This window comes from Pogoniulus pusillus, chromosome 1, assembly GCF_015220805.1.
Source record: "Pogoniulus pusillus isolate bPogPus1 chromosome 1, bPogPus1.pri, whole genome shotgun sequence".
In the NCBI taxonomy this organism is placed as follows: Eukaryota; Metazoa; Chordata; class Aves; order Piciformes; family Lybiidae; genus Pogoniulus; species Pogoniulus pusillus.
This window is the reverse complement of record NC_087264.1, coordinates 8,727,100-8,798,564: the sequence shown is the minus strand read 5'-3', so window position 1 is coordinate 8,798,564 and position 71,465 is coordinate 8,727,100. Positions and strand designations below refer to the sequence as shown.

Here is a 71,465-nt window from a genome sequence, read left to right as displayed (position 1 = left end):
AAGATGGGTGGCTTGGGACTGACCTATTATGAAGTCTTCTTCCTCCAAAGGGACTAAACCTTTTGACATCCTGTGTAGAGTATGATCATTGAAACTTCATCTACACTTCCTATGGGTAAAACCTGGACTCTAACCTACAAATAAGCAAGAGTGTGGACTTCTGCTGAAATGCTATGGTGGTCTGACTGTGTGCACCTCACTAATGGCACAGCTCTTGGACTTGGGCTTTCCAAGTGGGTGAAAAAACAGCATCCTGTTTATAAATGTTTTCAAGACAGGGAAAAAAGGAGGTATATTAATTTCAATATTTACACTCAAGGCTTTATCAAGTATTTTAAGGTCTTTGAAGTCTGAATATCTGCTTTCTTTTCTCTCTCTTTTCTCACTGTTTTTTTTTTTTTTTATTTTCTCCTGTGTGTGCTTCTTTTATGAAGGTAAATTAAGATGAAAAGCAACAGAGCAATGAACAGAGCACATCTCCACAGATATAGGTCATACTGTTCAAATCTGTGATTATGCCATTGATTTAATTTCCCAGAAGACAACAAATAAGATGGACAAAGATAATCCCCAGTATCAGACCACTGAAATATTTCTTTCTGGGAAGTTGGACAGAGATGTCCCACAGAGATGAACAAGTATTCTTTTCATGTCTGCCATGCACTCATTTGCTCTTCTTTAAAGTCACTTTTTCTGCAGTCCCTTCAGCCCCAAACTCCATGCCACATTTCCTTCCCTTGCCTCTCGAGTTATGTTTCATGACTTGCTTCATAGGCTTACTGACTGCATTACCCTTCCCATTTTACAGTGTCTGGTCTTTTCAAGTGCCTCTTGGATTTTTTGGTGTTCAAACATACATCCATTAAAAAATCCAGCTCCTTCAGTCTTTTCCTGCTCAGAAGCCTTGTGAGAAGGGCAACAAGGCTGGTGAAAGGCCTGGAACACAAACCCTGTGAGGAGAGGCTGAGGGAGCTGGGATGTTTAGCCTGGAGAAGAGAAGGCTCAGGGGTGACCTCATTGCTGTCTATAACTACCTGAAGGGAGGTTGTAGCCAGGTGGGGGTTGGTCTCTTCTGCCAGGCAACCAGCAACAGAACAAGGAGGGACAGTCTCAAGTTGTGCCAGGGGAGGTCTAGGCTGGATGTTAGGAGGAAGTTGTTGCTAGAGAGAGTGATTGGCATTGGAATGGGCTGCCCAGGGAGGTGGTGGAGTCACTGTCCCTGGAGGTGTTCAAGCAAAGCCTGGCTGAGGCACTTAGTGCCATGATCTGGTTGCTTGGCTAGGGCTGGGTGCTAGGTTGGACTGGATGATCTTGGAGGTCTCTTCCAACCTGGTTGATTCTATAACTCTATGATTCCTATGCAGTTTGCACTGCATTTGCTATGCCATAATGTGATGGTTTAGATGTTACCTGCCCCTGTCCTACAATTGAGAAAATCACCCAGAGTAGGCTCAGCGGCTCTGGAAATTGAATGATTGAAGCTATATTTACAGCTTAGCACAACATACAAGCAGGTATTTACAATATATACAGAAATACACTTGTTGAAAAGATAATACAGAAACACAACAGCCCTCTCAGAAACCAGAGTCTCCAGGAGGGGCTCCCAAACACCCTTCCACCTTCTCCCCACCCCTCTACCTTACCCCAGAATTTGCTTTACACTCCAGGTAGTTTGGAGAGTCGGACAGGGGGGTTAGGAAGCAGAAGGATTGGTCACACAGATGGCAGGTTAGAGAGAGAAGTTCAGCCCAAAAAGCCCAGTGAGAGATTCCCTTATCGATATTTATGTTCTTACGCATCTCAGTAAGCCTATGAGTGAAGTAGACATCACCATTGTTTCTTTTTCACAGCCTGTAATCCAATCCTTCTCACCAAAATATCCCAATGAGGCTCAAACTAGCACACATAAAAAAAAAAACCAAACAAACAACAAAACACAGCAAAAGAAAACAAAACCAAACAACCCCCCATAGCAAACTACAAAAACAACAACAACAACAACAAAACTAAAATCAAAGCCCCAAAAACAACCACAACAACAAAATAAACAGAAAAAAAATAGGATAAAGGAAAATGATGCTTATATGTCTATGCAAGGAAATGACACACATCCACCTCCTTTCTCAAGCAAGTAAACAGTTTCAGAGTGGTTGAGTCACTGCTGCCTGAAGATGACCATGAATAGTGAACTCTAGACTTGTTCATCCAGGACACCAGAGAGATACTGTCCTTTGTCATAACTAGCAAGCAGAGCTGGATCAACAGCCAGTGGCAATTTTACCACAGAAAGATACACATCTCTCTGTCACTTCATTCTGTATCAGCCCACTTTTAAATAACCAGACACAAAAGCCACTGCAGCCATAGCAACCCTTTTGTAAACAAACTGCTCTTCACTGCAGTTGCTATACATTTACATAACCCCTTCTTAGGCAAATGTATGGGTTCTGTATGTCTCTATAGTTAGTGTTTAAAGAGGCATATATACATACATATTGATATTTACCTGCAGATATATATATGTGTGTTTACATACATAAGGACATACACATAATGCTGGATAATGGTGATACCCTGTAGGGCACAGAGTTATATGAAGATGCTCAATGATTCAAAGTACTTCTCATCACCCTGTGAGGAACGTCCCTACCTAGAACAGGCCAGATCATCCTGTGTGCCAGCTCAGCCACCAGCCTGGCAGCAGATTAACCTGGCAAAAAAGGATGGCACTATGTTCTTCTGTGTTAGGAAGCTGATCTGATTGACAGGAAAGCCCAGTGAGTACAAGCTGGAGGAGGCAGACAGACTGGAGGAAGGAACATCACTCTTCCAGCATCATAGAATCATAGAATCAACCAGGTTGGAAGAGACATCCAAGATCATCCAGTCCAACCTAGCACCCAGCCCTATCCAATCAACTAGACCATGGCACTAAATGCCTCATCCAGTCTTTTCTTGAACACCTCCAGGGACGGCGCCTCCACCACCTCCCTGGGCAGCCCATTCCAATGGGAAATCACTCTCTCTGTGAAGAACTTCTTCCTAATATCCAGCCTATACCTACTCTGGCACAACTTGAGACTGTGTCCCCTTGTTCTATTGCTGGTTACCTGGGAGAAGAGGCCACCCCCTACCTGGCTACAATGCCCCTTCAGGTAGTTGTAGACAGTAATAAGATCACCCCTAAGCCTCCTCTTCTCCAGGCTAAACACCCCCAGCTCCCTCAGCCTCTCCTCATAGGATTTGTGCTCCAGGCCCCTCACCAGCTTTGTTGCCCTTCTCTGGACATGCTCCATCTTCTCATGAAATCAGTTCAGTGGACCCAAAGCCCCAGCTGCTCCCCTGGAAAAGCCTTCCTCTGTCTCTTATGACTGTGGAAAGAGCCTAGGAAACAAGCCTTCCTTGTCTTAGCCTTACTAAGTATCCCTCATAGTGCTTACACTAGGATTTACAACAGCTTAACTAAATGGATCGCAGTGGTGGTTAAAGTAAGTCCATGGAATTCAAGATGCATGAATTTCCATAGCTGACCCACATCAGTTACATTTAATTTCTTGTCTTTTCTTGGCTCCTGTTGCAACGTATCTAAAAGCAGCATCACACAGCAGATGAAGGATTCTTTGAGCTGTTTCTATTATGTGAAGACAACTCGTAATGGGACAGTTTCAGTGAAGAGCAGTGGAACAGCTCAAAAAGATTATTGACACACTTCAAAGTGGTATTATGTAGCTATGACAGCTAGAACAGCTTGGACATTTCATTCCATGCCTCTCACAAGTCAGAAGATAAGAACACAATCCCCCTAAGGCAAAATATGGTCATATTTCTTACTTAACACTCTAGTTGCATAAAAAAAATCCCTTTCAAAATGACTGAAATAACAGGAAAATAAACTCACTAACTGTTCTCTAAGCATGTTTTCCTTATGATGACTACTTTGCAACTGTATATATACACACTGTGAATCTGATTATTTAATTTACTTCATATACACCTACTCTTTTAGGTCTATGAATCCACCTCAGAAATGTAAAATTGTGGGTTAATTCATTCAAAAGCTCAGTTTGAAAAATCTTTACAATGATCTGATGAGTTTTTATATAACAGGAAAAAAGTATTTGTCATTAATTGGGGAAAAACTGTTGGATCAGTTGAAACAGCCAAAGCTTGGTGTGAATTTATCATACCATACCATTATTATCTGGGCCCCCCAATTCAAGAGAGATATTGAGGTGCTGGAACGTGTCCACAGAAGGGTGACAAAGCTGGTGAAAGGCCTGGAACACAAACCCTATGAGGAGAGGCTGAGGGAGCTGGGGGTGTGCAGCCTGCAGAAGAGGAGGCTCAGGGCTGACCTCATTGCTGTCTATGACTACCTGAAGGGAGGTTGCAGCAAGGTGTGGATCTGTCTCTTCTGCCGGGCAACCAGCAACAGAACAAGGGGACACAGTCTCCAGTTGTGCTGGGGGAGGTCTAGGCTGGATGTTAGGAGGAAGTTGTTGTCAGAGAGAGTGATTGGCATTGGAATGGGCTGCCCAGGGAGGTGGTGGAGTCACCATCCCTGGAGGTGTTGAAGAAAAGCCTGGCTGAGGCATTTAGTGCCATGGCCTAGTTGCTTGTCTAGGGCTGGGTGCTAGGTTGGCCTGGATGATCTTGAAGGTCTCTTCCAACCTGGTTGATTCTATGATTCTATTACATGTATAATGTTGGGGTAAGTTGCTTTATAAGAAGAGGGAAGAATCTTTTAGTATTTGGACTTTCAGAAAATCTGAGCAAATGAAGTGAAAAGTTAGTGAAACACTAAGACAAGTGCACCACTCACCAAGACATTAGGGAAGAGCTCTGTAGCCACAAAACACATTTGTTGTAAACACAGCACTTGTGACTGGGATGAGCAGGTCAACTTTGGCAACTCGAAGCTGCAGGAAAAAATGTGGGCAAGTATCAGAAGCTATTAAAGGTGCCACAGTCCTGGAAACAGTCTCTCATGTGCTTCCCATCTGCTTCATCCTGCTCTTACAGCTGATTTGGGTTTGTTCTCATGAACGTGACCTCAGTAATGGAGCAAAATAAACCATTAAATAAAACTAAACAAAACACAAGCTGCCCTCTTGCAGCTTTGGCTCTGACAGCGCGGTTAGCACAGGAGGAGATGATTCTGCGCTCTCGCCTGCCCTCTTTTGATCTTTTCTCTGAACTGTCTGGCCTTAAATGTTGGTGTTACACACACAAAGCCGGGGAGCAGCCTCCTTCCCCATCCAGCTCCTGCCTGTTAGCTCTAACCTTGTGAGTTTAAACGGTTTTCTCTTGTCCAAAACAGCTGCCTAGTGATCCATTTAGCTGTACTTAGTCTCTTACTTGCAATACAGATAAACTGAGCTTGAAGTCTGCATTCATACTCACTGCATACTGCAAAGAGCATCTGGAAATACAACTCAAGGAAGTGAATGAATAAGGCTTAAATGCAGTCCATAAGCCATATGCACACTTCTAAAACATTTGTTGCAGTGTGGTGTACACCATATTTTTAGCTGTGATGGCAAGGGAGAGACAAGCCAAGAGAGCATGTAGGATGTTCTCAGTGAAGGTGAGAGAGTAGGGCTTGTTCCCAGACCTTCCAGCTGCCAGCCTGCTGCTTCAGGCTCTCCCACAGCCCAATGCCATGCAGTTACTGCAGCTTCACCAGCTGCCAGCTGGCACCTACACTGCCCTAACACCTTGGACACATATTCTTGGCTCACCCAGCTATGAAACACGTGTCCCATCTTAAAGCTGAGGGAGAAGTTAGGGAGAACACGTTCCCAACTCTCAGGGGAAAGAACAGGCACCACAAGGGCTGAATTCTCAGCTGGCAGTTTGCTTCAGCTTTAGAAACTATAGTCTATTTTATTTGATAGCTGAGCCCTTGCTTGTGCCACAATCATACTGCTTTACTAGAATGGTGGCACATTCCTACTGCAGTGCTACATTTTAAGCAATAAAATGACACCTTAGAATCAGTCAGGGTTGGAAGGGGCCACAAGGATCATCGAGTTCCAACTCCCCAGACATGGGCACAGACACCCTACCCTACATCAGGCTGGCCACAGCCTCAGCCAGCCTGGCCTTAAACACCTCCAGCCATGGGGCCTCAACCACCTCCCTGGGAAACCCATTCCAGCCTCTCACCACTCTCAGGCTCAACAACTTCCTCCTCACATCCAGGCTGAACCTCCCCACCTCCAGCTTTGCTCCACTCCCCCTAGTCCTGTCACTCCCTGATAGACGAAAAAGTCCCTCCCCAGCTTTTTTGGAGGCCCCCTTCAGATACTGGAAGGCCACAAGAAGGTCACCTCAGAGCCTCCTCTTCTCCAGACTGAACAGCCCCAACTCTTTCAGTCTGTCCTCATGGCTGAGCTGCTCCAGTCCTCTGAGCATCCTCGTGGCCCTTCTCTGGACATGCTCCAACATCTCCACATCCCTCTTGTAACGGGGTCTCTAGAACTGGATGCAGTACTCCAGGTGGGGTCTCAGCAGGGAATAGTAGAGGGGGAGAATCACCTCCCTCGACCTGCTGGCCACACTTCTGATGCAGCCCAGGATCTGGTCGGTTTTCTGGGCTGCAAGTGCAGACTGCTGGATCATGTTGAGCTTCTTGTCCACCATCATCCTCAAGTCCCTCTCCTCAAGGCTACTCTCCAGCCTGTATTTGTGCTTGGAATTGCCTCAACCCAGATGTAGGACCTTGCACCTTACTGATAATTAGTTTTCTTTTCATGGCATTTGGCTCATGGAGACATCCACCAGGAACCCCATGTCTTTTTTCTGGGGGGTAGGCAAACTACCTTTACTCTTGTTTCCTCCTGTACAAAGGACAGTGATGACCACTGCTCCACTTGCAGTCTTTGTGAAGCTCACTTGGGGAATGAAAAAGTGAGATTCTTGTAAGGAAGGAGCCACACAGATGCTAATGGTTATGATTCAGTGATCTTTCAAGTGCTACTTGAAACAGGGACTCGAGTTTAAAAAAAGAATCACATTTTTATGCAAACTCTTTATTTGATTTTTTTTTCCTAGAGATTTGTTAAGTGTCAAGTGCTATGACTTAGAGTTGAAACACAACACTTCTAATGGAGTGGCTGACCTTTCAACAACCTCACTGAGCAGCATCAACGAAATTTCCAGGCAAGCTAATTAATACACCAGTACAGCACCAGTCGAGTGTACCTCTAGCAGCTTAATTCTCAGCCAAGAGGATTAAATCCTCCTACCCTCCCCATATCCACATCTCACTAACAATAATGGATTTGGGACCTAATCAGGCATTAAAACAGGGATTAGTGAGCTACAGACTGCAGTGATCATGAGTCAGTTTACAGTGAGCACAGGGAACTGGCCAAAATGACAAGGTGTGCTTTCAGTAAACCAGTGTCGATGTACTTGGAAAACCCACGCGGGCTGCAGAGCCTGCTGGACTTGTACTCATTATGCAGATATTTGGAACAATCAGCAGGAAAAGCAACACAGAACAGAGGCTTGATGGAAAACAATAATAGAGCGAGGAGCAGTGATAGGAAGGTGACTGTGAAGCATTGAATACAGTTCAGCTGTGGTACCAGACATTACTGCCATACCTTTAAGCAACCATTTTTTTGAGTATGTAACATCCTTCTACAAGTTCTAGCAGGTCCAAGGAGTGCAGAGTCAGCTTTTAACAGTGTTCATAATGGGTACCATAAAGAGAAGATAAGTTCCTAGTTTTTCTGCTTTGACTGTGTTCAGGGCAAGGAGAGACTCAGTAAGAGAAGCAAAAGCTGGATATTTAAGAGATGTGTTTATCTGCTTTGAGGATTCTTTCCTTAGCCAAGTGGAAAATGAGAAGCAAGATCTTTAGATGGCCATTGGCTATGCCTACAGGAGCAAATAATTTCATGAACTAAGACTGTCCCTCTGAGGTCTCGACTTACACATTAATCACAGGAAGGTACTGAACTCCTTCCTCCTCTGGTTCCTGCCAGCAGCCTGCCTGCAGGATGTATGTGCAGCAGCTTGGTGGCTCTGCAAGGAGATGCTGTTGTGGGACCATGCCACATCTCCAGTGCCTTTGTTTCTGCATAGCCAGTTTGGCACCTGGAATGGCCCTGTTCAATAAATAAAGGAATCATTCTATCAATTGTTTTACACATCAGTCAAGACATTTGTTCATGGCTTTGAGGCAAAGTCATTCATATTGGGTCAGGACTAGACAGGCAGTTTCAAGACATTGTGGATAGTTTCACGTAGCTGCTGTGCCAATGATTTCTCCTGCTGTTAGAGGTGTGCCAGATCTCCTGGGCTGTCCGGTGATATTTATCACTTCCCTGCAGATCTTAGACCAAAGCTGTAATTCTGTCAGAAACTGTCCCCTCTGCCAAGCAACACGTATCAGAAAAGCAGCATGCTTGCTGTGTTGGAAACAGGAGTATGCATACTATGCACAGCTGCTGCCAGTTGTGGTGGAGAGGAGGTAAAAAAGTGTCTTGCAGTATGACCTTAAAGGGATCTTCCTTGAGATCCAAGAACAGCAACTCTGGAACCATGTCAAAGCACTGTCATTTTTTCCAGGTTATCCACCACAGTGACAGTCTATGTGAGCAGTTGCTGTTGTGTTGCTCTGACACAGCAGGTGCCTGTATGCCATGCTCTCAGTGAAGTGTAATGGGACTTCAAAAGGATCCCCTTTATTCTCCTTAAGTATGTGGACTCTTGCTTGCCAGTGCTTTCATGCCAAGAGTGGTCACGATAGCAACATCCTGCTTCTCCTAGCAAATTATTCTGCTACCCAGGAAATCATTGTCCCTCTCATGGAATAACAAGCACTACCACTTCCATAGTGGGCCCAACTCACAATTCTGAGTTTTCAGGATGCTAAAGGCAGAAGAAAGAACACCTGGCAAATGGGGATAAGAAAAAAGATGTGATAAAGGAAATGAGGAATTCAGCAACTGAGACTGACAACAGAAGGGAAAGTAGCTGAAAACAGGAAAGGATTTCAAACTAGAAGTCACAGAATGTTAGAGGTTGGAAGGGATCTCCAGAGATTATGAAGTCCACCCCACCTGCCAAAGCAGGATCATGTAGAGCATGCCACACAGGAAAATACCCAGGCAGGTTATGAAAGTCTCCAGAGAAGGAGACTCCACAACCTCTCTGGGCAGTGCTCCATCACCCTCACCACAAAGAAGTGTCTCCTTATGTTAAGGCAGAACTTTCTGTGTTCTAGATTGTACCTGTAGTCCCTTGTCCTATCCCTGGCCATCACCTAAAACAGACTATCACCTTCATCTTGACACTCACTCCTCAGATATTTATAGACATTTATTAGATTCCCTTTCATCCTTTGCTTTTCAAGGCTAAACAGACCTATTTCTCTCGGTCCTTTCTCATAGGAGACATGATCAAGTCCCACAACCATCCCTGTAGCTCTCCATTGGACTTGCCCAAAAGTGGACACAGTATTCCAGGTGTGGTCTCATCAGGGCAGAGTAGAGGGTCAGTGCAAGATGAAGTGGTGGCAAGGAGTTGAAGACTGGCAGACACCAGCAAATAGGAAGGTGCTTATAGAACCTGGCCTTTTACATAAAGCACAAGAACCACTTTGGGATCTTCTGAGAGCTCTGAATGGTTTAAGAGTCTCATTTTGGTATAGATGCTACATAACATCATAGAGGATCTTAAAGTAGTGCAGAAGACAATGTTGCCATGAAGTGTCAGAGTGGAATGGCATTTCACTGCCTTCCCCTATAAGACACCTAGTTTCTGCTGCTCAGAAGCTCTCCAAGAAGCAGACTAGCTACAGAAGCAAATGACAGCTTTTCTTCAAAACCACACTCGTGGGGTAGAAAAAAGAGCTAAAGGCAGCCTCTGGACCCAGGTCATGTATGTCTCTTGCATATCTAGCTTTTCTGAGGGGTGCATTACACTTCTTTTATCTTCCACATCTGATAGAAGAAGAGAGGAACTTAAAGTATATCTTTCATCTCCTGGCAAAGGATGTTGCCTTTTTTATGTGCAGGTCCATCTACAATGACAGCCTGTCTGTGTAGAGGTCCTGTGCAATGGCTTTTCTGTGGTTACACATAAAGCAGGTGGTCCAGTATCTCTTTAATGTAGTGTATAAGAAATTACTTCTGCTCAAGAGAACACTTTTGTTGCATGCACAAAACAGAGACAAGGGAGAGCTGCCATCTGCTGTTGGAAAGATCCCGGTACTTTTTCAGCCCAGGCACTACTAAGTGCCGCAGGTGTCTGCCAGTAACTCCCATCCCACTGTTACGGCACACAGAGCAACACCTTATAAGTGGGTCCAGCAAATCCACATGCGTTGTACACTGAGGAAAAGACAAGCTTGCCATGAAGTGATGCTGTTCTCATTTCTACCTCGGGAAAAAGATGATAGGATTTCACAGACCTTTTGAACCACCCATACCAACAGAGCAAAGCTGGAAGATATGGCAAAACCTACTCTGCTTCCAGAAGGAAGAATAATCAAACACATTTTCAAGTTTAAGCTGTAGCTAGTCAATTAAACCTGTGTTTAGATCTGATATCTATGTGCTTGCTTTTTTTTCTTTTCCCAAAAGCTGAGCATTCACTATTACTATGGAAATGAAGGAACTGCTGATGTCACAGGATCACAGGACATTAGGGGTTGGAAGGAACCCAAGGAGACAGTATCACAGTACCATCAGGGTTGGAAGAGACCTCACAGATCATCAAGTCCAACCCTTTACCACAGAGCTCAAGGCTAGACCATGGCACCAAGTGCCACATCCAATCTTGCCTTGAACAGCTCCAGGGACGGCGACTCCACCACCTCCCCGGGCAGCCCATTCCAGTGTCCAATGACTCTCTCAGTGAAGAACTTTCTCCTCACCTCCAGCCTAAATCTCCCCTGGCACAGCCTGAGGCTGTGTCCTCTCGTTCTGGTGCTGGCCATCTGAGAGAAGAGAGCAACCTCCCCCTGGCCACAACCACCCCTCAGGTAGTTGTAGACAGCAGTAAGGCCACCCCTGAGCCTCCTCTTCTCCAGGCTAACCAATCCCAGCTCCCTCAGCCTCTCCTCGTAGGGCTGTGCTCAAGGTCTCTCACCAGCCTCATCGCCCTTCTCTGGACACGAGACCATTGAGTTCAACCCTCCTGCCAGAGCAGGACAATCCTATCTAACACAGATCACACAGGAACACATCCAGACAGGCCTTGAAAGTCTCCAGAGAAGGAGACTCCACAGTCTCTCTGGGAAACCTATTCCAGGGCTCTGTGATCCTTACAGTAAAGAAGTTCACCAAGGTGGAACCTCTTGTGCTGCAACTTACACCCAGTGCTCCTTGTCCTATCCCAGGGAGCAAGTGAGCAGAGCCTGTCCCCCCTCTTCTGACCAGCCCTCAGATACTTATAAACATTTATCAAATCCCCTCTAAGTCTTCTCTTCTCCAGACTAAAAAGCCCCAGGTCCCTCAGCCTCTCCTCATAAGCCATGCCTTCCCGTCCCCTAATCATCCTTGTAGATCTCTGCTGGATCATCTCCAGCAGATCCCTGTCCTCTTAAACTGGGGAGCCCAAAACTGAACACAGTATTCAAGATGAGGTCTCACCAGGGCAGAGTACAGGGGTAGGAGAGCCTACCTACATTTCTAAAGTCTTTAAGCCAGTTTATTCTTTTAGCAAGAAAAAATACCCATAGAGTTCAAAACAAAACAAAACAAAACCCCAGTCATTTAAATAGCAAGTTAATGTTGTTTAATTCTTCAAGAACCCTCAAAAAAATACTGGAAATTCTGCATACTGTACTGTAAATTTACTTTTTTTTTTGTCAAGAGAAAATGAGTGAAGAAAAAAAAAAACATCAATATTGTCTTGGTCATTTGCATGGGAACCACACAACTAACTAATTCAGGATCAGATCTTTAGCAAACAAGTAAAAAAAAACATAGAATCAGTCAGGGTTGGATGGGACCACAAGGATCATCTAGTTCCAAACCCCCTGCCTTAGGCACAGACACCCTACCTTGGATCGGGCTGGCCACAGCCTCAGCCAGCCTGGCCTTAAACACCTCCAGCCATGGGGCCTCAACCACCTTCCTGGGCAACCCATTCCAGCCTCTCACCACTCTCATGCTCAACAACTTCCTCCTCATGTCCAGGCTGCACCTCCCCACCTCCAGCTTTGCTCCATTCCCCCTACTCCTGTCACTACCTGATAGACAAAAAAGTCCCTCCCCAGCTCTTTTGTAGGCCCCTTTCAGATACTGGAAGGCCACAAGAAGGTCACCTCAGAGCCTCCTTTTCTCCAGACTGAACAGCCCCAACTCTTTCAGTCTGTCATCATAGCAGAGCTGCTGCAGCCCTCTGATCATCCTCGTGGCCCTTCTCTGGACATGCTCCAGCATCTCCACATCCCTCTTGTAATAGGGACTCCAGAACTGGATGCAGTACTCCAGGTGGAGTCTCAGCAGAGCTGAGTAGAGGGGGAGAATCACCTCCCTCAACCTGCTGGCCACACTTCTCCTGATGCAGCCCAGGATCTGGTTGTCTTTCTGGGCTGCAAGTGCACACTGCTGGCTCATGTTGAGCTTCTTGTCCACCAGCACCCCCAAGTCCCTCTCCTCAGGACTGCTCTCCAGCCACTCACTGCCCAGCCTGTATTTGCGCTTGGGATTGCCTTGACCCAGATACATTACAGCAGTCTAGTGATGATTTGCTCTGAAGGTAAATACTTTTCACTTATTCTGTTGAGGTTTATTCATGGCAAATTCGTATTTCTAAAAGGAAAAAATGAAAACAAAAAGAATAATTCCAGGGCATGTGTACTAAACTCAAATAATTTTCCAGTAGGAACAGTGGCAGGAGCAGCAGTAGCAGCTGCAGGTGAGTGTTCAGTCAGTCGGGGTTTTTTGTGTTGGTGAATTGTTGAGTAGTGAGGTCCTGCTGTAGTAGATGCATAATTTTAAGTGTCTAAATATAAGCTCATAGTCCATATTTGAAGCTTTTGTCATATCTACCTTTTAAACAGAGACTGGATTGTTTTTTTTTAAATAAAAGTAATAGTTCATAAAGAAGTTACAGATTTAATACAGCAATTTTGAAGTAAATCCCAAGGTTAGACACAAGGCCAGGTATGTGTCAGGCACAAACACATAACATGAATTTTGTCCTCAGTATACTTCAGAGAGGAAAACTCTCAACCCAGCTGCACTAATTTAAACTTAAACCACTCTATGAGTGCCCATTTAAGGCACAAATCAGGCATCTCTACAGTAGCTATCACACTCAGCTGGGCTGAGCCCAGAGAAGTAAATTCAGATCAGGGTATATGAAATCCACTTTACAGGGTGGTTGTACCTCATGCTAACTTCTTTGTGGAAAATATGCCCAAAACACACCAGTGCAGATTTTTCTCGAAGTGATTCTGCAGGTTTTCAGCTGCATTTGTCTACAAGTGGAGGCAGCAGTAAGTGCATCCAGCAGATGGTGCAGCCAACTGCTTCATCTGCTGGGAGTCAGACTTAGCAATAGCTTTTCCCTAGGTAGGATATAAGGTGTGCTAGAGACAGAAACAAACAATCCTGTGATGTGGTGAGTTCTTAATAAAGTTAGTGATGTTACTCTGGGAGCAGTTTTTGCTGTTCCTTCACTAAGATTGCTAAGACCTGAGGCACCTTATGATGCCCACCAGGCTCTCCCACTGCTCCACTCACACCACTGCAAAGACAGCTTGAACTTACTTGTCAGGGCAGAAGCAGGTTTCACAGAATCATAGAATCAGTCAGGGTCGGAAGGGACCACAAGGGTTATCTAGTTCCATCCCCCCCTGACATGGGCACAGACACTCTACCCTAGATCAGGCTGGCCAGCCTGGCCTTAAACGCCTCCAGGGATGGGGCCTCAACCTCCAAAGCCACGCACCCTTTCCCATCCAGATGCAAAGCATGGTACAGAGATAGTGTCTAAACCTTTGCATAGTCTGTTTGTAGCCTTTCCTTTGAGAAGACAAAGGTTAAAATGTAAAAACACGTAAAACTATCTTAGTAGCTGCAAAAAAAAGTTGAGATTTCTTCAAAACTGGTAAGAGAGCTGGAGCTCCTGAGATCCCTGCAGCACAAACTCACTGCAGTGCAGGATGATGAGACTATCCCAACAACTATCAGAGGCTTTGGGGCTGAATCACAGTCCGGTTGAGCAGGTCAGATAGCCTGAAAGCTACAGGCTGACACAGGATGGCCATGGAGGGAAAGAAAGAGCTCCAAAGCAGAAAGAAAACAAGTTTGGGTTTTGGGTATTTTTTAATCTTTCAGGTACTTGCTAATAAAGTTTCTTTGGCTTCATATCTGGGCATTGCTCCCAAATTCAGTCTCTTGCTCTCAGATAAAGCACTACAGACTGGAACAAAAGTGTGGGAGGGAAGTGCACATATCTCTGCTTGGCTTGGAAAATGTACGTACTGTAATGACTAGAAAAAGCTTTTTACTTTGGGCCTTGCTCCAGAAAACCTTTTTCTTTCCTTTTATAACTGTCCCCTGTTGCTTGAGACTGCCCAGATGTTTAACTCAGCCCCGAAGACAGGGAGGATGAGGAGGGTGGTGTTTTCTTGTGCTGTTCCCTCTGCCACTCAGATGCTGGAGCATCCAGCCTTGGGCACGCTGCCTGCAGCCCACACCTGTGCTCCTGCAGGGCAGGGCAAGATGATCATCTCAGACTCTCGGTGACCTGAGCACAGCAACTGCATTAGCAGCTCCTGGCTTTACCAGCTACAAGTGGATGAAGTCTCAGCCTCAGAGGAGGCAGGACGGACTAACACTTCATGGGGCAAAAGGAGATCCTGAGATACTGCTGCTGGTTAATTCCTACCATTTTTATCATGAGGTTGTATTAACAGGTGGATTGATTCTCAAGGTTTTTTTAACGCCCCTGTTTTGGAATTTTGCATGTACGTGAGGGTTTTAGCTGCTTTCAGATTAAATGCAAAGGACCATCACCATCAAACTGCACACCTCTAGCCTGCCAGACCACAGACAAGAATAACAGAATCACAGAATCAGCCAGCTTGGAAGAGACCTCCAAGATGATCCAGTCCAACCTAGCATGCAGCCCTGTCCAGTCACTAGACCATAGCACTTAGTGCCTCATCCAGGCTTTGCTTGAAGCAGGAGCAGGAAAAATCACGACTTAAAAATCAGTTTCTTCCTACAGGGCAAGAGGTGACTTGTGGCTCTAACCCAAGGGAGATGCAAGTGAAAAGAACCGCAGTGACCGGGGCCAGGGACAAGGCTGGAGAAGCAGGGAAGCACTTATCACACCAGAGAAAGGGAAGAGAATGCGGGCTCCATCACGGCCACAGTCGGGATTGGGTACGAGACGGCTGAGGAAGAGCCGAGGCTCCTCTGCCTCTTGCTGCTCCCCGAGGTGAGGCAGAGGCCTGGCAGGAGAAGGAGACCTATGGCTCCCGTTCCCTAGAAGGCCTCTTGTGCCCGCCCCGAGGCGGCAGCATCCCGACCGAGCGCCTCAGTAAGCTCGAACAGCTGCGCTCCGCTCTGCCCGAGCCGCCCCCTCCCTCCCAGCCCGGCCACGGCCTGCCCGCTCCGCCCCGGCACACCTAGGCCCCGCCCCGGGGACATGCCGGCTGGGCTGGGCCCGGGTGCCGGCCGGGCTGCGGTGGCAGGGTCTCGGATGGGCGGTAAGGCTGTTTCCTCAGGGGTGGTGGGCCCCTCGCTGCCCGGTGGCTCAGCCCCGCGGCCGCCGTGCCGGCTGCTCTGCCCGTCCCGCCCCCGCAGCAGGGGGCAGCTGAGGCACGGCTGCGGCCCTCCGCTCCTGGGGGACCGTGAGGCGAGGCGGCTCGCCAGGTGTCCCCCGCACACCCTGCCAACCCGCCTGCCTTCTCCCCGGGAGCGTGGCTCCCTGCGGCGGGCAGGTGCCGGCGCTCAGAACGGGGTCGCTCGGTCACCGCCAGGGGCTCGGGCTGGGCGGGCCCGGCGGTGGAAAACGCGGCGGTGGAGGAGCCTATTCCCCCGGGTCTCCAGCGGACTGGGGACTTGGCGGCCGGCGGCTGCCCGCCGAGGCTTCCTCTCTCCTACTTTGCCCGGGGCTGAGGAGCAGCCCCTGGATTCCTTCCGACCCACCTGAGTCCCGTGGCGGTTGCGGGGTGGGCGAGAGTGAAGCCGCTCCTCCTCGTGGTCCGTTCCCGGCCGGTCCTGTGAGACCTGAGCGGTGAACTTCGGGGACGAGCCCCAGACAAACGAAACACCGAAATTGGCACCACCTGTGCAGCACCGAAAACACCTAACAGCGGCCAGTCCTTCAGGAGTGGTTTTCCTAAAGCTCCTAACCTGCCCCCCGAAACTGCTTGCCAGCTGGGAAAAGTGCTTGAGAAGATGTAACTGATCTGAACTGCTAAATGCACTATTACCTGTATAGTTTACAGACGGCAAATTGAACTCATTAAATCTGTCTTAATTGCTTCAGTAGTTGAAAGCACTCTTTTCACAGGCTTGAAGGGCCAATTCCCGAGTTGCTGCAGGTCACATTCACCCCTGCAGTAATCCCTCGCACAGAGAGCGCCCGGGCGAACAAAACCAGCACTGTTTCAGCATGCATGGGATGGATGAAATAGCGATAGGAAAGATGTGATATATGTGGGATATCGTCTGTAGTTATTTTGGGTTGTCTCCTGCCTACTCAAATCAGAGCTCAATTAAGTATCCAGCAACTTGTGCTGCGTATTTTCTGAACGTTGTTCATGACGAGTTTGATTCTGGTGCGGGCAGGTAGTTCAGGGTAAGTATGAAATAATTTTGCCTGCAGACGTTTTCAGTTGTATAATACTGGAATGTGTTTGTTTTAAACTGAGCGTTTTTTTTTTCTCTTGCCTTATCTTTATTTCTATACAGCTCTTATCACAGAAGTATTTATTTGTAATTCTTTCCCTTTCAGGCTAATATCTTGCACAGAAAGTGAGACTCAATAACATGCACATGCTGACTACTGGAGGAGAGGCTGAAGGACATCCTGTTTTGACTTAGGCCTGTTATTCTTTGGTGTGAAATGAAGAATTTGATTCTATTTTGGAAATACTCGGATTTCTAATGCAACTGAACTTCAGTAGCCTTTTTTTGCTGTACAGAGTTCAACAAATGATTTTTTTCCTTAACAGAGATGCAGAAGCTGTCACTAGTAGAAAGTTTCACTGATACAGACACGTTGCACCAGATGTCTCAAAAAGACCTAGCAGTTGAAGTAGGTTGTATGTCTCTTGATAAAAGCGACTGTAACTGGAATGAAAAGACAAATAATGAAATTATTAATCTAGAAATAGTGCAGCAAAACCTCCCCATGTTGAATAACAAAGGGGGAAGTTCTGAGGGATTTTCTGGCAGCAGTTATAGCACCTCAGAACCCAGCAGTTCCTGGGGTGATTTTGAAGGCTTCAGGGAGTCCTTAGACAAATCAGAGAAGTTCAGTCATGATCTTGAAGTTTCAGCGAAGTCAACAAGAACTTGTAAAGTTGATTTGGACTTGAGCAGAGGACACTGTATCACTGATCCATCTCAAGGGAACAGAATACAGAAGACTTCGAGCTCCCTAAACGAGGTATGTGTTAATAGTAAACCAAAGACCAGAAATGAAGCACTTGTGTTACTGATTCCTGTGTCTCAAGATTTGTATCTGAACATCCTCTTTATAGAGGAGAACAATGTACAGGGAAAGAAGCTGTCAAGTTAGTATGCAGTTAACTTGAGTGGAACAAAAGCATCTTCTTTACAGTGTTTGACCTGTTGTCCTGCTGGAGAGCTTTGATGAATGTAATGGGCTGCTTTGCTTCTGGATACTAGGAATAAGTAAGCACGTAGAAAGGATGAACCTTGCCCTGAAGCACATGCAGTTTAAAAGCTGGACAAGAATGAGCATAGGAAACAGAAAATCAGGGAAGGTGGGTAACAAACAGGGTGGGAAAAATTTCTTTGAGTTGCCTGCAAGTTTGTTGAAGTAAACCAACACAATAGTGAGTTAGAAATTGGAGAAAACAATTCTGCTCTCCAGCACTCTCTCTGGAATTTTAGACTGTGGGTGGAAATTAATGACACACACAGAAAATTAATAGAAAAAAATATAATCAATTTTTTAGCATAGTATGTTACATTCAGGTTGTAACCAGGTGGAGGTTGGTCTCTTCTCCCAGGCAACCAGCAATAGAACAAGGGGACACAGTCCCAAGTTGTGCCAAGGGGAGGTCTAGGCTGGATGTTAGGAGGAAGTTCTTCCCAGAGGGAGTGATTTGCCGTTGGAATGGGCTGCCCAGGGAGCTTGTGGAGTCACCGTCCCTGAAGGTGCCCAAGAAAATCCTGGATGAGGCACTTAGTGCCATGGCCTAGTTGGACTGGATGATCTTGGAGTTCTCTTCCAACCTGGTTGATTCTATGATTCTGTGATTTATTTAGATTCTACCAATGTGTAATGTAATGTGGCCTTATCAGCACAACAAAAGCTCCAGGTTAAGAGGTATACCTTAGAATCACAGAACTGTTTTGTTTGGAAGAGACCTTTAAGATCATCAAATCCAACTGTTAAATCATCATGCCCAGCCATTAACCTCATTGCAATTAATGTGTTTCCTTGTTTACCAAACATGCATCTCCAAAGTGAAGCAAAGTAACAAAAAGAAAAGAACATTGTACAAATAGAAACCAAAACATTCTCATTCTAACTAATTTTATCTGAAATTAAAACAGTTTTGAAAAGATAGATATCAGATAAGACTTCTGTGAGGTTAATGAGATTCAGTAATAGCTTTATTGTTTTTAGTCTATTGGATGAATTTTAGTATGGGTAGGGGAGTGGAAGATTATCTGAAGGCAGGCCTTTTGTCCTTGCCTGGGAGCTTCACCTGTTGCAGGAATGTTACTAGGGAAAGCACAAAGATGCATGTGGGATAAGCTGTCCAGCAGTGACAGAGAGAAAATCACAATTTACCTGGTTATTGGTGTGCATAAAGAAAGAATTTAAATTGCTTGTAATGCTGGAAATTGGGGCCAAGAAGTCTTATGCTGAAGAGAGAGAGTATATCATGACTGGAGCTGAAATAGAATATAGCAGATTGTTTGGTTTCTTTCCAAACCCAGTAGATTTTATTCTTACTGAGGCCTTTATTTTTGCCATTATTAAGGACAAAAGGGATTGTTCAGTATGAGGTAAATAAGTTAACCATAATTAGACTTAAAAGTGGTCTCTTTTTTGTCTCAGGGTAGAGAAACAGCTGCAGAGCTGTTGGAGATTTTTTTGCATGTGGAATAAATGTGTAGCTTGTCTTTCATCCTTGTGCTTTTTGCATTGTTTGTTTGAGATCAGAAACTCTTCGGGTTGTCTCTTTGTCCTGTGTATGGTCAATAGAAAAGAAATCCAGGTAGATTGGAAGGGACCTCTAGAGATCATCTGAGGTCAGAGGCCTGACTTTCAATATCTAGTACTTCAGTTAATTAAATTATGTGAGTCTGGAGTAGAATAGTGTATTTTAAGATAAATAATCCCTAGTTTCCTTGCAGTAGATGGGTGTTTTGCCTACACGATTGGATAACTTTAAGAATTTTTTGTGTGTTCTTCAAACATCAGCATTTGTGAGAGGGACTGGTGCACTTGCTTCAGCACAGGAGTGTTCTGATATAATAGGATACAGAGGATTTGGTCAAAAAGCACGGATGTGAAATTCATGCGTTCGTGTTTTTATAAGCAGTACAAAGCTACAAGGTAAATGGGAATGTACCCAAAATTGTTTCAGAAAACACCAACTGAAGCAGAGAGTATTAAAGGTAATTAAAAAACAGACAAACAAACAAACAAAAAAGCAAAAAAAAAAAAAAAAAAAAAAAAACACCCTTGCAGTTTTTTTCTGGCTTGGCTGAACTGTAAGCCAGTGATCTGCATGTGTGTCACAATAACATCACAGGCTCTAACAAGTTGTTACAGCTGAGGCAGAGTAGTGCTTCCCCTCAACACAACTTCTGTGGTTGCAATTTCTGCTCCAAAGCCAAGGGCAGCTGTCTAACACTTTCCTTAGCTCCCATTCCGTTTAGGTTTTGGTGTGTACTTAGAAGTGTTTTGCTTTCCCTTGGCTGTGACCCTCCCTTTAACAAGCATGCTTTCCCAGAATTGTTCTTCTTGGACACCTTTCTCCTCCATATAGTATCCCTGGTTGGAGTTAAGCCTACTGAAATAAGTTACAAATTGATTTGAAGTATTATGACACTTTTTGCAAGACTCAAATTTTTATCTAGCAGTCCTGAATGTTCCAGCAGTTGTCCTTCAGAGCAGGCAGTTTAACAAGGCAAGGGTGGGATAAATTGTATTTCTAGATCCTGTTGATTTGGCCCACTCATTAGATTAAATCCATACTCCCTGCACTTGTGTTTAGTATAAGGAAACTGTGGCAATACCTCAATTTATGTCAGCTATTTGAACTACAGTTAAATGGCACTGCCAAAATATGCAGTATGCACACCTAGGTTTATGGAGTATCCGTACCTATGTTTTTCAAGTTGAATTGTTGATTGCTAGGAAAGAAAACTAACTACTTTCATTCTTGAGCTTTCACAGAATAGTGCTGTTCCTGGATAGCAGTCCCTCTGCAGGGTGTTGTAGTCAAGTAATTGCTTTGATTTAGAAACTTGCAGTAATTCCTTCCTTGAAGGAATAAAAGGACAATGCTACTGGACCAGGTGGCATGAAAACATCCCTTGGGATAGAGTATAAATTAGGCACGTTTTATCTTGTATATGTATCAGTCTGTAGGTAACCTTGTTACTTCTCGTAGGCCTGTTTGGATCACTGATGTTCAGTTCTCCAAACCTCCTCCTCCTACTACTGCTGGAGGGACAAGTATGTAAACCTGGCTCTATTTTTAACAAAGGCTGGAAGAAGTTTGGTGCAAATGCAAGGAAATAGAGACATGTCCCAGCAGCCTTAAACAGTGCAAGATTTTTTTTGTAACTATAGCCTTTAGTAGTTATTTTGCATTTGGCTGAATCAGGTGTGTTCCAATACTAAGTTAGCAAAAGGAACTTTTGATTTGCTGTGTGCATCAGTTTTGACTTGGACTGAATTAGCTCAGCAGGAGGAGTCTTGAGTGCTAATAGGGCAAACCAGTCTATAACTTAGTAGCTGGGAAGCTAAAGTTCATCAGAAAGTCTTGGCCTCTTGCTTTGCCTCTTTTAATTCTAGGTAGTCAACTCTGGGCCCAGATCCTCTCTGCCATTAATATTAATACAGATTTTAAACCAATCAATAATAGTATGTTAGTTTGAGCCTAGCTGGGATATTTTAGTGAGAGGAATTAGATTATAGGCAGTGAAAAGGAAATAATGGTGATGTCTACTGCACTCATAGGCTTGCTGAGATGTGTAAAAACAAGAACACAAACATAGATAACAGAGTTGCTCTCTGGCTTTGGCTGCCTCCCCTTCTCTCTCTAACCTGCTGTCTGTGTAACTAATCCATCTGCTTCCTAACCCTCCCTGGCTGATTCTCCAGCCTTGAATGCAAGGCAAAGTCTGGGATAAGGGAGAGGGGTGGAAAGGAGGTGGAAGGGTGGTTGGGAGCCCCTCCGGAGTGAGGACTCTGGTTTCTGGGAGGGTGCTGTGTTTCTGTATTACCTTTTCAACTTGTATGTTTCTATCTATATCTGTATATATTGTAAATATCTGCTTGTATATTGTGCTAAGCTGTAAATAAAAAGCTTCATCCTTTAATTTTCCAGCTCAGCTGAGTCTCATCTGGGTGATTTTCTTAAGTGTGAGGGGGTGGGTAACACCCAAACCATCACAAATAGTTTCTAGAACGTTACAGTTTTTGGACTAGGTACTTTGTGAACTCTGGGGATGGCCTGTAATTTATTACATATGTAATAAAACTTTGCTTTTTCTAGGCAAATCACAACTATGAGGATATATTTAAGATGGGCTTTCCAGAAGTCTTTGTATCACAGTCCAGAGAGGGCATAAGAAGCTTAGATCAAGTACTTGATACAAATAATGAAGATGTTGGGATTCCTGAACTTATGAAGAATCAACTTTGGTAATGAGTTTAGATAAGTAGCTTTTAAAAAAAAATAAGTTTTTCATCCATTATACTTTTTATTTAATAGTTTAAAATTCAGTGGTACTTGCAGGTGACCATAAAGATTTTAATCACTGTGGTCTTCAGCATATAGATCTTGCCAATTTTGTATTTTCTTAGAGGAAGTGGATTGTGTTTTAGCCATTGGCAAACAAGGAAGAGAATATATCAAAATTACAAATTCCTACTTAGGGTTTTTCCTGCTGTTGCTGTGCCTTCTTATGACTAAGCCTCCGGAATGCCAGAACACCCAGCAGGCAGCCTGTTCTTCCTGTTTGCTTCTCCTTTCTTTGCAATGCATTGGACTTATTTCTTCATCATCTGAAGCAGGAGCATGGCTGCTGCTTCTGCTGACAACCCCTTGACTCTTCCCCCTCCCCCACCCTCCACCCGGTGGTAACTTCTCATGTTTAACCAGATGTGCTTCAAAACCAGTGGTCCATTTGGCTTCTTTCCTGGAATTATGTTAACAGGAGTTAGTATCGTTAACTTAGCTTTCTCTTAAGACAGCTGTAAGACTTTTGTTACATGTTTTTGATGGATCAGCAGCTTCTGAGCAGTGATGTCATTACTAAGCAGTCTTGTAGTTATTTTTGCATACATCTGACTGAGGGTTTGTATCTCAAAAGCTGGGTCAGTCTGTACTTGGGAAATGTAAGAATCACAAGAAATAAAAGGAAACATTTAATGTGGGCGTCCTGTTGGCAAGTTCCTTGTATATGCATTACATTTTAAGCAGCCTCAAACTGGTGGAGAAATATCTGTAAACAGGACTGCTGTGTTACAGCTGAGTACTAACTGCAGACAAAAAAGCTCTGATCTGCTGCGGTGAGTAACTGAGATCAGTAGTTACTGCATCCTGTACTAAACCAAAAGCAACTGAATTTATGTAGGATGAGTGCAATGTAAGAACCCAAAGTACAATGTAGAGGCAGCATCTTAATTCTCACTGTTTCGGTAGCATGTGCCTTTAATTTGTTTTGTAGTGCAGAGCAGATGCAGGACACCCACCTGAGCAGCAGACTGCTGCAGTTCTGGCTGCAGAGAAGCTCTGGCTGATAGGGAAGGAGAAAGATTTGAGAGAGGCAGAAAATGGAAGGTGGTTGATTATTGATCGATGAATGTAGAAAACATTCTAAGGAGGTTGCTTGTTAGATCAAGGTGGGATAATATAGGACTGTATGTAGTAAAAATAAGTAAGATATGCATGTTCACTGGAAGTTTTGTACCCCTTGTAACCTCAAATTGTACTTTCTTTCTTAGCATTGATTCAGGAAACATATGGAGAATACTTAGAGACTTTGATAATACCCCCAGCTTAAAATATCCCCGGAGTAAATCTCATTGCCAAGAAACCCTCTTGAGTGTACTTGGAATAGAAGCAAATCAAAAGGTAATTGAACAACGGTTTGCTAGTATGCCAGCATAAACACTTGGTTATCAATCTGTTCTGTGAGCTATATGTGCAGATACGTGAGGATCTAGATCTGGGTGAGTCATGAGGTTTTTTACAGAGAGCCTTTCAAAATGATAGTCTGCTCTTTTCTCATCATTATGTGGAAGTAACTATGAAATGGTGCAGAATCATATTTTGATCATCTTCCCATTGAAGTCTACACCTGTGTAGTACCCTATTAGATGGCACATTCAGCTTAAGTACAGGTATAGAATTAACTTTCAGATGTGTCTATGGTAAGATGGCTTTCCTTTTATTTTTTTGCTCAGAGCATGAGAAAATTGCTAGCTTGTAATATCCTTCCATTAAGTGAAAATCAAATTTAAACCATAGAGGCTGTTAAAGTAATTACTGGTTGTTTTTTTCTGTGTTGGAACTGAAAGTGTGTTTCACTTCCCTTTTCCTCAGATTATTCTATCTCTTTTTGCAAGGCTTGATGGAGAGTATGTTTTAAATCTAATCGAGACCAAACCATTGGTATTGGAAGATCTGGACAGGAGATATCTTTTTAATCTTTTGTTCTGAGAAGATAAGGGTATCAGAAATGGTTTAACATTCAACCTGGCTGTTTAGTTGGGATGAGCTAGTCACACATAGTTTTTGGAAGTAATAGTTTGAATCAGTAATTTGGTTTCAGAAGGATGGAGTAGTGTTAGTGTGTATACTGCGTTCTGTTTTGATTTTATAGATGTATTGGACCTTTCATGCAAGGTGTATACAAACAGAACAACAGTGATGAAAGTATAGGACCTATTTTGCACTTCAAAGTCACTTTTAAAACTGTCATGTCATAGGAGAGAATGGGAGACATTCCTCCAACATAGCTGAACTCAGTTTCTGTTCCCTTCTTGCCCATAGATGTATCAGCATTAAATCAATGCCCAGGCATCTTAAACTTAAGTCATTCCTTCTTTTGTGTTACTGGAAGATTGTATTGCCTTTAACAGTACTAATGAAGATGTATTTCTCACCTGTTGCAGTGTTGGTTAAGGCTAATTTTAGTTGGAAAATGTGGTTTGGTTTTTTTTAATTAATTCAAGTCACAATCTTCTGTGTAGAATGAGTTTTGGCATTAAATTGTTTTAGTGCAAAGGGGGAACACGATAAATTACAGCTTCAGAAAGTAAAAATTAGTGGTTATTGTTATTTGAGGGAAACTTCACTTCATGCTTTGTGATCAGAAAGAAATTCATACAGAAAATGTAAATTCTGTTTTATTAGGACTTTTCAGAGAGTCAGGATAACATTCTTGAGCAATCAAATGTTAAAGATAACGAGGACTTCAGATTTGATGGATTCAATATTAATGACTGCCAAGCACTGATCCAGACCAAGGTAAGAACTGCTCTGAAAGTAAGCACTTCAGAGAACCACGGAGTGTATGGTTCCTCTGTGCTGTAGCCAGCTGTTATAGCCTATGTTCTAATGTAATTGTTTGGTCCTGATACAATTGTTTGCATGTGAAGTTGATTTTGGCTCTTTGAAACCTAGCTGACAGCTTTAGAAGAGGTACAATATAATGTACCAAATGCAAAGCAACAACTCATCATATACTCTAGACTTTAGGCCAAATTACTTAGTGGTTGAGAGAGGACATCAATGTATGTGATGACAAAGGAAGGTGAGTCTGTCTGTAGAAGGATCAACACATTAATCACTGGGAATGATGACTGTAATTCACTCCTAAAATATGTGGGAAGGCAGACATTAGAAGCAAAGCCTGTAGAGAAGAGATTGCATTCCAACTTGCATTTCAGACGCTTGGAATGATTCACATTTGGTTTATTCTCAAGGAGAAAAGAGGCTCTACTTAAAGAAAGCAGGATTGATGTTACACTGACAGTGAATTAGGAACATGACTGCTTTTAAACTGTTACAAAACACACAGAGAAGTGAAACTGAAATACTTCGTTGTAAGTGCATGTGTATCTTCGGTTGAGCAGGCCATAATAAACACTGCTTCTTGCTTGCTAAAGCAATGCAAGTTGGAGGGAAGATTCTGTCAATCTCCATTGCTTTGAAAAAAAAAACAGTCATGTTCTGCTTTTAATGAAGTATTTTGGGTGCATATTTTTAACCCTTAGTGGAGGATAAATGTGAAGAACTTTTGCCACTGTGGAATTGCATACTTTGAGATGCATTTTGATTGCTCTATTTCATTTACTGCACTGTACAATGAAGATACATAACAATTCTGGGAATCTTGTACTGTGCTAGTTTGAGCCTATGTGGGATATTTTAGTGAGAGGAATTAGATTAGAGGCAGTGAAAAGGAAACAGTGGTGATGTCTACTGCACTCATAGGCTTGCTGAGGTATATAAAAACAAGAACACAAACAGATAAGAGAGTTGCTCTCTGGCTTTGGCTGCCTCCTTTATCTCTCTAACCTGCTGTCTAACTAATCTATCACTTCCTAACCCCCCTGGCTGATCCTCCAGACTCAGCTTGAATGTAAGGGATAAGGTAGAGGGGTGGAAAGGTGGTTAGGAGCCCCTCCTGAGGACTCTGGTTTCTGGGAGGGCTGTTGTGTTTCTGTGTTACCTTTTTAATTTGTCTATTTCTGTCTCTAGCTGTATATATTGTAAATACCTGCTTGTATATTGTGCTAAGCTGTAAATATAAAGCTTCATTCTTAAATTTCCAGCCACTGAGTCTCATCTGGGTGATTTTCTTAAGTGTGGGGGGAGTGAGTAGCACCCAAACCATCACATGCACCTAAGAGATGGTGTGATGGTTTGGGCTCTTACCCGCCCTCCCCCCACTTTTGGAATTGCCCCAGTTAACTCAGATGGCCTCTGGGAATATAAATGAAGCTATTTATTTTACAGCAGCAAGTATACAAGCAGCTATTTACAGTATATACAGTTATAGACAGAAATATACAAAGGATAAACAATACAGAAGCACAACTCCCCTCCCAGAAACCTGAGTCCCCAGGAGGGGCTCTCAAAGCACCCCAACACCTCCCCTTGCTCTCTCAACCTTACCCCAGTTCTCAGAAAGAAGAGAGGTGCAGCCAAGAGGTTAGGGAGCAAGGTTAATGGGAGCAAGGTTAATGAGATGTGACTAGGTCTGAAGGCAAAGGCAGAATGAAAGACAAAATGGAGAATGTTTTACTTCTTCTTCCCAGAACTCTCAGTGGGACTGTAAGAGAAGTTGACACAATTGTTTACTTTTTTCACTGCCCATTATCTAGTTCTTTTACCAAAACATTCTAGCTTGCTTCAAACTAGCACAGATGGTTAGGTGGAGAATTCAGAGAGAAAAACAAAAGAAACTTTCCACTCCTTCAATCCTGCCTTCTTCAGTGAGCACTTGAGGGTAGGATCACAGTAGCTGAAATGTCCTTGGAACTGCATAAAATGCAGAGACAAAGTTTAGGTAAAGAAGAAGTAGTTCACAGTAGGTCGACTAAAAGGAATCATGATAAAAAGTTAAGGTAAATGAACAGTATTTTTCTGAGGCAGCCTCTAAAGGGCAAGAAGAAGCCCTGTGTCTTGGTGTCTCAAAGTAAAGCTCACTAGGAAACTTAGGGTGGCTTTTCTAATGTTAAGTTAAATGGCTTAGTGGGATGTTTTGCAGTTACCTTCTGAGTTATGTCCTGCCTTTTTTTTTTTTTAGCATTTTTTTTCTTATGCTCATTTTGGTTTTATAAAAACTAGACTGAAAGATGCAAAGTGATTAATTCACTGTAGGACAAAACAAACCCCAAACCAACCATTGCTTTTCTTTTTCCACTCAGCTTTCTGTATCACCGGATTCCAGAAATGGTCTTTTCACCCGTAAACTCTTTTTGAAAGCCACATCATCTGATGGAAACAGGCACTGTGTAACAATCCCAAGGAAGAAGCACATTTTCACCACACACAACTTAAAAATGAAATTTTTCAGTAGTGATGTTTGTTGAACCAGATGCCCTCTTTAATTTTGTTTTTCTTTTTGAGCTGCCTACAATTTACCTTCATTTTGTTACTGGCTTGGTGCTATAGACTACATATGTTCTTTAGGAAAGTGATGGTTGCTGTATGTGAGGTACCTAAAGCCACATTATTAGAAGATATTTATCTTACTTAGTTGTGAAGTCAAATGTGTCATTTTGTCCTACTTGGTTTTACTGCAGGGTCATGCTTCTTACAGTAAATCCATCTGCAATCACACTTTAGAGTCCACTCTGCTGGACTACTCTCCTGAACTACTGACCTTGCAGGCCTTAATGCCTCTTTGATCAAAAACCTTGTTTCTCTACCAAAGTCCAAACACACCTTGAGTGTGTTGTGAAGTGTGCCTTGCTACCATCTCTCGTCCAGTTTGGATCAGGTGAGATCTGCCAATGTTGAGCATAATGTGAGGAGCTCCTACATCTGATGGCTTTCCTTGGGCTTTAGGAAAAGAAAAGTGTTTTAACTCCTCTCTGATGAAGCCTACCGTGATGAAGTGGGTAGAGTTGGTTGCTCATTTTGTCCTGGCATTGGTTCTTGACTGAAATAAATCACCTCTCTGAAGCTGATTTTAACAGGACTTCTTGGATTCATTTGGCTACCAAACACTTAAAGCAGGCATAACCATGCCTGTTGAAGCCTAACAGCATTGTGGTTCAGGAATGGCACTGATGGTGCTGTGAATTGCTGCGCTTGATGTATACTAATGTATTCTATTATACTATGTTGTGTAGTAATTATTGACTGTGGTGCCCATCTCCCTGTGTGCCTGACTACCAGAGGGGATGCACTTCACTGCCATTTATACAACCCATGATGCTTTCTTGCCAACTGGAACAGTTTAATTTATTCATCAGCAGTAACTTTTATCCAAGTTACTAATCCGTTTACTGCTTTGCCCACTCTGAATGTGAGATTTTTGATAGAGCTTTTGCTATATGTGTTAAAAGCAGGGAACAAGCTTAAATGTCCCAAAACTAAATCAGTGAATGATTTAAAGATGTGCCTGTCCTGCTCTTAGAATTAAAACGACTACAAAGCACTGTCAGGTTCCAGCCCTTAATCTAGTAAACTGTTCAGCAGTGAAATTACAATTGTTATAGTAAGTTCTAACTTCAGTAATGATTATGACACCTCAGTGCTATTAAGCAGAGGATGAACTGTGTAGTAGTAGATGGTAATGGGCCATTTGGAAAAGTGCTGTTTGACAGTGGCTCAACAACTTCCCTGAAAGTCCTGAAGCATCAGACTGAAAACTCGACGTGGATGCAAGAGCAGGGTTAACTTAACACTGGATTTGAGTTATTTTTCCATTTCCTTTGTAAGTCTTTCAGAGCACTTAAATATGTATTAAATAGGATGTAGCCATAAACTCGCAGAATAGTAAACTGCTAATAAATGATGGATAGTTGAGGTGGGTAATGAATATTTTTTACATGAGTTATTAAAGTCCCATTTCTATGCTTTCAGACAAGCAGGGCACTGCAGAAGGGCTTGGGGTTGGGGGGTGGGGGGGATATTTGTACCATGTGTAGCACTGGCTGGTGCACCAGAGCCCAAAGGCCATCTTTCCTTCTGGGCTTTTGAGTTTGCCTTTGCTTTTGCTAATTCTGGATGAATGTTTTCCTGTTAGCACTGGAGAAGAGTAAATACATCATCTTTCCCTCATAGTAACAGGTTTTAGAGGCATGTCCAAGGTATGGATTGGGAAAAAAGGTTTCAGCCCTTTGTGATTCAGTGGGGAAAATAATGACTGAGGTTCTAAAGGTGATGGGCTCCAAATTTCAGGCCTTTCTCTTTTGGACAGATTCTTAGGGGCACCTGAGCACTTACTGCCTGTGAACAGGGGCTGTGCAAGATAACTGAGACTTTCTGACTTCTGCCTCCAGCCTGGGAAGAACAAGTTCATCCCTTCAGAGAAGTTAACTAGCAGGTTTGAAACAATGAAGCAATCCGATTTGGCTTCTTGGTTGTGCAGTCTTGGCAGTCCTCCAGCCCTTGCCAGAATTTGGACACAATCTGCCTACGTTTGGGGGTACTCACAAGAGAAAATTGCACTCATTCTCTCAACTGACTGGAACGTGCTCAGTCAGACAACCCAAATATTAGCTGATGTTTTTCAGCGTGTTGCATGCTATAAAGTGGCCTTGTCTTCTGTTGTTATGCTGGGAAATGAGGGGCGCCGGAAACCCTTCCGGGGTGTTTTGCACAAATACAGGCTCTTCATTTCCTTTAGTCCTCTCCTTGTTCCTGCCTTCCCCAGCACCCAGCCACAGGTGCCAGCCACTGCTACACGCCCTCTCAGAAAGCACAGCCCCTACTGAGGAGGAGCAGGTGTTTGTGCTGTGGAAATGGGGCACAGAGGAAATAAAACTTTCTCTCTTAGTACGTTTTAAGCTACCACGTCATCATTTCTCATTGCAGGCGTGAGCTCTCAGCTGTGAAATACTGACTTCTGATAAACTAAACATGTTACTGTAGTCTTTATTTGCAGAAAGCAAATACCACAGACTTTTGACATTTGTTTAGGATTTCGAAAAGGTGAAAACTACAGCAAGGGTTTTAGACACCAGAGCTAGACAGAAATGCCTTTTTTTTCCACCTTAGATTAGGGTGATAATATACCCATAGAACAAAGTTTTAAGAAGTTCAACTTGGCAATGTAATTACTGAGGTGTTTTCTGGGTAGAAAGTTAGAAGGGCTGGTCAGTCTGGAGAAGAGGAGGCTGCGAGGTGACCTTCTTGTGGTCTTCAAGTATCTGAAAGAGGCCTACAAAAAAGCTGTGGGGGGAGGGGGGGGTGGTGGGTGGGACGGGACTTTTTAGGCTATGAGGGAGGGACAGGACTAGGGGGAACGGAGCAAAACTGGAGGTGAGGAGATTCAGCCTGGATGCGAGGAGGAAGCTGTTCAGCATGAGAGTGGTGAGAGCCTGGAAAGACAACCAGAGCCTGGGCTGCATCAGGAGAAGTGTGGCCAGCAGATCGAGGGAGGTGATTCTCCCCCTCTACTCCACTCTGCTGAGATCCCACCTGGAGTACTGCATCCAGTTCTAGAGCTCTATTACAAGAGGGATGTGGAGATGCTGGAGTGTGTCCAGAGAAGGGCCACGAGGAGGATCGGAGGGCTGGAGAAGGGGAAGCTCTGAGGTGACCTTCTTGTGGCCTTCCACTGTCTGAAGGGGGCCTACAAAAAAGCTGGGGAGGGACTTTTTCGTCTATCAGGTAGTGCCAGGACTAGGGGGAATGGGGCAAAGCTGGAGGTGGGGAGGTTCAGCCCGGACATGAGGAGGAAGTTGTTCATTATGAGAGTGGTGAGAGCCTGGAATGGGTTTCCCAGGGAGGTGTTTAAGGCCAGCCTGCTCTAGTGTAGGGTGTCCCTGCTCATGGCAGGGAGGTTGGAACTAGATGATCCTTGTGGTCGCATCCAACCCTGACTGATTCTATGAACACAGTGAACAGATATGTGAGACTGAAAACATTTCAGTGCAGTTTCTGGCCAAAGGTGTAATGCAGGTAAAATTTCAGGGAACTTATTTCAAGAAACAATCCTTAAAATTGAGCAGAGGAGGAAGGCAAATTTTTGGGAAGCTTTGTTTTAGAAACAGCATAGTGCTAGTATGTCCAACTTACTTTTGAAATTGCCAATGGTATATAGATTTTTTTTTTTCTTTAAACCACCAAACCAAAAAGAGGAATCCCAGACCCTCTGATGCTTTACCAGCATTCCATAAGCCCACCAGTGGGCTTATGGAGAAAAATAATAGGTTTGTTTTTTAAAGAGCAGGGTCTTTACAGGATTTTAAAGCACTCTGATCTTTTGAATAGCAAAGATCAGTTTTAATCTTCGAGGTCTCTTCCAACCAGGTTGATTCTATGATTAGATGTTGTGCTAAACGATTTGGTTTAGTCAAGGACTTGTCAGTGTGAAACTAATGACTGGACTCAATCTTGAAGGTCTTTTCCAGTCTAAGAAATTCTGTGATTCTGCAGTAGTGCTCCTATTTGTCACACCAGCTAAGATGGCAGGAGGAATGTGGCTAAAATCAAGCTGCACTAAAATTGTTAACCCCTAACCTTCTCTGTGAATCTGAGTTTAATTTGCCAGACTCCTCTGGATGATTCAAAGAAAACAAAACCCACCCAGCATACGCAACAGGCTCACTTCAGTTCTGTATAGCAGTCGTTCTCTGCTCCTTCAGATGAGTGGGGATGAGAACCTCTGACATTGTCATCTCACAGCACAGCCTGGGTGCAAAGCACTGAGCACTCTGTTGGGGTGAATGGTGCCTAATGAGGGGAAATGCACAGAATGATGTTGCAACATTATTTTTTTCAATCAAGGCAAGATGCCTGCGTAAGATGGGCCAAATACTTCTGATGCCAAAAATTTTTCAGCTTCCCTGAACAACTGCTTTGTAATGATAGGATAGTTTTGATTGGAAAAGATCTCTAAGATCAAGTCAAACTGTTAACCTAAGACCACCATGGTCATTACACCATGTCCCAAAGTGCCATGTCCATATGTTTATGGAACACCTCCAGGGATGGCAGCTCCACCACCTCCCCGAGCAACCTATTCCAATACCTGAACACCTTTTCAGAACAGAAAATTTCCCCAATATCCAATCTAAACTTCCTTCAGTGCAATTCTAGGCCATTTTCTCTTGTCCTACCCATTGTGATACTAGAGGGAAGCCAAATCCTTCCTCACTACAACCTCCTTTCACATAGAGCACATTCCTCCAGAGTCTTAATCGCTGAATTGATTTGCTGATAATGATTTTTGGTAGCTCAAAATCAGGTTTGCAACTGGTAACTCATCCTCACAAAATTAATGGACAGATTATTTTTGTGTATTTGACTCTTGCTTAAGATGGAAAGTTAAGTCTTCTTTTAGTCTCATTTCCAGCATACAAAATATTGGCACAGAGAGAGCACTTGAGGTAGTACCTGGTCCTCTCCAGCTAGCCATGTTCTAAACCAGCACTGCACTGAGTTATGCTGCTCATCTGACTACACAAGTTCAGCATGGCTAGAAGTGATGAAAGTATATGAAACATGACACTTCCTTTAAAGAGTCTCAACATGACCTGAAAACATCAGAAATACTTCTGAATACTTCAGCCTACCTGCAGCATACCTTCATAAGGCAGCATTTTCTGCTGCCAAACTTCAAGACCCACCATATACTAGCAGCTCTGCACTGCACTTACAGTATCATCCTGCCACAGAGCTGATGACTGGGTGACAACTGTCATAGCCAGAACTGCATTTCTGTGATGAATATACATCTGGAACTTGGCTTTTCACACTGCGAATGGACAAAAGGCAGGAAGAATTTCTGCCCTGCAAGTGGGAGCCAGTGCAGCCTCACTGATAAAATGAAGTTCATTTTAAGAGTCAGGATCACAGAGGCCCACAAGAGGATAGACCCCATTAAACCTGAAGTTGCTGGTGTAGTTTACATTAGCAGAGTAGCAAAGGACCTTCAAGTAGCACCAAGTGGCAGGGGTTTTGCTCCAGACTGACAAGCCTGAAGTGTCAAGTGATGCATCAAGGATACTTTATTTGATACTTGCTTTGAGGCACAGCAACTTCTGAAGCAACAGTAACAGCTGCATGGACTAGGAGTGCTACAGCAGGCAGTTGAGAAAAAGCCCAGAGTACAGCAAAACGCTAACAAACTTCAGCTCTTCCCAACACAAATACCACCAACCCTTGTCCTGTGAGGATGGGATGCAAAGGGGAATGTGAAGCTATAGAAGTTAGCTGAAACAGAGCACCAAAGAACTAAAACAATAGCAGTTAGACAGACACACATGAATAGCTTCAGTAAGCAAAGCCCATAGATCACAGTACATGAACCACATCAACTGCGTAACAACATAATTGCAGAAATGGCCAAAACCAACTGGGAGGACAGGATTTGTATAAGGTTATTATATTATTATTGCCCAGAGATTTCTTTGTTTGGTGTCCCTCTTCAGTGGCACCCAGCTCGAGCTGCAGCACCATTAAGAAAAAGTATTTTTCATCAAGGAGTATGTCTTTTGGCTTAGGCAGAAGCCTACAGCTGAACTCTGTTTGGGTAGCTGGCTTGTGTAACAGTCATGGAATCAACCAGGTTGGAAGAGACCTCCAAGATCATCCACTCTGACCTAGCACCCAGCCATAGCCAATCAACTAGACCATGGCACTAAGTGCCTCATCCAGTCTCAAGTTGTGCCAGGGTAGGTATAGGCTGGATGTTAGGAAGAAGTTCTTCACAGAGAGAGTGATTTCCCATTGGAATGGGCTGCCCAGGGAGGTGGTGGAGGCACCGTCCCTGGGGGTCTTCAAGAAAAGACTGGATGAGGCACTTAGTGCCATGGTCTAGTTGATTGGATAGGGATGGGTGATAGGTTGGACTAGATGATCTTGGAGGTCTCTTCCAACGTGGTTGATTCTATTCTATTCTATTCTATTCTTGAACACCTCCAGGGATGGTGACTCCACCACCTCCCTGAGCAGCCAGTGAGAAAAGGAGGGGGAAAAAGAAAGCATGTACAGAAACAAAGACCTAGAAAAAGGTTACATTTTTCAAGAGTAAAAGACCAAACGAAGAGTAGCAAGGTACCACGGGGGTTTGTGTTTTAAAAATCAAACACAGAAGGCTCCAAAATAGAAACGGTTAAACTGCAAAACTGTGGCTTTTATTTCCAAACATACAATAAATAGGTCCACCACAACTAGCCTCTAACTTCATTTTACATGGAAGGATTTTAAAATTAGTTTTGTGCATATTTAAAAATTCAACTTCCCTTTGCACGTAATTCCATACGTAACTGAACTGCATTACATACCAGCTTACGGTCTTGGCACTGTGATGCAAGCAACCAATTAGAGCTTTGTAGCAAGCACTTGAACAAAACTTAACATTTTGAACTGTTGATAAAACATCTGCCAACAATTTTTTTTTTTTGTTTGTTTTTTATGAAGTATATAAAAACCTTTAGCATGTCAATCCTGAAAAGCAAGTTGTCTTCTCTTATGTTCCCATAGGGGCTGCAAGGTAAGTGGAATTATTAAGTGTCCTCTATTTGCTACATAATACAATTGTCATACCAAAATATCTTTGCTGCATAGTAAGATTCCACATTTTCAAAAGCAAAAAGAAATTAGATGCAGTCTTTTTCTTTCATCTCTCATTACCAAATTTAAAGACATTTTTTAACCACAACTCTGCTTCATCACAGTGCAGAAGGCCCTTAATATTTCAAGGATTTATTCAGTCATCTTTTTATACAAAAGTAGAGGCTAAGGAAAAGCCAGAGTAGTCTATACACAATGCACAATCTGTGTACATTCCAAACCTGTACCTCTTCAAGAACTATTTATACACTTTTCAAACAAATCCCTTTATCCAGCAATTCAAAATACTTTAGATCAGAAGTTTTATATTAGAATCAATACATTATATGCATATAAATACATTTATACCCTTCGGTTGCTAAACAACCCAGATGGCTGCGAGGATGTGACCTGAACTGGTTCTCCACTGGTTTGAGATACCAAACTGCATCGGCAGCTAACTGTTAACCAAAACAGTCACAGTAAAACAAAATGGAGATGTGGCAGGGGTGCCACAGCATCAGTTAAGACTAGAAATACAAGGTGACACCCTGGCCCCTGTGACAGGGACAGGATTTCAGCTTCTGTGAGATGCACCACACAGAGAACATTTTCATCCTCTGCTGATGCCCTGTTCATGAAAAGTCTCAGCAGAAAAAAAAACCCAAAACAAAAAACAAAACCAACAAATAACACCCACCCCCCAAAAAACCAAGAAACCAAAGCAAAGCTTTTACAACTCCAAATTTTCTTACAAGACAGGTGCTGCAGCTTTCAAAGTAGTTTTATAATTAAAAAATTAAAAAACAACAAGCCAAAACCTACTGTGCAAGTGTGTAGTTCAGAAGATGACAGCAAGGATCAATATAGACCTCAGTTCAGGCTGAAACGGGATCCAAACTGTCTCAGGGAGAAACAGTTCTCACTGCGAATCTCACTTTCCATTAGTGAGTGCACTTACAGATGCTTATGTCCACACCTGCCACAGACATGTGCCTCTCCTTCCCCAGAACAGTCTGAGGCAGCAGCAGCAACTACCACTATGCGTCTGAAGGCCAGGCAGGCTTGGAGCAGCCAGACCCCTGAGCTCTTATAGGCACTGACTGCTTCACGATGGAACTTGGTCATCAGCACTGACTCACCACATCAGTGAGCACTTCAGGAGTAGTCAAAGCAGAAAGCGGTGGTGTAAGTCAGAAGTGTTCTTGACTTTGTTTCTTAAAGGATACAGAAATGCTGACTCTCCCACGTATCCTCTGAAGGTGCTGGAAGTTTTACATTTGAAGCGTTTCTTTCCACAATGCCAGGTATACAATATGGATCTTTTTAAATAATATTGCACATAAAAATCATCTTAAACTTTGTGGTGAAAGCAGGGTCTAAGGACAGTGTTTTCCAAAACAGATTAAAAAGCTACCTGTACATAGTAAGTTTCAATTTAAAGAACGCCAAGATTATTCAAAATCTAAGCACATAATACTGACAGGAAAAATGTTAAATTGCACAATCTACATATAAATTACAATTGTAAATACTTAAGTTTGAAAACATTGAATACCTTTGATTTCAAAAATCAGCTAGGTCACTGTCAAAGGATCAGCCTAGAGTTAGAAGTACTTCCCCCCAGAGGAATAAAAAAAACAAAAAACAAAACAAAACGAACAAACCAACCCCAAAAGCAAAACAAAACACCCCAAAAAGATCTGCAGTCTTAGACGAAGCACTGGAAAGAATTAAAGCATTTCAGCTCCAGAGGTAGTGCTAAACACATCCAACTACGAGTCCAGTATATTTGAACTATGATGAAATAACGTAGTAAAATGTAGAAAGACTATAAAATTTACAAAAATAAATAGTTCTGAATGCTTTAGAAAATGCAAGAGACTTTGTTGAGAAGCGTCTTGGATCTGCTTTTCTGAGCAAAAGGAAGCAAAACGTGTCTCGGTTTTAAAATATACCCATCTCTAGTAACGCTCCTGCAAGCCACACAACCCAGCTACGCGACTCGACGTACACCCAACCCGGCATAGACTCTTGATATTAAAAATAAAGTGGAGGCTTTTGTAAAAGATCATCTCGTATGAAATTCGTTTTGCATGTAGATTCTTCTGACAAATTAAAAATTGCACATTAAAAAAAAAAGTTTATTGAAAGAGGCATGAGGGGTGATAAGAGTACGCAACTGTAGTTCCACACACACGTACACACCCTGGAAGGAGAAAGATGATTGCACAGTTCTGATAAATAAATATTTCTTTTTTTACTTAAAAAAAAATAAAATCTGCCACTTTTTTGGTTTACAAGTTTTGGAATTATTTAGAAAAAAACCCACTACGGACAAATTATTTTTAGTTTGTGTTTGGAAGAATTCTTTACAACTTTTCCAGTGGCTTATATCCAGAAACCAAATGAAAAGTGGCAGTTAAAAAGTATCTTTGGGTAAAACAAGTATCAGGACCCAACCAGAATTTCCATGATGTGGTCCAACTCACTCAGATCTGTTCTACATATCTGGATGTTGCTTGCCGGAGACGAATTACAAGACGGAAAGGTTTTCAATGGTTCTTCCGTAGCGAGAGATGGTGGTCTGGGGGGCATGAGTGGAGGGCAGCAAAAGTCTGAATCATACATTGATGTGTCGATATCTTCAAAAATGTCATCTATTGCCAAATCCTTCAAGTAGCTAGTTGAATTTGAAATCTCAAAGGAACCAAACACACATTCAGCTCCTTTCAAATCCTGTCTATCATCTTCTAGTTTTAGACCAGTGTTTTCTGGAAACTTTGGCTGGTCGTCTCCAGTAGGAACCAGACATGTAGAGGGGCTGATATCTTCTACAAAGTCTAAATCCTTCAGAATAGATGAAATAGCAGATGACATGTCATCATCTGACACTATCAGCAGGCTATTTTCAATTGGGTCTTCTACAGACCGCAAATTGCAACAGTTAGACTCTTGCTGACTAATACCTGAAGGCAACTGTAGAGAAATTCCAGATGACTCCATCCCTGTGTAGCTGTGAGAACTAGGAGTAATGCCAGGGCAGACATTAATTGGCTGCTGACTACTCTCTTGTCTCATTTCCTCTTGAATTTGCCGTACTGTGTTGGCTATGAGGACAGAGCGGTGCAAGTTCGGTTCCACCAGCATTTTGTACGTCTGTAGCTTGGTGAGGCACATATTAAGCACCAACTGCCTCTTAAGTGGGTATGACAGATTTCGACTGGAATCAAAGGCACTCGACAGACCAGCCATGTTCTCCTCATAGTCACTCAGCTTGCGTTTTAGACCTCTCCCCAACATGAACCTGAAAGAGAGAAATTATGAATTTACCTAGGGCCAGATGGCAATAGACAGTTTTGAAAGGTCTGCAGCATACAATGCACTGTCTAACTTGGCCTCTAATGCCATAGAGCATGGAAAGGCAGAACCAAATTCTGCACAAGATACTGCTGTCTTTGACAAGAATCACTTATTTTTAAACAGGAAACATGGAAGAACTATAGTAACTGGTTTTTGAAGAAAAGCTACAGGCATCTAAGCTTGGGTTTCAAAGTTACTTTTAATTCTATTACGAGAATATCAATTAATTAAAATCTAAACATGTGAGGGGTTTGCCTCTTATCCTTTTGAACTGTGCAGTATACAGAAATTCAGTAATGAGAAATATCTGAATGTCCAAATGAAATAAAATACATGCTTATACTAAGGATTGCAATTATTTCAACATATGTTCCTAGGTAGAGTAGAAAAGATTTTCAAGTTATGACACTTATTTTTATCTCATTAAGGTATGTATCTGAAACCTCTCTCTCTACAGAGCTACTTTCTCTCCTACTTCTTTGGCAACTTAAAGGTTGTTTTACTACAATTGAACCACTCAGCAAGACCAGTAACAGGGCCTCCCATGGGATCCTTATATCCATTCCATAGCTTAGTAGTTTAATGAAATGGTGGGAGGAAATTTGGCCAGGGCATAGACCAGAGCTCACAGCTGCTGGTTCACAACCTGCTACTGACTGAACACACAGGGCATCCAGCAAAAGGCTATCAAATGGCATTTTAAAAGTGGGCAAATAGCTAAAAAACAGAATTTAGGTGTTTTCAGTCTGCTTTGTGCACTTTTGCATCAAAATACACTAGGTCTAGAACACCCTAGTATGAAGAAAAAACAGGTATGCATGCACACGCAAATTAAATGTGATCCAAACACACACATGCTTGGACACTTAACAATTACCATTCCAAATACAGAGTGTTTTATTATCAGGGACAACGAGCACTATGCATTCACAGAAAAGGAGTATACTGTGCACAGGAAACACTGGTAAAATCTTGATTACATCCCCTCAGAACGTGTCTGTGGAACACAGACACTTCACTCCCAAACAATTTAAGAAAATTAAGCAATCATAAATTAGCCACCCAGTGGCAGATTAAGGGCAGATCCTTCATACACAATGATCCAGACCCTGCACGCTGCAGAGGGCCTCCCAACCTCCTTTTCATGTGAGCAATGGACACTGCCAGCAATAGCTCAGCTGATTGCTGCAGCTGCCAGCTGCTAGCCTGTTGCTAGACTTTTGGGGACAAGGAGAAGGCAGCAGGATAAAGCCTCTTTTACTTTTGGGATTTCTCCAGATTTGCAGGAAGTACTGCAGGGCTCCATGGCTACATCCATCTGCCTAGACAAGACTGCTGGAGAATTCAGCTCCTCTGGAGGAACAGAAAGTAAGCAAGCAGTGCATACTTCTCAGTAAGGCACACAAGAAAACAGACAATTGCTACAGGAGTTTAAGATTTCTTCATCATACCCTTTTTTTTTGGGTGGGGACACACAAGCACATCTGGATGAAACTGAATTTGTCCTAAGAATGCATTTCTACATGACAGGTAGTAGTTTAGCCTATAGTTCAGCTTACTAACATATATTAAAACAACAACAGAATCCTTTAATTACTTCTAGTTTTACCAGTGCTGCGATTTAAAAACTTTTACAACTTGTTTTACTCCAAAGTTTTCTGCTAACCTGCCACAGCACCAGCTGAATCTCTTTCAAAAACTCTTCACCTAGGTGATCTTCCCATTTTTAACACATATCACTCCCCAAGCACCCCTCTAAGAGCAAACAGATCAAGACATCACTGAGCTCCCAATTACAAATCAAATCAGAAGAAAACAGGGTACAGACACCAAATATAACAACAGAAACTATTTGGGGGTCTGTGTGTGTGTGAGAGGCATTCTCAATCAAGCTATCAACAACACTGTCAGCAGTGTTTCAGCAGGTAATTTTAGACACAATCTATGGAAAAAAACAATCATATTATGCAGGACTTTCCAGTAGAACTGTTGCTAAATATAACTACTCACAACATATCATGAAAACAATTAGTGTCTGCAAATCACAAAAACACTCACAATTATTAACTCTCAAGTACATTTAGATGTGTATTGCCCAAGGCATTACCCCATACTGTTACCACAAAGAATAAAAATATACACCAAAAGAGGTATTTGTTCACTGCAGAGTAATTTTTTTTGTTTCTTTTTCTCTTGCCACTAATTAAAGCAGACCAAAATACACATTCCACAAGGGAATAAAAATTAAGATCATACAGGGAAGAGCAATTCTGACATTTTAAACTTTCAGAACTCTTGGTTTTGACAAATTGCTGGTTTTAATATATTTTTAGATTTGTATTTGCACTTTGTTAGACATGCAGGAAATGCAAGGCTTATCTATTTATATTATATAAATAACGTTAATTTCTAACACCTAAAATATGTTCTAGCATTTAAATACTGAAAGCAGCTAAGAAAGCCAGGAAACAATCATGTGAGGATATGTAATTTCACAAAACCAAAAGCTTACATTCACATAGTAGTTTAACTAGACTGTGTATTTCATGCTCGTATATATAGACAGCTTCCTTTCCATTCCCCAAATTTCCTTAATAAAATTGGTCCCAGAATCTAACAAAGCTTGAGCATGACAGCAGTTTAGAATACAAAAATTACATGTAAGAAACATTATTTGTTCCAATTTTGAATGTTTCTACTGAACAGACTCCCCACTCTGTAAATGGCAAAGGATTTTTTGGCAATACATAACCCTAGTCCTGTCTTATGTATTAAAAATTCTACCTGTTTAGTAAGATTTTTGCCTACGTCTCCCCTCCAGAAGCTAGATGACTTCAGAGGTTACATAAAAATTTGGAAAAGGCTAAAGAAAAGCAGAGTTTCACTGGTACAGTGGATTTTAAAATGACTGGTGTCATGGTTGCTACAGGAGACATTAAATTTCAGTTCTTGTCAAACACATTCAGCTGCTGACCTACAAAAGATACAAAGGCCCTTTGTTACAAGCTAATCTACATTTTATCAGACCTTTTGCTTTACTTTCTAGAACAAGAATTTCTGATAGGGTCATATCCTTAATAAACTACTCCCTATTTTCTAAGAAACTTGTCCTTTTGCTGCACTGCATAGCAACACTCACATCCCAACCTCAAAGTCCACACACCAAACACTCTCTTTTGACAGCATTACTCTGCAAAATAAGACACTGATCACACTTAGTTATGCAGTGCTTCCCCCACTTCAATTTCTGGTTCTACAGAAAATCAGCAAAAGTCCACACAACCACACTACCATGGCCAGACAATCCTCTATCATCAACTGACAGCTGCTAGTCCTTTCCATCAGCTGACAGAACAGCATAGTTGTTTCAAAGAAGGGCAAGTTGGGCATACTAAAAAACAGTGTCTAGAAATTGCACCCTCCTTGCTCCAGCCTAATTTCATGAAATCTACTCATATCTCAAAAAAAAACTGGACCAAGGACCAGTATTCTGGAGCTTCCCAATCTGATAACTCTATGATTTGTAAGTAAACTTAACAAAAAATAAAGTTTATGCCAACTCCTAATGTGAGATCTACAGACGGCTGCTCAATAACAAAAGAAGCAAGTTATGCTGCCCTTCCCTTGAACTTTAAGTTCAACAACCAAATTTTGAGTTCAGGTGCTCTAATTTATAATCTTTTGTCATTAAAAAAAACCAGCAACAACAAAATCAACAAGAACAATGAGGAATATGACATTTCAGGGTTTTTTTTCTGGCATTTTTTCATCTTCTCTCATTACAGTAATGCAAGCCAGTTATGGCAGAATGCTTTTTTAAATTAAGACTATTTTGCAAATGTATAGAAAAGGAAGCAAAGTCTGTAAGTGTCAAACTCTCCATCCATGCCAATGAACTGCAAAGGAGTCTGCACACAGAAATTTTGCTCATGACAGCATGGTCCTCAGTTCCATGGAGGGCATTTAATACGAACTTCTCCACACTAAGATGAGAGGAAGCATCCATGCACTGTAACCCTACACCATACTGGGGTCTGAAAAAAACCTGGGAGAGAAGAGACGTGTCCCCGGCTGGCAAATGCACACAATAAAAACAGGCCTGGTCAGAGTATGCAGCTACTCAGAAGAAATGTTCCAGGCTACCAAGAAAAGTTCACGTTGCAATGTGTTGTGGACAATACAGGACTCATGGCACTATTACAGAGGAAAAAACACACCTCCATCTGTCTCAGGGTCTGATAGTGCAGTGCAGCTGTCACTGACACATGGTTAGGAAGTACAGCTGGAAACAGTCACAAAGAAAAATGCAGCATGTGAAAACCCTAAATTACTTCTACCGGGGCAAAGTATTCAACTTTCCTCATCTTCCAAAAAAAAAGGTTTTAAGAGCAAGTTAAACCATGTTTAGGCTTTGGAACTGCACAGAACTTTCATTTTCTCTAGAGAAACACTTTTAAAAAGCATGAGTATATAAAACACAAGTGCTACAGTTTTCCATTGTCTGAACATGAACTTTTCATGCACAAAACAAGCACTATAGTCAACACACTAGAGTTACTCACCATTACAGAGTTATGTTTAAGTAGCAAGACCATCAATAAAGTACTTGGCCTGCACCATGCAGGTTAAAATAATTTCATTCATAGCAGTCCCTTATAGCTTTTCTTTTTTGGGATGTTATTAAACTCAGAGTCCCTTAATTCTTTTCATATAGCCACAGTGTTACATTTTTCAGGCTAAGACTGTCCCAAAGTGAAAATGTACTTTTTCTCACAGGATAGGAATAGCAGATTTGAATAGGTGCAAGCATCTCACGAGTGAAAGCTGCCTGTCTAGTTTTCAGTAATGCAACTTAAGTATTAAAAGTTGAAATATGAGGCTACTTGCTATTGTCATTTGGGTAATTTCTTTGCAAAGTCTCCCTCGGCTAGCGACTATAGAAAGCACTTAACAGTAAAATCAGATGGAAGTCTCTTTGGATAGTAAACCTGTGCTAGTAACAATCTGAGGCTGATTGATAACCCAGTTTCCCACTCTCCCCTATTCCATGGACACACATTTCACAAGCACACATCTATCTGCAGGAAGTGTAGAGGAAAATAAACATTCCCACAGTTACAGTTATTTCCCAGAATCACTTGATGCATGCCACATCTTTCCTCTACCCAACATGCATTTTAGCTTAGGCTTTGGAACAACTTCATTAGAAGTTTTAGTTAAGTGGTGGACTGCCTCTTGACTAATATTCCCTGTATAAGAAGCTGCATAAGAAAAAGGTAAGGCTGAAGGTACAGTTAACAGACACAGTGTAAATCCTTTCTCCCATCCGGACTTAACACTGATCACTTAAACATGACTTACGTAACACAGTAAGCTGCCAGACTACACTGAACAGTGCATCTGATCTGGTGTCCTCAGCAACTGTTGGAGATCCCCATAACATCACATCTTGGCTGCTATCAAAATTGAGAGGAAGTGAGGGAAGGAGGATTAAACACCTTAGAAAATACCAAAGTAAAAAGTAATCTGGACCTGAAGACATATTAAAAAAACACAAAAATGTATTGAAGTCCATTGCTTCCCCACCTCCCCAGCCCTGCCCCAGTTTAGTCAAGATGAGTAACTGTTGGGGAAGGCACAAGTGGCTAAAAGTGTGCATAGAGGGAGGAGTCTTACCAGCTTACTCCCATACCTAAATTCCTATGCAACAGCTTCTTTACAGGAGCTAGAAATGACCAGAAAAAGCCTGCTCAAAGAAGGGAGAATTAATGTCACCAAATCCTGACCTATATTACACCTAAAGTCTGTTACTATTAAAGCAAGCAAGAATGAAGTTACGCTACTGTTCAGACTTAATAATGGGCTAGACTCTTTCCCAAAAAACAAATCCCAAAACCACATAGGAAAAATAACCTCTGCATTTTGAAAATAAGACTAGGCTGAAGAGTATAAATTAAGGAGAAATGGAATTAGAAAAACACTGAGTCTAGCACAGAATTAGTCTGGAATTCATAACTTTCACACTGCCACTTCACTATCTGTGGCATTTTAGGAGATGAGATTATGTTTACAAAGCACTTCAGAGACAATTTTACCTTGCCTTGAAAATGAGCTTCAACACTCCCCCAGCCACCCCAGCATGTTTATGTTATGTCTAATGGGAAACGAAAAATTCCTGCACTTCAAGGACTTCATAGATTCCTTATTCCCATCTTATTTCATAAAGTTAAGAGCTTTGCTTTACAAATTACCACAGCTAAGTTTCAGAGCACGACACTTCATTCTAAAGAAGAAACTCCTCTGTTTGGATGTGCACCTTTCACAAACTAAAACAAGTGAATCTGAGTTGTTGACTACATCAAATGAACCACATTCTCAGCAGCTCATATATATTACTAGAGGCTAATACAGAAAAGTAGAAAGGTACTGAGGCAGCACTGATGTTTGATAATGAAAAACTTCCACCTTTAAAGAAAAACAAAGTTGCTGTCACTCTGTTTCCCATTTCCCTATACAATTGTGCATTTAATTCCACATGTACAAGTAAGGCTCACAACCACATACTTCTAATACTGGTCTAATTCTGGGAGGATTTTATTGTTGTTAAACAGAAGGGCCTGGAGTAATTTAAGAATCAATAACTGTTAGCAAAAGCTAACACATGATCAACAGTTACTAACTCTAGAAACTACCATAGTGAAACTACACTGCAATTAACTGAGAACATAAAGGAATACACACAAGAACCAAACCATCACAGTTCCACCAAAGTATCTCACTGAAGAGATGAATGATCACTGGAACCACAAATGTGATGACATACCTCTTTACAGTTTGCTCTAATCAACTGAACAGTTCACAAGTCATTTTCTTTACTGCATCTATTCACTTCAGATACAAAGACAGTGGATGTAGTCACCTACAGGACACTGACGTATTTTAGGGCTTCAGTGATCTAAATAAAGATCCATTAATAACAAAAGTTACAGCTTCTTAACTGTATTAAATCAGCATGTCTACACTTTAACAGAAAAATCAGATAATTAACTGTAAAAACAACCAAACAAAAAACCCCAACAAATCAAAAAAGCTCTTTTCTGACAAAAGACCATGTATTCACCTCTCTGTACAAGACATTTGGGCAAATAATTTTCAATACCCAAATCAGAAACCATTTCAAATCATTTTCTGAAGTAGCACACAATAACTTTTCTTCAGTATAGAAAGCACCTTCTCCTCACATGTCTGTAACACCTAATTTCACTGTAAGACTGAGGCTTCAAACTTGTAAGTTTCCAAGAAACAGGATCTCATGGCAATTCTTTGTTACATTTACAATCTGTTCAGGTAAAGGAGCCAAAAAAACTCAACATAGTGCACACTCAGAATATTCAAACCAAAAGACTACCTGGTAAGCCTAAAACATTTAATTTTTTTTTTTATATATACCCCATTTAAAAAAAAAATATTTTTCATCTTACCACTCTAACCCAAAAAAATAACACCTACAGCTGATGATCAGAATATGTGCTATGAACACGAGACAGGATTTCATAGAAACATACAAGTAGTTACCCTTAGAAAACAGGAAGGAGTCCAGGCAGGAAGATTCCAAATTTTGCATAAAGTGTAGTCATCCAAAAGTCCTGAACTAATCAAGAAGCCAAGCCATCCAACGAAGCACGACGATGTGACTTAAGGGGAAAAAACAGAGTATTTAATTACTGTGTAATTTACTTATTTTTAAAACCAGAAGTATTAAGCACTCAATTTAATACAACTTCTTAAACAATTTGTGCTAATTTCTACTGAAACTGTTACACTATGAAATCCAAAGCTCATTGTTACACTGAAATAAGAGGATCTATTAGCTTCACCTATTAATATATAAAAATGAAAAAGATCTTCCATAAATGAATACTACAGACCAGAATAATGATTCTCTAAGCATTAGGCTTTAGGGTAAGAATTTGCATTGATACTTCAAGCTACTGAACATCAATTTACGGTTGTAGTCAGCTCTGAATTCACATATCAGGAGAGTCAATACTATGAAATATCAATAAGCACATTTCAGAACTATCCCCTAATACAGTCTGCAGAAGGAGTTAGATTTTTATTACATTCCCTAACTTCCCTCATTTTCAACATACATGAAACTAGTGTAAAAACATAGCTGGCAGGATACTCTACGATTATAAGTACGGCAATATGTATATACATAAAGTATATAGAAGTATGGCAGTATATATCAGTACGGCACTATTTTCATCAAAACCCTGATAAAGTAACATCTGAAATCTGGCTAGAGATCACACAGATTAAATCATGGATTAGATCAAGGCACTGGAAACTTTGGGAAATATGAAAAGGCTGAAGCAGCAGCAAACTATGGACTAGGCCAGATGTGGAGGGAATTGCATGATTTGTGCTCCTGAAGCCTCAACTCCAGTTCAAGAATCTAAGTTTTTTAATTCCAAGTATGAAAGCCCTTATAGAGACTAGCAGCCTACAGTCTGGATTGTTTTTAATATGTTTGTGTATGTACAATATACACACATAGACATCTGTCCTCAAATACAACAAACTCCACAAGTTTATCACAAGAGCAAGGATCCAGATAAATGCAGTCTCTCAAGATCAAGACTTCATGTTATTTTACAGATGTTAAAGGCAATTTTACACTTAGACAGATGGACTAGTAAATAAATACAGTTCATCTTACATTGCAACTCAGCCTGATGCTAGCCAAGGACTCCTCCATTTACAGAACCCTGAACTGTAAAGATGCAGTAAAACAGCAGTAAAATGCCCACGACCTAAGAACGTCAAATCTAACCTACAGCAATGAACAGATTAGTATCTTCCTCTTCCTAGAAGTTGACTTCTTCTCATAAAGGGATCCATAGTATCTTCTTCAAATTAAAAAAAAAATGCAAAGAGACAAATGAAGATTCATTATCTATTTGCTTTGAAACAGTAGAACTTCTCAAGTTCACTATTAAAAGTGTGCCCATTAGGTTGCAGGAAGGGGTGGACATCCATTGCATTTTCAATGTAATGAATGCAAAAGAACAGATGTTTTAGAATGGGACATCTAGTTAGCATTAAAGAAACCTAAGAAAACTAACAAGTGTAGTAAAATGTTGAGATTTTTTAGGCTTCAGCACCTTAGTTGAAATAAAAAAATATAAAAGCATGTGATAAAAAATTATTAATGTTAATTGTATTTCAGGAGTCTGACCTTTTAGTAGAAGGAACTCCAAAAAGTTATCAAACTGAATTATATATTTTAAAGTATTTCTGCAAAATTACCTGTTCAGGTATGATTTTTCTCCCATGTGATTTCACAGCTTACTGTGTTTAGCTTCTACAATTTGTAGAAAACACAATATAACTGACACCAGGTGAATTATATGCAAAATAGTTTTTTTTTCTTCCATTTTTCTTCCCTTGCAGTTTCCTTATACCTGTTTATGGGTCATTTTAAGCGTTTTTGGTTAGAACATTCATTTCGATGTCAACGGTATTTTCCTAATTGCAGTTAACTGCCTGAAGAATCTTATGTGAATCAAAATTAAAGCAGAAAACCACTGCAAGCCTGCTGCAGGACTATCTAGGACAGAAATTAACTGCATCTATTAGAGAGATGAATTTACAATGCGCATGTAAGAGACCAGGTTTATGCTTCTCCAGCCTTACCCACCTACTTGCAGTTCAGCCTAATATAAACGTTTATTGAGACAAACAAAAACTGCGATTAAAAATGCAACGGCAGCATATATAAAAGTAGTAACTCTCAGGAGGTAGCAGGTAGCGATCACGAGTGGCAGAATTAAAAAGCTGCGACTCGGGAAAAGCCTCCTCCCTGCAGCCACTCCTGCGAGTGCACAAGTACTAATAAAACCCAAGGGAGCCTGCCACCATTTGGCCTTTGTGGAAGGAGACTAGTTGGTACTTCCTGCCGGCGGCCGCCCGCGCCTCCCCCCGCGGCAGTGGGCAGCAGTAACCAGAGACAACCTTGGGCTTCCCGAGCTGCGAAAAGTTACACTCCTCCCCCTTCCTCCTCCCCAGCTTACCAGAGACCCCGGCCAAGCTAATTATAACTGCGCTAACAACTTCCACCGCAGTCCCCGTTCCTAGCGCCCTAGTCGCCGGCCTCCCCAGCTCCGGCCGCGTTTCAGCTCCCCCGCCCCCGCACCGCCGGACCCAGCGTTACTCCCCAGCGCCTGTCGTGCCCACACTTCCCCCTCCCGCCATCCTTCCTCCTTACCTGTCTCCACCACCCTGTTTCCGCCAGCCCCCACCCTCCCCCTGCCCCGACCTCCGTACCCTGCCCCCACCTCCTCCAGGCAGGGCCCCGTGCCCCCTCATGGGGGCTTCTGACTGCCCTCGCCTCGGCTGGCCACCGTACCCAGCCGTCCCTCCGTGGCCGCTACTGCCCGCCTCTGCCGCGCCGTGCTGTCTCCCTGCCCCCAGGCTCACCGGCTCCACGACCGCAGAGGGTGGGAGCTACCCTCCTGCCCCCCACCCCCTCACCGCGTCTCCCTCAGAACTGCAGCCCGGCTCGACCCTGCCCGGAGTCTCACCTGTAAGCGGAGAAACCCCTCACTTCCTCCGCAGCCTGCCGTGCCCTCCCTAGCCAGCCGGCCGGGCTTCCTTCAACGGGGCTGGGACTCCGACCAGGAGGAGGCGGAGGCGAGCGCCACCCTCGCCGGGCCCCGGCAGCCTCCGCTCCGCCCTTCCCTCCTCCTGTAGCACCCACAACGGGAAGGGAGGGAGGCTCTGTGCGCACGGCGCCCACCAGCTGGCCGCCTTTCCATTGGACAACGATCCTTCCAACCTGCCCAGCAACCATTTTCTCACTGGCCGGTGAGTTGGAGGGGTTGGGTCCCGCCTAGCCCTGCGGCACCGCCCAATGAGAAAGCCAAAAGAGCAAAGACAGGCGGGGCCGCGAGCCGGCTTGGCCCAATCGGAAGACGGGCACCACCGAGTTCCCCCTCCGCGACCCCATCTCCAGGCTCCAGCGCTCCGGGAGGTGGCCCCGCCCGCGCTGGTGCCGCTGACGGCTGGAGGGGGCGGGAGGGCGGAGCTCGCGGGCAGGCACGGGGCGGTGCACGGGGCGGCACGCGGCACACACCGCCGCCCGCGGACAGGGCAAGGCAGGGCGCGGCCCCTCCCCAGCAGCCGGGCCCCGGCGGGCGGCCGCAGCCGGCCAGGCTGCCTCACGCTGGAGCTTGGAGCCTTCCGCGGAGGCGCCGGGCAGCCGGGGCCCGAGCCCACCGCGGCCCCGCCCAGCTTTTTTTCTTTTTGCACGCCCCCCTCCCCCCCCTTCTTTTTCCGTTTAAACTCGCAGTTTCTGACAGGAATTGCCACATTTAAAGAAGCGTCGCAAGGGCCTCGGAAAAACAGCATTCTGATAACTCCGGTTTCCAGCGCAGTCGTGAGACAAGGCACACACGCACCTCAGCCGGCAGCAAAACTACAAATATTACACAATTCTTCTTTCTTTCTTTTTTTTTTTAATCTCTAAAGAGGAGGTGGTTTTGGCCCCGCTCAAACCTCCTGTATTTGCTTTCGGGTGGCGTTTGTGTAACCAAGTTATAACGGCACGAGGGTTTGTGCAACCCAGATTGCAACATCTGACAAGTATTTAGTACAGATTGATTCTGAACCTTTGTGGAACCCCTACTATAGGTTTCCTAATGAATCCCCAAAAAGCTGCTCAGCTTGCTCAGAGATGGGTTTAAATGAATCTGCAGGCCACTAAAGCCAAACAAAAAACAAGCACACGACACAGGTTCCTTCTGCACTGAATGAGACCAAATAAGACACACAGAGAATGTATGTTGGTCTAGTAAATACAACAGAAACACCTCCAGTTCTCTGGTGGACAATGAACTACAACTTTCATAAATGACCAGTGGCCTTTTTTGGTTGTATAAAGAAAACTGATGGGTTTCTTAACTGCTCAGGTCTGACAGTTTTTAGCCCTTGTGCCTCCTGATCAGCATTTGTGAAGGGGTAGCATGCCAGGCCCATGACCCCTAGCAAGGGGCAGAGAGGTATGGAAAGCTGTAGCTGACCCGGCAGGATCCATCACTGGAGGCAAGGGGAACATCTGTCTAGGCCACCTCTCTCCTGCTGCATGGCCTCACCAATTTCTGGGCCACAGCTGTGCTCTGACCTCACTGCCAGGGGTCATGGAGCACAGAAGGGGAGTGAGTACTGCCACAAGACACATTAATAAATCCTTTCTGACATGCTACTGGGGCTGTGTTGGAGAGGATGCTTCCCCAAAAGGCTGAGGGGTAATATTCATACCCCCCATGTCCATATGCTGCACAAAGTGTAAGCAACAAACTGGTGGCAACACGAAGTGGGAGGAATGGATCAAATACAAGCCCAAGGACTCCATACCAAATCCCACCATAAAGATGTTCAGGATTCTGCTCAAGTCAGCTGAGGACAGCCAGGACTATTTCACCAGGACCGACTCCTGCCATATGCTAGGGATTACCTCGAAGAAATAGATACAAGATAGGCATACAAACAGTGCTGGTGTTGAAGGGACAAATCTGTAAGGATTTTATGTAAAAGGGTTATTTAACCATCAGCAGCACCTATGTTTTAACAATTTCAGCAAAAACTAGGTTTTCTAGACTTGACTCTCTTTGGCCAAAATTACATCCTCTATAACTGTGGTACAGTGCACAATTCATCCTCTACAGCTACTGTGTGTTAATGCAGTACCTGAAATCACCCTACCGTTCTTTTACTCTTCAGCACAAAGACACCACCAGCAGTCATCCTGCTGTCCTCACTCTTTCTTCAATTATTATTAACCTTCTGTGGTCAGGAGTTTTGTAACCAATTTTTGTTTTAAAAGTGTGTGCACTTTTAAAGCAGCAGGTGCTTCAAGAGTGCTTCATTTGTTTCATACGTGCTCTGGCAAGATCTGAGTGGAGTTGTTTAAATACATGCATTAGAACTTTTGATTTATGGACGAACATTTGAATAACCTAACAGAAATACACTGATTATTTGCAAAGGTTTTTATAATTTTTTTAACTTCTGTGAACACTGAGATTCACATAAGAGAAGTGGAATTTAGTTCACCTTAGTGTGTCCTGTGAAACTTGCATTTTCTACTGTTTGTCTCACAGGCCTAAGGATTCAAGAGGTTTGAGCTCACATATAACATCTTTCTTACAAAACCTTTCCTAAAAGGCCTTTCATTTCTCAAATAAGGTCATGTTCTAGGAGTCTTCACTCTCCTAAATTGCCTTAAACTAACCTTGAGGCAAACAGAGAACGTAGCAACATGGGGTTTTTATAATTCAAACATGGTCTTCCAGTATGACTATACTCACCACAGCAGTCTAGGAGACCATTCTCATTTTTGCTTTTGCAGCAAATTTCACATGCATCAGAAAAAAAAACAACCCCTAAACAAATCAGGGTTTCTCCATAACTCAACTTCATACTAGGCATCTATTCAAACACACAGTTCCAGGAACACAAGAACTAATGAAAACTGCTTTCCTATGGATTTATACTGGTGATTAACTACTTCTGTGTCTAAGGTACAAGCTCTAATTGAAGTTGATCTCATGCCTGGAAACTTGTCTCTCTCCTCACCTGGATTACTGGATATCAAGTACTGAATGCTGGGGTTTGGGTTTTTTTTTTTTTTCTGATCTCTCTTTCACCTTCACACTTAAAATATTAATTTAAAAAGATAAAAATGTCTGGTTGAAATGAATGAGCCATTCTGTCTCATGGAGTGAAGCTGGAGATGGGTAGGTTCAGACTGGATGTGAGGAGGAAGCTGTTCAGCATGAGAGTGGTGAGAGCCTGGAATGGGTTTCTCAGGGAGGTGGTTGAGGCCCCATGCTTGGAGATGTTTAAGGCCAGGCTCTGGGCAGCCTGATCTAGGGTAGGGTGTCTGTGCTCATGGCAGGGGGCTTGGAACTGGATGATCCTTGTGGTCCCTTCCAACCCTGACTGATTCTATGACTCTATGGTGATACATGACAAAGCAATTGTGTATGCCACACTTCCAAGGGAAAGTGACAAAGGGTAGTAGTGCCTACTGCACTAAAGCCTAGTTAGTTTTACCACCTTTTTTTTTTTTTTCTTGTAAAGCTCCTGTGAATTAGTAACTAATCCTGCACTTAAGTATTAAAGAAAAAGGTGTGGGTCAAGATGTTGGGCTTGTTTGCTTTGTTTTTTTAAGCCATATTACTGAACATTTATCAAAACACTAAGTAAGCCATTATTGTATTTTGTCAAGAGTCACAATTTACAGGAAAAAGTGTTTTTTCCCCATACCTTCCAAACAAAGCAGAGACACAAAAGCAAACTATGTTGCTGGGCTTCAATTCAAACAAATAACCCTTCACCAATTCTCTCTTAAACTTCAGTCAGCTTACTGGACAAAAAAAATATCCAACAACCACTACTTTCCAAATCTATCATTTTTCTCAGTAATGATCTCAAACGGAGAAAAGTGAATTTGTTCTGACTGTTTTTCTCCTCTTTCGTTTTCAGTTTAGCTTGTTTGTTTCAAGTTTTTTTAGCAACGTATCTACTCTTCCCTTTAGAATTCCTGTTTTGAAAGCCCATGTAACCTGAGGTGGAAGCTACATTGTTTTCTTGATCTCCCAAACTTGTATATAATTGGCACATTAAAAATGTAGTATACTATTCCTTTGCTGTAGCATTTTACTATTGCAGTATGTACTTGCCACTTCCCACATACACCTAGGGGACTTCCAGATACATCAGACACGTGGATACAATTTCTTTTTAATTCTGTTTTTGAAGAAGTTGTGCAATCAATTATTCTTCCCTAAAAAGATGGAATTACTGAATATTTTCCCTGCAATGGAAAGCTGCGTCTAGCTTTGATATTTTTCTATTGCCATGTTGGTCATGCATCAGCATTTACCACAATAATTCTTCAAGTCATAATATGATCATTTTGAGGGGATCTTGGTTAAGCAAAGGAGTAATTGCACCATTCAAACTTAGGAAAATCATGTCATGTCATGAAATTTCACTATTTTTCATTGGCTTAAAAAACAACCAAAACCAACTAAACAATAAAAGCTAAAACAACCCCCCCAAAAAAAGTCACTACAGTCATCTGAAGTGTATCTTTCCTTACAATTTGGAATTAGTCAGTGGGATTTTATTTCTTCATGGAACTTCACTGAAAAAAATACGAGAAATTATCTTAACTGTCAGCTTTGCAAGAGACTCAAAAGGAGTTCAAACAATCCTTGAGAAAGCTTACAGTTGAATAAGCCAAACTGGTAAAAAGAGTTATTTTCCCACGATTTATATTTAATTTCATAGGAACCTGGAGGTTTTGTACTTATGGTATGAGTCACATAGTGTGAAATCAGAGTCATTTAAGAGTTGAGGAGCGATCAAAATTTGTCATAATTAGCCATTTTTTTAACATAAGGGACTATGCACCTTAGGTGTGAGACATAAGCATACTTTCGCTTTGAACAGAAGCAACTTTTGAAGGCATTGTTACTTGTTTCATCCAATATGTCAGTAAATACATAGAGGTGTTGGTTTGGGGATTTTTTTTCCTAACTTTTGAGAGTTTTTTTAGTTATATGGGAATAGAGAGTATGTTGCAGAACTGCAAAGCAGTTATACATTCCAGATCAATATTCTGAGACACAAGACATCCATAATGATCTGATGATTACAATATAACACTATACTATCAGTCAATTTACAATAATGTTTTTTAAAATGCCTACTTATGCAGTCCAGAAATACCTCAGACTTCAAGAACAGGCTAAGGAGAGCTCTGAAAACAGGCAATTCCTGGCGAGTGTGCAGACTTGCATGCAAATATCTAACTTGCTGAAGTTGGAAATCCCTCACGGTTATTCCTCTGACACAGTGTGAAAAGGTGGTTTTCATCCCAAGAAACTTCTTCATCCCAAGATATCCTCTTAATTTACTAGATTTGTCCTTACAGCAAATTCTTAAGAGATAGGCAATACCTTTTGCTAAACTCACAGTGCTGTGGAAGAGAGTGGACTGAAAAAAAACCCAAACAAACACGAACACCGCAGAAAGCATGGAAGCAACACAGACAGGTTCTCATGCACAGAAGACATTACTGATGCACTCTAGATTACTGCATTTCTTGCCTTTGCTGAATGTCTCAGTTCCTGAAACTCTGTGTGTTCTGGATTTTCTGGTAAGTGAGGGAAAATAAAGCCACTAACACAGAGGCAGGACAGATATTCATGGTTACCTGAGAAGGAAGCAGATTTGCTGTTAGCTTGAAACATCAGTAATTTACTTTAAAGCACTTTTTTTTGTGCAAATCAATGTCTTGAGTTACATCACTCAGACAGACAACCTTGTGTCAGTGTTAACTGCTGTTCACTTCATGGCTTTCTTCCCTAGAAGCAAATTAAAGAAAAAAGGCTGTTTAGAAGCAGTAGCAAAATCTGGCAAAAGCCTTTCCCAATTTTACAGAGTTAATTATTTCCCACATATATATAGAAATAAAAAAAAAACATCAACCCATTTTGCCACTTTTAATAACAGTTCACAAAATAAATAATATTAAATTCACCACTTTACAGGTACTCATCACTTCTGATGTCTTTTAGTATCTAAAAGGAAGTCACAGAGGGAAAATATACTGTGGAAATAAAAAAAAAAAAGTGGGTTAGAAAATAAAGCTTTTTTAAAAAAAACAACCAAAAATACCCCACAAAAAAACAGAAGTGAAGCTACTCAGCATAAGCAGCTGAATCACACAGCCCAGTAAAGCAGCTGGAAGACAAGCTGATTTTACATTGACTGGTCCTTTCATAGTCAGACCAGTTCTCGGCACACAAGTTCTGTACAGTGGCTGTGCAAGTTTCAGCAACACAAATTCTTACACCTGTGGAAGACGTAAAGAAAGATATTGGGCATGCAAAAGCACATAAGAGTCAGCGAAAGCTGTAAGAATGTAACTCCCCCCCGGTATTTCTGTTTAAATCCTTAACTGCATAAATGCATACTTACCTAATACCTTTTCTGTTAAGCTACATGGTCCCTACAAATTGCTCTAAGTAGATATAGCCTTCTCGGTGAAGGAGTGCACCCACCTAGATGCTTTGTGCAGCAAGAGACACAGTTGTACATACACACACATATGCATTTGACATTAAGTTATGAACAAATTATACCAATTCCTAACTGTAACATGGAGACTGATGCACACTAATGAGGTCAGGGAAAGCATCTTTTTGAATATCTTACTGTGTTGTTGCTCACTTAATGAAAATGGAGAGTGAACAAAAGGTAATATCCACACTTGTTCAAATCTGTGGGTTTTCAACAACAGTTCAGAACAATTCTGGGGAACTCTCCCAGAGGGACATAAGACATTTAGTTATTCAATACTAATGCTCCCTTTATAAAACAGTCAAGCTGCCTGGGTTTTTACTTTATCCTAAAGCATCTGCTGTTAGATTCAGTGGACATATATACAGAGAAAAACATCAAGAAAAACTTCCTGTGGACTTGTAATTTTAAAGCATTCTCTGATACAACAATGAACACTGAAAAATAGAAGAGACTTATTTCATTGTGAAATATGACGCCTCACATCAATAACTAGATCCTGCTTCAGGAGATTATACTACTGCAACACCTTTCAGTTATATCTCTGTTGAATAAGACACATAGTATTGGCTTGTTTCTTTGGTCTATCTGTATCGTGTGGACTGAACTTGCAAGTGTTTTTATGTCATTTCACCCTTTATTATGAAGTTGTTAAGCTTTAATTAAGGAAGCAGTGTTTACTACAGAAACTATGTGTTTTCCCCTGCCAAGTGTAATACAAAATCCATTTTCAAATCCACTAGATTCATACTACATGGCTTCTCGTGACTCAGGTATTGAGTTTGAAAAATTAAGCAAAGTAGCATAATTTTTCCCAAAACCAGATGCTTCTAAAGCACCTGTTGAAACCATAAGCTTAGTGGGCTCCTTCTGTGGAGGTGACCCTGGAACATATTTAACAAACCCTGTCCTCACCCACACTTTTTAGGTGTTTGAGAATCTGAGGATAAGAAGTAGTAGGTAAGGTCAGTTGCTGGAAGGCACAGAAAGGTACTCTCTTCATGTTCAGCAATTGCTTGGTTCGGGTCTTCAGAAAACAACTAAGTTACTGGTGGATTTGCATAACCAATGCTAACACATTCCAGAAACCAATCAATCTTCTCCTTCTCTGCTTCCCTGCTACTTCAGAGCACTTCCCCCGTACCAGCTTGTGAAGGTGAACATTTGTCATTTTGTAACAAAATCATACACTGTCTTGACCTATCCCTTTACTCCCCAAAGTCTCACAGGAATCAGCTTAATTATATACATCTAAAACAAATGTGAGTACTTGAAGTAAAGGACATCATCCCATGTTGTATTATCTTTTCTTATTACAAAAGGCCAGAGGAAACCTTGGTAAGAGTGGAGCATATTAATGATGACACCATGACATATCGTTTGAGATTTAAATGGTGCTAATAACACTTCTGGTATTAATTAATTCAAGACAGTACCCCATAAAAAACAAATATTGGATGGTAGACTTTGCTGATAAACAAATCACTTGATGACATCTACATATAAATACATTTAAGTAAAACCCCATGTAGGTTAGGTTTGTTGTTAACAAAAAGTATGGTCTGAGATGAATTAAACGTAATTGTGTCTAGCTGGATCAAAGCTCTTCCTCTAACGACACTCAGGTATATGGGGTATGAAAAGCATACCTGTACAGTCTCAATTTAGTAAAGTACTACTCTGTAAAACAGAATCATGAAAACAGGTCTTACATTTTAATGTAAAGTATAAAATCATATATTTACATTTACATACACTTTACTGAACTACATTGGGTAGCTCACGGTAAAAAAAAACATCCCTTTTTGAAAATCTTTCAAAAAATACATCAACTGCAGATATGATCAAAAGTTACTACATTAGCAGCTGAGACAACATCTGTAGTAAAAATATATTTTAGGAAAATACCTGGAAAAATCTAAACACCAGTAAGCACTTTAAAACTATTCTTGAAGTAAAAATTGTAGCAAAAAACAGAACAAGCTAGCTAAGACAACAGGAACTATTGCATACTGCTCTTTAAGAGCCATGTAGCGACTTGGAATAGAAGCAGCAGATAAGGTGGGAGCTTTGTGGTGCAACAAAGTGGAAACAGGAGGAAAATTGGAAACCAGTTACCCAACTTCTCTCTCTGTTTATTACCATTTTTATCGGGAGAAGTATACCAAACACTGAGAGAATCACTCTCAGTGAGCATATGCTCTATTAAAGGCTAAAACAAATTGGCAAAAGGAACTCAATTTCAAGAGCCTTGGACCCCAAACTTAAAAACATTACCGTATGTACTTACAGTTCAATGGACAGTAGATCAGATTATTACACTGCTAGCTGCAGGTTAACTTTAAGAGTTAACACTGTTTTGCAATATGAAGTGCTTTTTAATATAGATATCTATATAATATATAGATATTTGTAAAATACACGTGCAGATTTCATAGAACAAACTGTAGAAATAGCTTTCTTGAGTCTTTTCTTCCCATTAACAAATTTTTATCTCCTACACAGGGAGTCTCAGGATTCAACAAGGATTTCCACAATATGATCAAGCTCATTAAGATCAGATTTACAATTTGAGTTAGAAGCTGTAGTTGTTGGAGAAGAAAATGTTTCAAGCCCATCACAGTGTCCCATTTTTGTATTGCTCATCATGCCTGTTAACATAGTATCAAAATCGTAGTAAGAATTGTCAACTTCTGAAAATAGATCTTCAACAGAATTAGGACTTTTATTCTCCAATGTCTCAAATATTTGATCTAATGACTTTTGAAAATTTCCTTTATTTTCTTGTGGATTCTCCATTTCCCATGCATTGCTCTGCAGGTTTCTTGAGACTTGCACTGAAGAGGCCGTTGACATAGTTTCTGAACTATCTTGTGCCTGGTCGCCCTCAAAGTCTTTATTGAAAGTACTATAGCCTGAAACATGCTTTCCCTCAGCTTGTTCCCTAGATGAACGACAGAGGATATCTGTTGAAACAAGACGATCCAGGGATGCCTGCCCTGTACTCTGAGTATTTATCATCTGCCAAGTCCCATCTTGAGTCATTTCCTCTTGGATCTGTCGTACTGTGTTGGCTATTAGCACTGAACGGCAAAGGTTCGGTTCAACCAGCATGTGACACAACTGAAGTTTAACCAAGGACATATCTAAAAGTGACTGTCGCTGAAGATTATATGAAGGAATTGCCTTAATACCAGCCAGAGTTCCTTCAATATCTTCTTCACCATCAAAACACTTTCTCTTTAATCCTCGAACAAACATTGTGTCCTGTTTAAAAAGAGAAGAGAAAATAAAGAATTCTTGCACAGTGCAAACAGCTCAAAAGGCAGGTGAAAAAGTCTAAAAATGAAACATAAAACTTTAATCAGCAAATTCTTTTAAGATAGAAACATCAGAATTGTCATACCAGGTTATAGAATGGCCAGTGTGGTACAACAGGGGTCAGGAACGTACAGACTGGGTCCAAAAACGGCACTCAGGAACCAGGGGTGAGCAGGTCCACAAGTCATGGCATCGGAGAGAAGCAGGGGATCCCAGCTCCTGGCTCCCATTAAGCTGCACACTTGATGGAAGTCACTAGATGATGCTTCGTACAGAAGCAAACATCTCAACGGCTGTATTTCACCTACTGGAGAGGCAGTTTCTCCTCGCTCCTCCCAAGTTTCTACTGGCACGCTTAACCTCTAATTTTGGAAATAAAAATACAACCTGGCACACCATCTTTAAAAGATTTGACCCCTCCAGAACATCAACATGCCTAGCAGAATAACATAAAAAAATATCATGGGCTCTGCACTTGAAAAGCTTAGCTTATTTTGGCTCTAGGAAGAGTAAGATCTAAGGTTGTTCCATATAGCTTGAGACATTCAACTGAGGTGTTTAAAACAGTTCTTTCAGTTCCCTTACTCAGGTAAGTAACTGAATGCTGTAATTCCAGGATGAATTGAGCAAGTTAATAATGATGCACAATCATCCTCTGTGTGAGCTGCTTTTCCAGATGACTAGAACAGTGAAATTCTTGTATTCCTAGTTTAGATTTGCCAGCATAAGTTAAGTACATGTAGGCTTCTCATTATTAACAACTAAAAATAATTTGTCAAATTTTCAAGCTAACCTCCAGATCTCCTTAGGAATTAAACTAATTTTGTCAAAAGTGTGTCTTAGAAACATTGCAGCAGATTTCTTGAAATACGGTAACCTTTTTTTTAAGTAGATGATGTAATTTCTTCTAGTCTAAGAAAAATTAGGCTGCAAATGAGAGCCAGTACTGGATCTTTACATTCATGCACCTTTGTCATGGCTTCTATCCTTGCCCAATATTTGGGGATTTTTTTAATGTAGCGACACATAAACCCCCCCAAATTTTACAACTAAAAGCTTACAAAATGAAAACACTACTGCAGTGTTTTTCTATATGATTTTCCATTTCTGTTGGTAAACCCTCACCCTCTGCCTTGCTTCTTTGGTTGCTACAGTTTCAGAGCACTCTCAGCTTTTTTCAGTCACTAAAATTCCAACCAAGTGCAGCAACATTGTCCCTTTTGAAATACATTACATACTTATCAACTCTGAAAACCTGGGGATAGCACAGCAGCTAGATAAACACTTGGTCTGACTATGTATAACACTTCTTACAGTGCCGTATATATTCATGGAATAACCTTTTGGTTATTTTGTATTTGACAATTTTTAAAGATTTCTTTCCTGTGAAGGTATAAAACTTTCTCAAAATTATAATATGCAAAAGCTACAATACAGAATATATGAACTTGGTCTCATGGTCATTTTTCATAGACTTCTTAAGAGCTACTCACAGATTACCAATATATTAAATGCTTTTTTTCTCCTGTAATCTAATATATTCACTTTATTCACATGAAATATGACCCAAGTTTTGTCTTAATAGCACCTATGCGCACATTCCATGTGAAACTTGACCTCTGGGGACATCTTTTGGGACTACTAATCAATGATGTATGATTACATCATCAAACATTAAATCCTCTGTGTAGAGTTTGAAGCTTCTTTTATTTCCACTTATATTCATGTAAAGAATAATTTAAACTTGAATATTAACTTGGTTTTCATACATCTATTATTTGTCATTTAAATGCCTTCTAAGTCATACCAAAAGAAAAAGAACATAGCAGAAAACACAAAAACCTCAATACATCACAGAGAGATGGGTGTGAAGCAGAAGAAAAAATGTCTATGGATTATTAAAGGTAAACCATTAATAGCATTCATTGTATTTTTTTCTACAGCACTTATTTCTGCTTCTCATCTTACATCATCAAAACAGTTCCTGCGACTGCTGAAAAGACTGCATTTCAGTTTAAGAAGCAAAAAATTACATACCAGTAATTGTGTTTGATGTAGTCCTTCCTCTTCTCCCATGCTACTGAGCAAGAGTCCATACAGTAGAAGTTAAAGCACCACCTACCAAGTATCAGGAAGCGAGATGTCAGGCAAGTACAAGAGATACAGGACAAAATAGTTTCCCAGATCAGAAAGTTAGACACCTCTATATTTTGTCAATTGCTTCAGTATCTCTAGCTTCACAACATTCCTCAGTCTTGAATAGCACTACTAAACCGAATTTACATCTAGCACACAAAGGTGATTTGCCTAATAATACACACAAAATCTACAGCAGAAGGAAACTGCCAGCTTGAGTCCAAGTCCTACGCTATTACCCTGACCTTTGGACCAGCCTCTCCCTTATCCCTACACCTTTGCCATTTAAAGAGCAAACAAAATCCTTAGTGGCCATCTGAAAAAAAATTAAACCAGAACAGAAGTGTACTGAAAGCAAGTCTTCATTACTTTTATAACAGAACTACAGTTTTCACCTTTCTTGTACAAAAACACACATCTCTGTAGCATCTAGAGAAACAGCAAGCATGCACAAATACAAAACTGAAACAAAGTAAGACCAAAGAGAAGTCTCCTTTACCAGCACAAAAACTTTATGACTAAGATTTACTCTGCAAGATGACAATAATGAATGTAATTACAGTAATTAAATTGCTTTAACTAGAAAGACTGTTTTAAAAACATGTGTAGGGCAAATCAAAAATTTTATATACAATATTCAATGATCAAGCACACATAAAAATTTCTTTAGTTACTAAAGTCAGAAAGAATGCTCCATTTCAACTGGCTAAAAAAACTTAGATGATAAAACATGAAAATAATTCAGACACTTTTCTGGACATGTCTGGACAGTATGAGACAGTTCAGTCTTCAGCAGCTGAAGTATGTATCCAGGAAAGATGCAAGTAAAGAGCATGCAAACGGACATCTCTTTTTTTGTTTTCTATTTGGGCTAAAAAACAATCTTTGAAGAGTGTTTGCTCTCAAAATTGAAGGTGGGGGGGAAGAGATGGTTGACAAAGGACTTGGGAAAAGGTTTTTCTCAGGAAGCTGCATACTGTTACAGTACTACAACAAAAAAAACCCCACCCAGCTTAAAACACCCTCAAGTAAAAATATTTTTATTTCATCCCAAAATACTCAGACTAAATTGCTGTTATGTCATAGAAACTGTAACCCAGCTCAGTCTCATGCTGGACCATAACATCTATGAACTACAACCCCAGTTAAACATCATAGTATCAAACTAATAAAGTATAGTAAGTTCAGAAGTCATTGCTCCCTGAGTATACTTTCAAAATATTCTATAAATGAAGACCAATCTCTTTTAGAGCTTGCAGATAGCAACTAATTGAATCTCCTGATTCCTGCATTAGTTTACTATAGTGAAAAGGGCATAAACTTTGTTAAAAAAAAACAAGCACACAAAAAATTTCATTCACAATAATTAAAGATCATGCAGTCATAAGAAAAGTATTTTCTGGTGTTATTTTGTATTTCTGACAAATTTAGAGGAAGACACTTCAATCATTTGCCTCCCAAAATAGCAGACTGGTACAAGAGGGGACTCTGATGAGAACTCAAAAGTTCCTGGTAAAAGAGACATATTCACACCCACAAACCTTAAATACATAAAGGATATTGGCAGATCAAGTCCAGTCTGCAAACTATTAACATACTAAAGATGGAGGTGGTTTTCCTATGCAATATAATAATGTTTAAGACCTGATGCATGTGATTCCAGGTTCTTCCCTAGAGCAATAAACAAACCATGTGGACCTCTGTTAGTAAAAATGTACAGAATATGCCCAGCAATTATTTCTTCAGATTCTATTAAGTGTCATAAGAGTGCATCTCACAACTCGATTTGTCAGTTAAAAAACCCCAAACAAGTAAGCCAACTTCATAGCTATTATCATATGCAATTAAAACCTTGCAAATAAATAACTTCCTCCAGATTTTTCCACACTACCTATCTCAAGACAATGTTAAATTTAAAAGCTAATTAATTAAAACGTAACTATGTTTCTCTATTGGTTTACATACTAGCACACTGAAAAGGCATTAGTCATTGTATAAAATCTCTTGGTACATGTAAAGACCACTGCTGCAATCAAACCCAGTCAAAGTGCTCAAAAGCCCAAATAACTTCAAGCAGAATCTGAGTCTATCCAAGACCCAACATCTAGACTAGCTGTATCATCTCCCTTCTTCCACTGCAATTTGAGTACCATGAGGCAACTTCGTGTGTTAACCTCATCTACTGTCTGAAATAGCTGTACACAAAAAGCTATCACGGAGACAACAGATATCCATAGCATAATAAATACAATATGAAAAGAGCTTTAGTGAATTTTGCAGGGTTTTTTTTGGGAGGTGGATTTGGTTTCTTTTTTTGTTTTTTACTTAGTGGTAGCACAGAATTATATACATTTTTTAATTGTTTCAGGGATTGTCAGATTCCTCATCTGATCTACAAATAAGGTGCCTGAAATCTGATCCAATTCTTACTAAAGCATGAAAACAGTCCAGATTCACTCAATTCAGATTCATATAATGATATCCTGCCAAAGATATATTTCTTAAAGTGAAAAATTTGCTTTATAAGAGTTAACAGAGAAATTTCAACACTTTTCATCTTTATGAGAACGCAAACAAGAATTACCTAGGCCAGTGATGGAGGTTCACTTAAGCAGACCTTTTCTTTTTGCACAGCCATTAAATATAGTGATGATGGTTAGCATGGGAAAACAAGGTTTTGTTTTCGCCTTCTATCACTCTAACCCTCCCCACTCCAAAACTGTCCTTTTGAACAACTGTGGTAAGAAACTGCAGCTGTGTGTAATGGTGAAGTTAAGATGTAAAGCCAGGTAAACCTCTTTAGGCACACGTATGGTGTTGAGTATTATATAAGGTGAGCTGCAGACGCAGCAGAGAGCTGCTAGGGCCAGAAAACATTAGGACTGGGACAAAGACACCGATAACTAACTGGGATCCAGTCCACTCCCCGGGTGTAGTGGGCTAGCAGGCACTTCTTCAGAACCGTGAGGTCTTCGGTAACAGGAACAGACTGGTAAGCTGGGGTAGCCACACACCCAGGGCAGGGGCAACAGCAGACGGCGCGGAGATCAGAAAAATCGCGGAAACGCAGACGACAGAGGCCAGGAAGACTGAACGAGGGGCGGAGGAAGCGGCTCACCACAACCGGCGGGGAGAGGCGTGACCGGCGGGCGCGGCCGGGGCGGGGAGTGAGCACCGGCATACGGAGGCTGGGGAGGGAGCGCGGCGGCGGCCGAGGCGGGGTTCAGCCGCGATCCGTGCGCTCGAGGAGCTGGGGGAGGTTCCCAGCCACAGCACGCCAGCAGTAGGAGGCATGCGGCTCCACGGCGTGCGGCGGCGCCGGATGGGTGCCCGGGAGTGGAGGCGCGCCTGAGGAAGGGACCGAGCAGAGGAAGAGGGCGCCCAGCGCAGGCGGGGAAGTGACCTCCGTAGCCGAGCTGCTCCGGGCCCCCTCACCGCTCCTGGGGCGGGCGCGCGCGGCCTCAGGCAGCCCCGGGCAGCGGTTACTCATCGCCCCGCGCTCCCGGCGAACGGCCGCCGCCATTTTGAGCTGGCTCCTTCCTCCGCGGGGTCCGCCGGCACCGGCTACTCACTCACGCCGTCCCCACGCTGAGCCACTGGACTAGGGGGCGAGCCTGGAGCCCCCGCGCCCGACCCAGCGCAGTCTATCCTACTCACCGCCTGGCCGCTGCTGTCGCCGCCGCCTGCCAGCTTAGGAGCCCCCGCTCCCGCCTCACCGACCGCTCCGCGCTTGAGGGAGGAGGCGTGGCTAACCGTAGGGACCAGCCCCGCCTCCCCCCGCCCGCCATCTTATTGTCAAAGCCCACAAAGGAACTCGCATCCTCGCCCCCCCGCCTTCTGCCGCCGCTGGTGGGCGGGCCTTTCCCGGCAGCCGTGCCCATAGAGGGATGGCGGCTGTTATTGGCTGTCGCCAAATCACGCAGGCGCCGCTCGACAGTGCGATTGGCGGTCCGTTGCTATGGAGCCTGCCATTTCCCGCCCCCGGTGGCTCCCACGGGAGGCTGCAGGGTTGCCATGGCGCCCGAGCCCTTCCCCTCGGCCCTGAGAGGCTGGTGAGAGGCGGAGGGGGAGGGAGAGGAGGAGCCGCCCCGATTTCAAACAGCAGCCAAGCGCCCGCGGCGTGTCTGGGCTCTCGGCCACAGACTCTGGCAGGAACAGGTTCAGACCTGGACGTGCTGCAGCCCGCGGGGCGCCCGGGGAGCTGCAGGAGGGAAGGGGGGTGGCTGCTACTCCAGGCTGCGTCACCTCCCTGGCTGGACCCAGCCGCTCTCTGCTGTCAGGCGCCGCTCCCCTCAGGGCCGGGGCGCTCGCGGCGCCGGCCGCTGCCCGCCCGCCCGCGCATCTGCTTCCCCACCTCGTGCTGCCGCCCCGCGGGGGGTGCCAGGCCTCATGACTCCATTAGCAAGGCTTGTGGCATTTCCTGTTTGGGCCTGGCCTCCCGGCCCAGGCCCCGCACGGGGAACACGATTCTCTGGGGCAAGGGGTGACGTTTCGCACACTCTCACGGAGCCGCAGCCCCGAAAGCTCGAATCGCCCCCCTGAGCGAAAAACAAACAAACCGAAAGCCTTGAATGCTTCTGTAGCTTCCAGCTCGCTGCTGCACATCTGCAAGTACTTAAGGAGACCGAGCCTTTCTCGGTCGCTTTCCCGGTCTTGCAGCTACGTGCCGGCTGTCTCCAGGGCAGCTAGGACGGGGGTGGAGGGGGGAGGCGGGCTTGTCCTGGCGGCTTCTGCTGAGGGATCCGCAGAAGCACAGCAGCTGCTGCCTCCAGCCTGCGGCTAGGGCAGGCGGCGGATAGCTGCCACCGGCGGCGCGGTGGGGCGGGGAGCGAGGGGAGAAAGAAAATGGAGGAGGGGTGGGCTAGGCTGCAGGGGCAGCAGCTGGGCTCGGCTGTGAGGTTTGGTAAGAAAGGCCGTGAAATGACACAGATGTAGCGAGGATTCAGGAAGAAATCATATAGCAAAGCATGATCTGCGTTCGAGGCAAGACAGGTTACAAAGTGTAATATTCCCCCTCTTTTCCCCCCCACAGATATATATGGAATCATGGGGAAAAAATACAAAACTTACAAAGAGCAATACCGCAAGCACAGACGTTCTCATGGTCTGTTCAGCTCGACATTGGTTTCTCCTAGTTTCTTTGCAAAGAATTCAAATAAGTAATCCCAAACAAATCTTGTGAGAACCTTTGAGCCTCACTGGGCTTCCCATTTGAGGTAGTGTGGGTGCTGTTACCTAGAGGATCACTGCCAGAAACATACATTGGTATTGCTCTTGCTAGTGGTGGCATTGACTGTATACTAAGACAGAGAAGTACTTTGTCCTTAGTTGACAATGAGAGGATCTTGATATTGTGGGCTTTTTTTTCTTCGATGACTTAAGATCATGGGATGTTAGGGATTGGAAGGGACCTCCATAAATCAAGTCAAATTTGCCTGCTAGAGCAGGACCATAGAATCTAGCACAGGTCACACAGGAACACATCCAGATGGGTCTTAAAAGTCTCCAGAGAAGGAGGCTCCACAACCTTTCTGGGGAACCTGTTCCAGTGCTACATGGCACTTAAAGAAAGAAGTTCTTCATGTTGAGGTGGAACTTCTGTGCTGTAGTGTACACCCATTGCCCCTTGTCCTATCACAGGGCACAACTGAGAAGAGTTTGTCCCCTCCTTGACACCCAGCCCTCATACATTTATAAACATTGATTAGATCCTCTCTAAGTCTTCCCTTCACCAGACCAAAAAGTCCCAGGTCCCTCAGCCTCTCCTGAACGGGGATATGCTCCAGCCCCTTAATCATCTTTGAAGCCCTCTATTGGACTCATCACAGGCCAGGGGAAGTATAGGCTGGATGTTAGGAGGAAGCTCTTCACAGAGAGTGATTTGCCATTGGAATGGGCTGGCCAGGGAGGTGGTGGAGTCACTGTCCCTGGAGGTGTTGAAGTGCTATGGTCTAGTTGACTGGCTAGGGCTGGGTGCTAGGTTGGACTGGATGATGTTGGAGGTCTCTTCCAACCTGATTGAGTCTATGATTCTATGATTCATGATTCTATAACAAGGTTTGTTTATATTCAGGAGAAAATTACTCTCACATATGTGAGAAACACAACCTGAAAAGTAAAAATGGAAAAATCTGGACTGTCCTGTGCAAAACAGTACAGTCCAAAGTATTTACTAGAAAGTGAACAATCTCTGGTGGGACTAAAATAGTGTTAAAAAGAATTTAATTGACTTGTGGTCACAATGTGATAAAGAATATGAACAAATTTTAGCTACGTGCTGAAGATTTTTGTACTCTTACTGGTTTCAGTAGATATTTCTAACACCAGAGGTTAAAAAGAAAGAAAAATATGAAGAACTGCTAATTTCCTAAACAGACATATTGAGGGAAATGTCAGTCCATGAAACTGTCAGAGCTAAGATAACCTGCAAGTAAAAGCAGAACTGATGCCTGAGTGAAACCTGAAGCTCCTGAGACAAGCAGGGAAACTGAATTGAAGATAAGAACTGCATAAAAAAAAAACAAACCAAAACAAATACACCCTCACCCACTAACCCAAAACAGAAAAAAAGGGTGGGGAAATTACTGCTTAGAAATGGCAGGAGACCTTTAAATCGAAAGGTGAATCAGAATATGTACTCAAAGCTTCTAGGCAATTGAGAGGCATTGTTCCTAGCGTGACACTGCAGAACAACCTCCTTGCTGATGAAATGACTAACACGAGTGACTGGGAAGAAAATGATGCAAACCAGCTCAGCTGATGTCTCCCTAGGAAGATGGGTCACCCCTGGCACCCAGCAAAATCTTCAGAGTGAGTGACAGTCCTGAGAGGATTTAAAAGCCCTGGAAGCATTTTTATAAATAAAAGTGTGAACGACAAAGAGGGGTGAATGAGATGATCTCTTTGTGGGAAAATAGGAGGTACAGGGTTGGTTTAATAGAAGTAGGCATCACTTCGACCTCTCTGAGTGGGTCCAAAGTGCAGATCTATGCTTAGCACATGGTGACACTTTTTTTTGAGCTGGAGCTCCTGCCCCAGATCAGGAGGGCTGAGTAAAGAGCAGCTGCAACCCCTAGCCGCTTGCCTTGGCTGGACAGTGTTCAGCTTGTGCTCGATGTAGATGAAGAATAGGCTCGGCTTCAGTCTGCGAGAGCTGCATGTGCACATGGGCTCCAGCCGTGCTGCCTCCCCCAACGGCGAAGCCGCGCTGGCTGCGGGAGCCATGCTGGCAGCCAGCTCTAGCTCTCCCCATTCCACAGTATGCTTGTTCTCCCGGGAGCTCTGCTCTGCCTCTTCCTCTGGCGGTGGCTGGTACCGGGTGGTGTGACCTGCGTGCCATGCTTGCTGGAAAGCAGCCACTACTCCGTACTCCCTCCCATCCCCCTTCCTTCCCTTCTGGAGCAAGCCTGTGCTGGGCTGTGCTTGATGCCTCGGGAGTTTCGCTCGCTCCTTTCTCAAGTAGCTGAGCCCCTGCTGAGCTGGCCAGGCTTTCGCACATCAGTGGTGACGGGAAGGCTGGTTCAGAGTTGGACAGCGTTTGCAAAGCTGCAGAAATTAATAGGGACTCAGTGGCCAGGAGCGGAGCAGAAACTGCACTTTTAGAAGACATGCAGGAAGAAACCCCAACAAACAAACAAACCCCCAATACTCCACACCCCCTCCCCCCCATTATTTCTAGTATATTTGCACAAACGGTTATAGTAATAGTTGAGTTTAATATTTTTAAAGGGCTACTGCAGATGATATTTTTGTGGGTGAATGAGGAACAGAAATCCACGCAGAGTGAAGTTCCTCACTTTCTGCTGGATCACTGCTGTCGCTATTTCGAGCTCATGGAAATGTCTCTTGGAGGAGATGCTTGGGCTCTGACAGGCACTGCCTCTTACTCGATATTTGTGTGAGGCTTAGTGCAGTGTTTCACAACCGATGGTTTGAGAACTTTCAGATAAAGAGGGCAGAAAGATGAGTTAGGAGGTTGCTCAAGCTTTGAAACAAATAATTTCAGTGAGATAAGATGGAATCCTGTCTCAAATCCAGTACCAAGCTGACAGTAAAGTGTTTCCCACTCTGCACTCCTTTATGGTTGCAGTATTTTCTGTCTCTGGTCCAAGGGCCTTGGGGTTTATAGTGCTGGATGAATAGTTAAGAGCATGGCTGTGCAGAGGCAGGAAAATGCGTGCTTGTGCTGCTGGTGCTTGGAGCCAACCAGACATGACTCAGCCCTGAACTGGAAGCTGTAAGCTGTCATCAGGGCATTGCTGTGCTCTGGCTAGTGAATCCTGTTGAGAGACAAGGTGTGTTAGCTCAAGCTCTGTGCTGTACTGGCATGACTGCTCGAGGTTTGGAAGAGTTTTGGCTGTGATCCCACTGGTTTAGAACAGGGAGAGAATTTGCCTGCCTGTGCCTGCTAAAGACAACGTGGACTTGCTGAGAGGCTGTATTGTTTCTCTCGTAATTACTATTTTATTCAGCTCTTTAAGATATGTTTGTCTTTTTAGTTTGGCTTCAGAGTAGGGCAGGAGGCCACTTGGCAAATTCTGATTACCTCTGAGATAGGCAGCATTATGAAACAGTCCTGAGTGCTTCTGCAGACAGACACATTCCTGCAGCAGAGCTAGCCTAAAAAAATCCAGGAGCAGATGGAAGAAAGGCTAAGGAGAGTAATTAAATGTGGCTGTTCCCTAAGAAGTAAGCCTGTTGTAGCAGCTCTGCTGGGCCTTGTAAGCCAGGTACAGGATACAACTTCATTTTGTGCACAGTGCATTGAATGTAAGAGAAAGTGTTTTTGTATCATTACAGCTCGTTAATGTGTGGACCACCAAAGGTGGCTAAGAGTTCTACGCAGCCTTCAGTGAGGGTAAGCTTCTCTTTCATGGCTCAGCCTGGAAGTCTGTCGTTCTACCTGTAGGAGGGGGTCGGACAAAGAACAGCAGATGTTTGGTGCCTGTAAAACAGACCAAAGCATTCATAGTGAGACAGCATTTGTGGACTAACTGTGGCTTGGTATTGGATGGTAATGATGCTGGCATCACATGCTAGTGACTTGCAAAATGAGACTTGCATAGTCAGAGCACTCATCACACTGATTTATCCATGCACCTAGCTAATGCATGTCTGAATATGGCAGTGATTGGGCTCAATTGTGTGTTTGTATTGGTGAAATAATGGAGTGGTAGTAGACAAATGATAAGAGAGAGGGTGTGTGGCTGTCAGTATGGTAGTGGCAAAGCAAATCTGTTCTGAGGCAGAAATCTGTCTGCCTTAGGCCACCAGCCTCAGGCTTTAGGTTTTATGGCTGTGGGTATCTGACCTATCTACTAGGAGGCCAGGGGAATTAGGGGTGACATGAACTAAGAAGGGACTTCTTTTTAAGAGGTTGTGCAGGCTAAGAAATTCTGTAATCTAAATCAAGCACCACTGTGTTTATCCAATTCAACTAATAACTTTAAAGAACTGATAATAAATTACTAAGAAGAGGTCTTAAGTTTTTTTGTTGCAGGAAATACAGTGGAAATAGGACACAGGAAAACTTAGGCTTGTACTAGTCTGCAAACTCTTTTAGCCCATGTGACTTGAAATGGTTGTGTTGGAGTTAAGAACCTTTCACAGGCAGTAATAGAAGTTCCTGAACATCAGTTTCCTCTTACAGTGGAAAGAACCTGAGAGAATGAGGACACTCATATTACAATATTTATTTATGCTTCTTAACCACCAGGATGTGAGAAAAATAAAAGAAGCATTTTCAGCAAGATTTATAGTTGCCAGTCACTTCAAAGTGTTCTTGGCAGGTGATAGGCAAAACTACCAAAGCCAAAAGGGCTACAAAGCACACTTGAGAAATTCCAGCCCTGACACCACAAATAATCCACAGGGACACTGGCAGGCTGAGTTCAACAGCTGGTACGTGGCTTTGTGTTGGTAGTGGACATCTGTGGTAGAAAGAGAGCCCAGATGATACGAAGTGAGATACTAAAAGCCTCTAGTGGCAAAGCTTTGTGTGACATTCAAAACAGCAGAAGTCTCCAGTCTATGCAGTAACAGTGAGGAAGGATGGATTTTAAAGTGCTAAATGTTGTTTGGGATTTTATTTTGAAACTTCTAAGCCCTCTCCCGGATCATTATGGTAGTTCTGGTTTATGATTTTGAGAGGTTGGATTGTTTTTGTTGTTGTGTTATAGAGATTTTCTAATAACTACCTATTTCCTTCATAATAGGGATTTTCTTCTAAATATACATCCTGGACACTTGAATGCTGTCTGGTGCTGCTTAAAATATGTGTTCCATATCTAAGCATAAATACCACAGGGTATGACAGTTGCTATAGCAACTAAGCATCTACTATTAAATAGCACCCGCGAGCTCAAAAAAGCCATGTGCAGCCTGTCACTGCACAAGGTATTCCTTTCTTTGCAGCAAGCTAAGTGCCATATTTCCATCTCGGGAGTTAGTCTGCTTCTGATGAATGCATTTGTGCTGTGCATGTGAAGATCTTTTTTCCCCACCAGCGCTACCTTCCTTTGAAAACTGCAAAGAACAAAATAGCCTGAAGCAGTTGCGAGCTGAAGTTAATGAATAATTCCTTTTTTTCCCCATGTATCCTTGAACATACATTAGAGTGTGGCTTTCAGATCTCTTAGGCCAAATTTGAGGCTTATACCTTTGCTCTTCTGCATCTTTTGATTTTATGGCAGTGTTTTGCTCTTGAAACCAGGCTTTTGGAAGGAACAGAGCTGTTTCTAGAAGCCTTGTCCCTGAAAATTACAATACCAATGGGAAACTAATTTCTGCAGTAGTGGCAAGCCGGAGAGTTATGATCCAAAAGTGCAATTAAAGCCAACAAAACTTTTAAGAATATGTAGGT

General features: G+C 42.6%; 3 protein-coding genes across 16 annotated transcripts; 1 reads left to right on the top strand and 2 right to left on the bottom strand.

Moving 5' to 3' along the window:
• Positions 1-15,569: 15,569 nt before the first annotated feature.
• On the top strand, positions 15,570-28,089 carry CLBA1 (clathrin binding box of aftiphilin containing 1). 2 transcript variants are annotated; one of them, XM_064161863.1, is made up of 6 exons: positions 15,570-15,694; positions 16,948-17,604; positions 21,929-22,077; positions 23,383-23,512; positions 24,797-24,910; positions 27,319-28,089. In XM_064161863.1, exons 2-6 carry the CDS (start codon positions 17,170-17,172, stop codon positions 27,481-27,483), a joined length of 993 nt encoding a protein of 330 aa, XP_064017933.1. In that variant the 5' UTR covers positions 15,570-15,694; positions 16,948-17,169; the 3' UTR covers positions 27,484-28,089. The 2 variants fall into 2 exon arrangements, with proteins under 2 accessions (XP_064017933.1, XP_064018016.1); XM_064161946.1 differs by lacking the exon at positions 15,570-15,694 and adding an exon at positions 16,438-16,791.
• A 6,095-nt stretch (positions 28,090-34,184) lies between these two features.
• On the bottom strand, positions 34,185-48,842 carry LOC135184762 (SERTA domain-containing protein 2-like). Of its 13 annotated transcripts, XM_064161409.1 has the most exons (7): positions 48,577-48,842; positions 45,563-45,681; positions 44,811-44,942; positions 43,680-43,733; positions 43,349-43,443; positions 39,249-39,340; positions 34,185-37,931 (listed from the first exon to the last, which is right to left on the bottom strand). In XM_064161409.1, exon 7 carries the CDS (start codon positions 37,925-37,927, stop codon positions 37,076-37,078), a length of 852 nt encoding a protein of 283 aa, XP_064017479.1. In that variant the 5' UTR covers positions 37,928-37,931; positions 39,249-39,340; positions 43,349-43,443; positions 43,680-43,733; positions 44,811-44,942; positions 45,563-45,681; positions 48,577-48,842; the 3' UTR covers positions 34,185-37,075. The 13 variants fall into 13 exon arrangements, with proteins under 13 accessions (XP_064017479.1, XP_064016910.1, XP_064017070.1 ...); XM_064160840.1 differs by lacking the exon at positions 39,249-39,340; XM_064161000.1 differs by lacking the exon at positions 39,249-39,340 and having other exon boundaries at positions 43,349-43,440.
• Positions 48,843-56,440: 7,598 nt separating this feature from the next.
• Positions 56,441-64,365, bottom strand: CDCA4 (cell division cycle associated 4). The gene is given in 6 exon segments (XM_064160734.1): positions 56,441-58,414; positions 58,554-58,609; positions 58,612-58,674; positions 58,677-58,830; positions 60,506-60,586; positions 64,262-64,365. Coding segments are annotated over 5 exon segments (1,068 nt in total). The 5' UTR covers positions 60,545-60,586; positions 64,262-64,365; the 3' UTR covers positions 56,441-57,658.
• Positions 64,366-71,465: the final 7,100 nt, after the last annotated feature.

Excerpts from the sequence above, each read along its gene's own strand:
- CLBA1 (XM_064161863.1), top strand. The coding sequence starts at position 17,170 with ATGCAGAAGCTGTCACTAGTAGAAAGTTTCACTGATACAGACACGTTG. Across the intron at positions 17,605-21,928 it reads CTTCGAGCTCCCTAAACGAG|GCAAATCACAACTATGAGGA; the intron begins GTATGTGTTAAT and ends TGCTTTTTCTAG. Across the intron at positions 22,078-23,382 it reads CTTATGAAGAATCAACTTTG|CATTGATTCAGGAAACATAT; the intron begins GTAATGAGTTTA and ends TTTCTTTCTTAG.
- LOC135184762 (XM_064161409.1), bottom strand. The coding sequence starts at position 37,927 with ATGTTGGGGAGAGGTCTAAAACGCAAGCTGAGTGACTATGAGGAGAAC.